Source organism: Pogona vitticeps, chromosome 2 (assembly GCF_051106095.1).
Source record: "Pogona vitticeps strain Pit_001003342236 chromosome 2, PviZW2.1, whole genome shotgun sequence".
Lineage (NCBI taxonomy): Eukaryota > Metazoa > Chordata > Lepidosauria > Squamata > Agamidae > Pogona > Pogona vitticeps.
The window spans coordinates 97,249,381-97,310,328 of record NC_135784.1 but is presented as its reverse complement, the minus strand read 5'-3'; the positions used below and the strand labels follow the sequence as shown (position 1 = coordinate 97,310,328).

At 42.0% G+C, this 60,948-nt stretch overlaps 1 long non-coding RNA gene across 1 annotated transcript; it reads left to right on the top strand.

Annotated features, from left to right (window-relative positions):
• The first annotated feature begins 2,417 nt into the window (after positions 1 to 2,417).
• On the top strand, positions 2,418 to 27,873 carry LOC140704133 (uncharacterized). The gene is made up of 3 exons (XR_012083256.2): positions 2,418 to 2,595; positions 25,945 to 26,095; positions 27,762 to 27,873. It is a non-coding gene; the product is annotated as an uncharacterized LOC140704133 (long non-coding RNA).
• The last annotated feature ends 33,075 nt before the right edge of the window (positions 27,874 to 60,948 follow it).

The window sequence follows — 60,948 nt, the reverse complement described above, 5'->3', positions numbered from 1 at the left end:
TGACCGCCGTATTTCAAAAGTCATGAAAAGTGCTGACCTTAAATCCAGGAAAGCACCCACAGAATTCAAGCTGAAATTGCACGATTTACAGAATGAAAGTAGAGAATTTGGAATATAAGTAGAATCGCATAGAAGAGGTCAGATTATAATAAATAGTCTACTTCTTTTTCATATGTAGTGAGTTTTCAGAGGAACATGTTAGAATAAGTGCTTCGTGTGCTCAGGAAGTAAGCAGCGTGAAGGTAGTTTAGCAATCTGTTTATTTCAGACACTTGAACTTTCGGGGGGGGGAGAGGAACCCAATATTTATAAATCTCTTAGCAACACACCACAAAATACCCCCAGACAACCAAATCCTGGAGTCTTAACTGTTATTTTATGAAAGCCTAAATATATAGGAATAAATAAATTGCTTGAGGACCATGTTAGAAGACCATAGGTGATTCTCTGGTGGGGGGCCATTATGCAACACATTTCTGTGTAGAATTAACATGTAGAATTAACATGGGCCACTGCAATAATAAATGGTTCTTTCCTTGAGGGCAGGTTTCCCTCTGCCCTCAAGGTGACACTCATTAGGCCCATAAGAAAGAAACCTAATTTGGCGGCGGACGAAATTGGCAATTATAGGCCCATCGCCAATGTTTCTTTCATGAGCAAAGTGGTCGAGAGGGTGGTGGCTGACCAACTTCGGGCCCACTTGGATGAAACAGATGCCCTGGATCCATTTCAGTCGGGCTTCAGGCTGTGCCACCGTACAGAGACGGCATTGGTCGCCCTGTATGATGACTTGTTGAGGGAGGCTGACAGGGGTAAAATATCTTTGTTGGTCCTCCTCGACATCTTGGCGGCCTTTGATACTGTCGACCACAGTATCCTCCTGGGGAGGCTGTCTGAGTTGGGAATTGGTGGCCTGGTGTTTGCCTGGCTACGTTCCTTCTTGGGGGACCGACCCCAGAGAGTACAACTTGGGGAGAGTGTCTCGGCCCCATGGTGCCTCACTTGTGGGGTTCCACAGGGGTCGATTATCTCCCCAATGCTGTTTAACATCTATATGAGGCCGCTGGGAGGGGTCATCAGGGGATGTGGGGCATCGTGTCATCAATATGCGGATGACACCCAGCTCTACATCTCCTTTTCACCAACTGCAGGTGATGCCATCCTGTCCCTCCAGCGCTGCCTGGGGGCCGTACAACAATGGATGCAGGAGAACGGCCTAAGGCTGAACCCAGACAAGACGGAAGTTCTGAGGGTGGGTGGCCCTGTGGATGGTGGCTTGGGAAATTCCCTCATGTTTGGGGGGGGGGTGGCCCTGGCTGTGAAGAGTGGGGTCCGCAGCCTGGGGGTACACCTGGACCTGACGCTCACCATGGAAACGCAGGTAGCATTGCTAGTCTGCACCGCCTTTTTCCACCTTTGGCGGATTGCCTGGCTGCGACCTTACCTAGACACGGGGGCGCTCACTACCTTAGTACATGCGCTCGTAATCTCTAGATTAGACTACTGTAACGTGCTCTACGTGGGGCTGCCTTTGAGGCTGATGCAGAAACTTCAGGTGGTGCAGAATGTGGCGGCCAGACTCCTTACTGGAGTGAGAAAATACCAAAATATCTCTCCTACTCTGGCCATGCTGCACTGGCTGCCCATCCGTTTCCGCATTGACTTCAAAGTGTTAATGCTTACTTATAAGGCCCTAAACAGTTTAGGACCTCGATACTTGGCGGAATGCCTGCTTCCACCTAGATCTACTCGGATCACCCGCACAAGCCAGGAGAAGCCTAATGCCGAGGGAGGCCCGGAAGGAAAGGACACGAAACCAGGCCTTCTCGGCGGTGGCTCCTCGCCTCTGGAATAATCATCATCCGGTGATTCGTGCGGCCCCTATGCTGGGTACGTTTAAGAGTCAACTAAAAACATGGTTGTATGTTCAGGCCTCCCCTCCTGTCAATATTTAATTATTTCTTTATTTTTTCTTTCATTTATTATTTGTTTTATTATTGTATGTATTATGGACTGTTTGTAAAATCCTTATGTTTTATCGTATACACCTTATTGGAAGCCGCCCAGAGTGGTCGACCAGACCAGACGGGCTGGATATAAATAAATAAATAAATAAATAAATAAATAAATAAATAAATAAATAAATAAATAAATAAATAAATAAATAAATAAATGTGCTAATTTGTAGGTAAAGCAGTTGTCCTTAGTAGTTCCCACTGTAGGTTGATGCAGATTTAGAAATATCTACTATGGTTCAAATAGAATTAGCAATGAGAAATTTCAAAGCCCCTTGGTTTCCTCCTTATGATTCTTTAGCTTTAAATGTGACATGGACTGAACATCTCTTCAAATAAGTGACACCTTGAAGCAGAGGCAGGGCTGAGAAATCCATGGTCCTTCAGAGGTAGAGTAATTATTGCATCTGTGATTGATCATCATCATTTATCAAGTCAGGTGGGGCTGACAAGGATTGGAATTCAGCAATACTTGGAGGGACTGCAGGTCCCCAGGTCCCCAAATGCAGCATGGTTATTGTGTAAATTTATATGTAGTACCTCTTGACAGAAAAACCCGGTCACTGTCTTCTGCACTTTGGTAAGATGCATTGTATTTATTTATTTTTGATTGTGTAGCTAGACCTAGAAATTATGTGAAATGTGTAACTAGACTGAGAAATTGCAAATCTGTATTGCCATCATCATATGGATGGTACTTTTGTATTTTTTTGGGATTGAGTCTGCTCAGCCAGAATTCTGGGGGGTTTAGCACAAAAAAGAGGTTTTTGTAAGTGTTTGGTATAACTTACAGCTGCTGCATAAATTATCAAAGATCTGTCCATTTCTCAGTTCTGAGGTTGGCTGATATAGGAGTAACAGGCTCTGCAGGACACGACAAAGCATTAGGGGAATTGTAGTTTCCTGAGAGATACCCTTTATAGAGCATAATGCACTAGGCCCTTCCTTCTCTGGCTTATGGACAAATCCTACACTAAAGTAACTAAAGTGTGTGCTAGTGATGGGGATAGTAAGTTGCACTAGAGTAGACCTATTGACTCAGTGGGGGTTTGGGGAATCAACTCCTCTGTCAGTTCCATTAATGTAAATGTGCACACTAGAGACGGGGATACACATGTTCGTATATGAATATCCCCATCCCAGCTGGCCCTAATGAGGGTCTGGCCCTGGGACTGTACTGTCCACTCAGGTGTCCTGGTGCAGCCAATGGTCCCACTCATCCTTCCAATGATGCCCAAAGCTGCCCTGTCTTCCTGCTCAGCTGGCTACTCAGCAGCTGTGCGGGGAGACTCTTCCTCCTGCCCCCTGCCTAGAGTGGCTAGCTGAGCAGGAACACAGCGGAGCTCTCGGTGCCATTGGTAGGATGAGCTGGACCATCACTACGCCAGGATGTATGAATGGATAGTCCAGTCCTGGGAGTCGGCCCTTCATTGGGGCCAGCTGGGATTTGGAATATCTGTATTCCTATACAAATATAAATATCCCCATCTCTAGTGTACACATTTGCATAAATGGAACTGACAGAGGAGTTGATTCACCAAACCTCCACGGATTCAATGGGTCTACTCTAGTACAACTTACTATACCATTGTCTACAGTCTTAAGACGGCTTTCAGCTGGAACTATTGGTTTCAACATGTGCACAAGCTCATGCTTTCTTATACACAAAACACCCCCGCCCCCCAAAAAGTAATAAACAGATAACTTTGCATCTTGTTCTCTATGCCATCTCCAAAATGTGTTTTTGTTCGATATTTAGTATGTTGCAGTGTGAAGAGGCAAAGCCAATTTTGTGACAATTTCCTGGCCCAGTTTGATATAACGCTTGAGACCTGCTTGTGAAAATAAGGAAAATAAATTCTCTCACACCCTGAGTATCCCAATTTTATTCACAAAATGACTGTTAAAAGGTTTAAAGGTGATAAAATTAATTACTCCTCCAGTTCATCATGAGGCTGCAACCCAATTAGTATGTGGCTAAACTTAAGAGACCAAAGGGAATTGGATTAGAACTGAGCAAGACAGAGAGGCAATTAAAGTACTGCTATTATGAGATTAATTAACATGCTCTGTTTTTATTTATTTTCGTGTTTGGGAAGTGGGAGAACTGAGCTCCATTTTATGTTTCAAAATGGCATCAATTCATTTGGGCATAGGACTGTTGGTGTTTCAGGAAACTGTTGTGCTTCTCTGAGTCTCTTCCATATAAGTCAGGATGAGTGGCACTGGAGGAAGAGAACATGTGATTTTATTGTGTAGAGTGCCTCTAAAGCTTCTCCACTCGATCCTTAGCTGGCACTCAGAATCACTGGTTCATTTTGAATCTGTGTGTGCATGTGTTGTACCTGCACAATCAGGAACAAGAATAAGTAACAAGGGAGAGAGGCAGTGTAGATATGAACTTAACTAGCTCAAAGCACTGATAAAACAACGTATAATTTTTTGAGGGGGGGTGTCACGTATTTTATTTTATTTATTTATTTCATTTATACCCCGCCTATCTAGTCAATTGTGACCACTCTAGGTGGCTTACAACATACACTTAAAAATAAACATATAACATACCACATCAAAAAAAAATAATTTACATAAATTAAAAGATAGAGTAAAATTTTTTCCCAAAGATGGCGAGAAACAGGATATATTATAACAGAAAAAAGAATAATTAGGTATTAGGTGGAAAGGGGGAAGGCCTGCCTGAACATCCATGTTTTCAGTTGTTTCTTAAAAATACCCAGCGAGGGAGCTGCGCGAATGTCAGGAGGTAAGTTGTTCCAGAGGCGAGGAGCCACTGCAGAGAAGGCCCGGTTTCTTGTTTTTTCCTTCCGGGCCTCCCTCGGCGTCAGGCTCCTCAGCCTCACCTCCTGACTCGCACGGGTGACACGGGTAGAACTGGGTGGGAGTAAGTGTTCCGCCAAGTATTGAGGCCCTAAACCGTTTAGGGCTTTAAACGTAAGCGTCAGAACTTTGAAGTCAACGCGGAACCGAATGGGCAGCCAATGCAGCGCGGCCAGAATAGGAGAAATGTGATGGTATCTTCGAGCTCCACTTAGGAGTCTGGCCGCCGCATTCTGCACCACTTGGAGTTTCCGTGTCAGCCTCAAGGGTAGCCCCACGTAGCGTGCGTTACAGTGGTCTAATCTTGAGATTACGAGCGCATGGACCAGGGTGGTGAGTGCCCCCACATCAAGATAAGGTCACAGCCGGGCTATCTGCCAGAGATGAAAAAAGGCGGTGCGGACCATGGACGCCACCTGAGTCTCCATGGAGAGCACCGGGTTCAGATGGATCCCCAGACTGCGAACCCCACTCTTTGCGGCGAGAGTCACCCCCCCAAACGAGAGGGAGTTGCCCAAGCCGCCAGCAGTGGGGGCACCCACCCTCAAGACCTCCGTCTTGTCCAGGTTCAGCCTCAGAGTACATTTGTGCATAAATGTACTCTTTTGGGAAGATGTTGCCCTGGGGAGCCTATTTTGATGTATGGTAGACAATGTGGTCCCACTGCCTACAAGGTCAGGATGACTTTAGCCCTAATTTGAATTCATAATCAATGCTGAAAAACTAAAAGACAGAGTGTTCCAACTGGATTTTTAAAACATTTACAGCCAATCAGGAAAAAAAATTTTGGGGGGGTCTTTCTGTATTTTGAAGCCAGGAAAATATACCTGATTACACAGCCTTCCTTTTCTAAAAGGAAGGGAGAAAATGTTGTGAGGAAAGGAAAGAAAAAAGCTCAGATCAGGAAAAGTGGGAACTGGCTGACCTTTGAACTGGCACTTTCAGTTCATTCTCAAATTATTCATTAATATATTTCAATAAACAAACTTGAACCCTCTGCTCCACTATCCACTTTGGGTTGTAAACATTGCTAGTTATGGGGACAAATCGCCATTTTGGCGATTCATCCTGCTTCATGATCTGTCAAAGTTGACGAACCAACAAACAACCCATGAACCAACAAAGCACAAATTTATTTGTTGATTCGTGGTGGGGTTAGACAGCCAGAGGCTGTTTAATAAAAAAACCTGGCTGCCCCTGCCCCCATCACCCCTGCTCCGCACACTGCCATGTCCCCACCGCTGTCGCTGCCGTTGCTGCCCACCACCACCACCATGACCCCCACCACTGTCGCTGCCACTGCAGCAGCGGCCTCTGCCGCTGTGCCTGGAGTAAGTGACACTGGCTGCCTTTGCAAAGATAGTGGCTGCAGCTTCATTTAAGGTAGGGAAGCTGCAGCCTCCGTCTTTGTAAAGGGCAGCCTGGATTCCCTTAAGGCAGGCTAAGAGAATCAAGGCTGCCCTTTGCTGCAGCCACCATCTTTGCAAAGGTCAGCCAGTGTCCCTTACCATAGGCCGTGGCTGCAGAGGCCACCGCAGCAGGCAGTGATGGATGATGGTGGTGCCAGATGGTGGCAGCAGCTAAGGTAGGGAGAGGAAGGGGTGGGGGATAGGCTGTGGTGATGGGTGACTGTAGGGCTGGCTGGCTGGCAGAATGGGAAGGCCATAGGAAGAGATCCTATGGGGATCCATAGGAAGAGTTCCTATGGGGGACAAATAAAAGTGGGGCAGTATTCATCCCTTCATATTTGTCGGGGGCTCTGGAACTGACATATGAAGGGACAAATATTTAATAAATTAGTGATTTTTTTACAAATATCACGATCCATTTTTTAATTCATCCCCATGTGTAATTGACACATGTCTCCTTTCCAGAAAGACCCATGTCTTTTCTCACCCTGATACAAATTATAGAAAACAGTGTGTTTTGTCCACTCTTACTGGTGGTGATTCTCTGGAATTTTAGGCCCAGATAAGGCCATTTCACATTGCTCATTTTATTGCCCTAAATTGGAGATGCGCTCTGAAGTGTAACTGTATTGTATATTTCAGAATGCCATGCATTGTAGTTTTTGCAGGTAGGATATAGATGAGTGCTAAAATTACAAACCTATGAAGGGATTCAGCATGTCAAAGATATTCCCTTTCATGAAAGGGCTGTGCATAACACATTGTTTATTATTTTATCAATACTTTTTTTTTTTTTTTTTTTTTGCTATCCCACATCATCCACATCCTCTGGGCATCTTGACATAAATATGTATAGAAATAATGTCAACCCATAAAGCCACAAACAATGCAAATATAAGAAGAGAAAACAGAACTGATACTGGTCTCAGAGTTTTACAGATGTGAGGCCTGGACTGCAAACAAATGTCTGTTTCACAAAGTTTGCCAGTATCAAAAAATGTCCTTCCCATGGCCCTGGTGGGTACCTGATTTACTTAATTTAAGAGGGCATTTGGAGCAGGGCTTCTAAAAATTGTGAGGTATATTTGGTAAAAGGGGCTTTCAAGGTAAAATCAGTCATTTAAATTGGGCCTGAAAATGGACTGGAGTCAATGCAGGTGATAAGGAGGGGCGCAATATGAGCAAATGACCCATTCTGGTTAACAATTTTGAACCTCTGCTTGGTCTTATGGTGGTTCCCGAACAAGTTTTAAAGGTAGCCCTATGTAAAATACAGTAGCCCTATTGCATGGTTTTGCCAAGGTGCCCAAGAAGTATTGACATTTGGGGGAGTTATTGGTAAAGAACATTGTCAACCAATTTTTCAAAAGGTTCGGCGTGCTCTTCCAATTCTTTTTTACTTTTCTAAATTAGAACAATTTCGGGCGGTCTTTTGAAACTGAGCTTAAATGACTCCTTTCTGTTATTACTGATAAAGTGCAAGTTTCACCTTCACAAAGGACCGCTGGAATCACAACTGATCTAAATTATTTTATCTGGGTTTCAGGTGAGATGTTCTCATTACACATTTCCACCTTCTGTCAAGTGTGGTGAGGTATGCTATTGCTGGCTCCTTACATGTCTGCATCAGCTTTCCCATCTTTCTGTCACGATGGCTTCAAGATAAATGCATGACTAGACTTGTTTGGGCTCCACCCTGAATACTTGTTTCTCTTTGAACACAAGACAGCTATTACTTTCCTTCTTTTCTCCCACTGATTTCCAATCTGAATACCTTTGTGAATTAAATGCCAATAAAATAGAAGAAAACATCCCACAGCCTGAATAAAAGTAATTATTCATAATGATTATTAAATTAGCCTCTAGATTTTTTTTCAGGAAATTTTTGCTACTCCCTTCCTCAAAGTGATGTTGGAGCTTATAAGAGCCCTGATGCCTTGGATTTTAGTTTCATAAGGCACAGCTTATTTTAAAAGTTTAATCTCTCTGTTATCAAACGCTTTTTAAAAGCCTTGCATCTTACAGACAAGAATTACTGTGTCTGTACTGGGAGCAAGAAAGAGGAAGAAAGATCAGACGTCAAGAAGAGGGATAACATCAACCTCCAGGTTTTATTGTAAATAAATGTCATTTATGAGCAAACAGGGTAGAGCCGTCAAAACGGATAGATTTTTGTCTCTGGTGGTGGGGAAGCATGACAGAAAGATAACCCGTGCTGTGTGGAGCTCAGCTGAGCTTTGCAGGCTCTTGCATTGAAGTTTACTCTTGAGTAGACATGCTAGACTGCAGCTGCGCTTTGCATGCTTATGGAATTTTTCAGTTGCTAAGATAAGTCAGTGAATTAGGCATCTGGCTATGGAGCCAGAGTCTCAGACTTTGACTCCTGACTGGATCTCCCGGGAAAAGATGCAGCCTGTGTAGCCTCGGGCAAGCTGCCCAGTCATGCAGCCTGTGTAGCCTCGGGCAAGCTGCCCAGTCCTAGGGCATCCCCAGAAGAAGTGAATAGTAAACCACTTCCAAGTATTCTGTACAGTACTTAGAAAACTCTGGAAAGGGTCACCAGAAGTCAAAACCAATTTGACCACAGGCTAATATTATTTTTATTCCTTCTGACCTCTGCTGTGGCCCTACTCACTTTGCCCTTGGCCCTGGCATGTGCCCTCTTTAAGAGATGTCCCAAATCTGGCTTTCAGTACAGGGGCTGCATCATGCGTAGAGGTTAAGAGACTCACCATAGGATGTTGCTAATGTATTGATTGAGCACTTGTAAACCTTGCAGCCAGGATGAAATTATTCCTCAGTCGGGGGTGCTTTGGGCTGCGTCTTGAGTTACCATAATGTGTTTAGTCACTTACATCCATGATAGAGATTTGAAGAAAAGAGAAAACGGCTTGAATCTCTTTTTCTTAGCTATAGAATACTATTGTTACATTGTCAGCTTGATTCCTTGTCATTACTCAGCTGTGGGGCTTCTCTCTCCAAGAACAAACTACCCTTCTGACTGATTTTACACCAAGGGTTTTTTTGGGGTTTGGTTTTTTAATGTAGTGAGATACTGGGGTTGGTTCTAGTTTCTGAGGAAACAAAAAGAAAAAAATACAAGGACAATTAGATTAAGTTTAGTACTAATTATAGCAGGTAGACGGACCAGAGGTAAGGTATTTAGCAAAGATATTCCCATAGAAGTGGAAGCTCATGTCAACTTTATGGTGATATTAACATCCTTCCGGTATTTGAAACCTGGCTGGATAGCTCAATGTGTTGGGTACCAGAAGCTAGTCAATTCTCCATTGTATATTCTGGGAGAAACAGCCAGACGACACAGTCTTGAGCAAGCTGCATACTCCCAGGGCACTCTCAGAAGAAGGGAATCATATACCTTCTCTATACCTAGAAAATCCCGGATAGGATATACATACATTGGAATTGACTTAATAGCACACCACTACTATTATTAAGGTATATGAGAGGAGTGTTTTCAATGGCTGATAAATTGAAAATATGAAGATGAGTGAGAGGAATATGTTTAATAATTATGGGTGCTGAAAATATTAAAATCCTACACACATTTGTTGGTTTAGCGCTCTTGCTCTCGCTCTCTCTCCTTCCCCAGATACAGATACAAGTATTTAATGTGTGTTAGGTGGTAAAAAGAGGGTGGGAGAGAAGAGTTTCCTGAGCAGCATACAGAGATCAAAATAAGAAAGATTAAAATAAACATCTCTGTATATGTGCAAGATATCATGAGTTATTCAACTGAATGGAAGCAGTTGTACCCCACAAAATAATCAGCATGTAGAATTCAAAATCATAATTGTTTGGTAAAGTAAGGTGAGATTTTGATTAGCAAATGGTCCCTACTAATAGCAGTGCTTTTTATACAAGGAAAGTAGTTACACAGTTAAGCAGTATTTGTTTTAATAGCTTACTGCAGGGGAAATTCTTTATCATGCAGGCAATCACACACAGTTCCTGTTTGAACGAATAGGAAGGGTGCTTATGCTGTACATGTTGAAAAACTTGCCCTTGACGTGTGTGATGGAAATTTGCCAAAACGTACCTGAATTTCCTCTGTATTTACTTTTGATGTGTATAGTAACAAAATGGAGCATGCAAAAAGCAGAGAGACATGCCTTATGCGAGGCAGCACCCTTTTGAAAATGCCATTATAGATTTCCTGAATGAAGTTACACCTGTAGTTTCATGATAAACTTAAGACACACATCTTAATAACAAAGAAACAAATGGTGTGAAGTACGTACAAGATCTGCTGAACTCCATGTGATTTGGAACCATAGAGGGATCTTACACAAATGGCTAGGAGGTGGCAACTGATTTTAATGCGCTGCCTAAGACTTTGAATGACAAAAAGAGAGAAAAAGATCAATGTCTGATAGTACTACCAGTCCAAAGGCATTGTGCAGCTCTTTTATCTTTCCCTCCTTAATAGACTTTTTTGTGTTAAGAAGAAAATACAGGTGAAGCAGTAGGAAGAGACAAGAGGGTTACACATGGAAAACTGCAATATCTGGACTGTTCATCTATTTCTACAGAGGAGACAGAATGATCCCACCATTCTTCTTCTTGTTGTTTCTTTCCCCCTAGAAACTGAATGTCTTCATGGCTCCTTTGACTTTGGATGTGGCTGTCTAAACAATAACCTTGAGGTTGCCTCAAATCTAGTCTGTCATGTTTTTCAGCCAGTACACTGTACTCCTTCCTGCACTTGTTTTTTCATTTATTTTATCTTGAACAATCAGCTGTAACAATCCATCCTTTCTTTTGAATGTTCAATCTGATTGCATAACTGCTTGAATGATCAGTTGTAACAATCCATCCTTCTTCTTGAATGTAACAATCTGATTGCATAACAAAAGCCTCATTTGAGACCATCCCCACATTCAGGCAGTTGGCCAGGACAGAAGTTGCCAGCTAGATCTGCAAGCACATCATACTGAAATTATTTTCACGATATGTCTCTCCAGGTACCAATCATGGTAGCCTGACTTTGTGGGGAAAAGTGGTTTCAACTAAAATTCTATTGGCTTGACATGCTAAATTGTAGCTAACAAACACATACTCAGGCAGTGAAGAATTTGTATTTACCTTTCAATCCCCTTGAGATTCTTAGAGCAGAGACTGTAGAGAAGGCCTAGAAAAGCAACCGAGCTGCCAAGGGATCCTACACACAAGTCTGTCCTCCAACTGTGAGAAATGATCCTTGGGACTTAGGAGAAACAGCTTAGCCAGCTGCTACTCATGTCCCCTAGCATCTGCCACCTGAAATGAAATCACAGCTATAGATTCATTTAATAGACTTGTCTTTCTGTTTTAGACAGAGTGCTGCCTTCCACTGGATATGTCTCTGTGCAATTACTCTGAGACCTAAGTAGGTCTTCCTTGTCTCAGAGACAGCCTTCCTTGGTACAAGAGGCAAACACATTTCTCAGGAGTGGATTTTTTTTGGGGGGGGGGAGACCAACAGGGTGCTGCAGCCAGGGTCAGAGCCCCAGGACTAGAGATGGCAATATTTGTATTTGTATATCCTTGGCACAGCTGGCCCTAATGAGGATCCAGCTCCTGAGACCAGATCATCTACTCATGCATCCTGCTGTGCCACCAGCCCTGCTCATCCTGGCAATGGTGCCTGGAGCTTCACTGTCTTCCTGCTTGGCTGGCCACTCCAAATAGGTTGTGGGAGGACAAGTGTCCCTGCATGGCTGCTGAATGGCCAGTTGAGTAGGAAGAGAGCGGAGTTCTGGGCACCACTGGCAGGACAAGCAGGACTGTCTCTACAGTGGGATGTGTGAGTGGACAGTCTGGTCCTGGGGGCCCTCATTAGGTCCAGCTGTGTGGAGGTATTTGTATTCATATACAAATATATCCCTATCTCTACCCAGGACTTCCTCAGTAGCATGGACTATGACATAATTCCCCCCTCTCCTCCAGTGGTAGCTGGGATCTTGATTGGGGAATTAACAGCTGTTGGCTTTCTAGGGGGAAAGAACCTGCTTCAGGTTGAAGCAAAATCTGCTAGAACTCTTTTCTGGATATGGATTACTCTAGAAATGCAGTGCCTCTCTCTTCCACTCAGTGAGGCCTGACCATTGCAGGGAAGCCAGCGACCAAGCCTCCCTTACTCCCCACCAATTGCCTCATCCATCAGTGTGGATTTCAGAACTTTCCTCATGGACTGGAGTTGATAGGATTTCATGATGGGCACTTCCAGATTTCTTGCTATCTAGATTATTTACTCAAAATGCAAGTCATCAGCAGGTGCTAATGCAGGGATTATTTCATCATTTTCAATAAATTTCATGTTCATTTCAATAAACATAAGAGCAATGACTTCAAAATATGTTCTATCCTTTTGTTTGCTTACGGTCCCAAAAGGTTACATTGCCTGCTATTGACTTGAAGACAGTCTTGGGTGCCTAATGCATATGTGGCAAATCTAATATGGCTATTATGACTTATTAGATCACTAAACCTGATCCCTCTTCTATCTACAGATCAGTCTTTTCCTCCAGGCCCATGTGTGCACCTAGTCCATAAGGGAAAGACAGGGTGGTTCACATGACCTCTGCTTAAAGACCTGCAGAGGTTATGTCTCTGTTTGAAGGCATCCCCAGTTTGAAAGGCTGCTTAGTCCAAGTCTGATTTTAAAATCAAGAACCATAAGGAAATACATCTGGCAGACATGAACTTGTCCATTCATAGTTAGCAGAACCTGGACTGCAGGCTTAACCAGGCATACAGGTCACTTGGTCACTCCACTGAGATATATGAGGAGATATTGGCTTAAATTGTAGCTTGGCCATGGAAACTCACTGAGTTTTGTGTGACAACGGCAATCTGAACCCTGTATGTTTCACATGCCTTGAAAAGTCTATTAGAATTACCATAAATTAGAAAAATTAAAGAGGAAAAAGAAAACGGCAAAATATTGTAGCACTTCAATATAGTGCAACACAGCTACTAATAGAAACTTACTACACATAAGGAGCCTTGTGGTGCAGTGGTTAAACTGCTGTACTGCAGCCAAAACTGTACTCACGACCCAAGGTTCAATCCCAGGAGCCAGCCCAAGGTTGACTCAGCCTTCCATCCTTCCAAGGTCAGTAAAATGAGTATCCAGCTTGTTGGGGTTGTGTGTCAATGTGTACCCTGCATAATTAACTTGTAAACCGCTCAGAGAATGCTTTGAGCACTATGCGGCAGTATATAAGCAGCACACTTTGCTTTGCTTTTATGCATGATGGATGTGAGTTAATGGCATATAACAAATAAATTGCACATGCAATTGTTTGATGCAATTAACTACTCTTTTTTTGATGATGCATGCCCTCATTTTTGCTGTTGTCTGTATATATTCTGTGGGGAATCAAAAACTCAGTGGCTAAAATATGTACAGTGGGGTCTCTACTTAAGAACTTAATCCGTATTGGAAGGTGGTTCTCAAGTTGAAAAGTTCTTATGTTGAATCTGCATTTCCCATAGGAATGCATTGAAAACCATTTAATCCGTATCTGCTCTTTTCCGTCCATAGAAACTACAGTGGAACCTCTACTTAAGAACTTAATCCGTTTTGGAATGGTGTTCTTAAGTTGAAACGTTCTTAAGTTGAAGCAAAATTTCCCATAGGAATGGACTGAAAACCAATTAATCCGTTCTGGCTGTTTTTTTGTTATGTAGAGGTGCGTTCATACATTGAAGCATTAGTTCCCATAGGAACTAATGCAAAGCTGGTTAATACGTACTCTACCACTAGGGGGAGAATTTTTTTTAACCTAAGATGACCTAAGGTTAAAAAAAAAAGAGTAGGAAAGGTTTTTCCTGTTCTTATCTTGGATTTCTGTTCTCAAGTAGAAGCAAAATTTAGCAAATGGAGCTGTTCTTAAGTTGCATTGTTCTTAAGTAGGGACGTTCTTAAGTAGAGACCCCACTGTACCTTGCGTTCAGAAGGTCCCAGGTTGAATCTGTAACATCTTCAGTTAGAAACGCTTAGGTAGAAAAAAGTGGGAAACACTGGCTGAAATCCTGTTGCTTAGCATATTAAGTTGCACTAGAGAGCGGGGCTGTTTGAATCAATGGAGCTTACAGAGCAGTTGACTCACAAATCAATGTAGATTCAATGGGCCCATTCTAGTGCAACTTACTACACTAAGTAGCAGGATTCCACCTATTGTGTCTAGTTCTGGTACCTGAAAAATACCTGTAATGTAAAGGCAAAAAAGGGCCCTGAAGGTGGCCACGAAAAGGATCAAAGTGCTGGAGCAACTCATAAATGAGAAATGTTGAAAAAAAAAGTAGCTGTATTACTCTGTTTAAGCAGTGAAGTATGAGAAAGCTGCAATGTTTAGGGCTGTTTAGGTTAGAAACAGGGTTGATAAAGTGGGTTGTGATGCATATATGTAAAATCATGTATGATTGTAGAGACAGTGACAAAATTATGGAGGATGAGGATTATGGTGGTGCTCATCAAACCTAAGGAACGTGAAAAAGGGGTGATATTGTTTCTTCTGCTGCAGGTTCTACTGGGGTTTTTGCAGGTGCATGCGTCTAAACAGAACACTTAGATAGATAGACCTTTGATCTGATCTGTCATGGCTATTGGGTATTTAGGATCAGAGCTGACAGCATAAACCATCTGGCTAGCGGAAGAGTTCTTTAGATGCAGACATGGTGTTTCTGTGCATGAAGATCTCTGGATTTAATTGCTTAGCTCCATGTACTGATATATTCTCAAATGAATGTTTGGCCTCGTGACACATGCCACGTTTTGATCCATATACTCTTTAGAGGTTATTGAGCAGAACTGTAAATCTCATCAAATTTCTGGAGTTCCATTAACCTCAATTTCCAAGTAATATTGCTGCCTGTTGTGGTGGACATAATGAATGAAAATGAGGCTGCTAGTAGAGATGGAGGTGATGTTGTACTGTAACCCTGAAAGAGCCAACACACAAATCTGTGGTGAAATGAATAAAATGAAGGCTGCTTCCAAGGCATGCCTAAAATACATGTCAGAGTCTGAAAGCTTGCATAATTCAAACAAGAATTCTTGAATGAAATTATATAGTTATGTTTGAAACCTGACCAGGCAAATACGGAGTGATTCATTTCCTTTCACTAAGCAGAAGGTGCTTGAAGAGTATCAGGAAGTATGTAAATTGTAGAAACAGCATCAAGTTTTCATAATAAAAATGAACTAGCTCTATTGAATTATTTTCCCTGTGCAATTATCTGAGGCCAGGACATCCAAAGAGCAGCTTCTTCAATACTGGGGACTGCCCTGAAGCCCACTTTAACTACTATGAGCTTTTTCTTGTGTGACTTCTTGTTATTGTATCATGGAGGCAGGATGAAGATCTCTCCATCATTCAACATGTATGAGGAAATGGTGGGCATTTTTGTCTGTTTTGTAGGAGTTCACCATACTGGGCAGCTGCCACACACATAAGAACTGCAGATAATTCATTGTAAAAAGCAGCAATTTCCTATGAGCTAAAAATCAGATTATAAACTCACAACTTTTTTTCTAACCTCCTTTGCAGTTTGCAAATTAGCCTACTTTGTTTTGTGCATTGTCCTTGGGAGTCAAACACAGTCTTTTTCCATTCTGGATCTTCAAGCACAACTCGGAGAGAGCGCTACATGGTTGAAATGCTAGTATAGCCCCCCCCCAACAGCATTCATTCATTCATTTAAAATATTTTTACCTTGCCTTTCTTCATTACCTATGGAGGCCTTGTCTTGCTCAGTGGCTCTCAAACTGGGGTCCCCTTATGTTCCCGGACTGCAACTCCCAGAAATCCTGGCCAGCAGAGCAAGTGATGAAGGCTTCTGGGAACTTCAGTCCAAGAACATCTGGAGACCCCAGTTTGAGAGCCACTGAGCAAGACGAGGCCTAACCAGCGCTGAATAGAGGTGGACTTAGCACCTCATCAAATTTGGAGACTATACTTTTACTGATGCATCCTAAAATTTAATTTGACTTTTTGGCAGCCACATCACACTGTTGGCTCATATCCAGCTTTTCCCTGTGTGCGTCCCAGATTACCATGGCAAAAATTATTGAGTCACCAAGAACCCTGTGCAGAAATATTTTTCCACATGTAGGGAAGCGTTGGCAGTGGGAGATTGGGATGTGGCTTACAAATTTCCCTGGAAGTTTCCTCTGTTTTCCTCAGCCTGCATTTCCCCTCAGAAGGTTCTTCAACTTTTTATGCAGCTCTTCATAGAGTGAGAAGGGTGTATTATGATATCCCCTCGCCCCCTAAAACTCCACACAGAAGTAACTAAAAAAGGAAAGGCTGGCATTCCCCTACAATGTCATAAAATGAAAATGTTTGTGCTCTATGCCTCTCTTTAAAAAAAAGAGAGAGAGAGATGTCTCCTGGTGGCAAAAGGGGTTTGATAAAATATTGTTCAGGATTTTGAGGAAAGTTGTCACACTGCACCTGATCACATAAATACTGTGTGTAAAAGGCCACTGGATAGATTTTCTTTTCCCTTCCTAAAACCCATGGAGAATTAGTTCTGTCGCTGCCACAGCCCTTGTGATGTATTGCTGCTCAATCATGCATGCACCTTTGAAACAGCATTGCAAGGTCCCCCCCCCCCTCCTGACAGGAAGAAATGTGTTCCTTCTTCCAAGGTTACCTTTGCTGGAAACATACAATGGAAAATAGATGCTAATGAGAAAATAAATGCATGATACAATCTTTAGAAATGGGATTGGCAAAGCCATCATGTGGTCTTGGTCAATGAATTCCAAGTAAAAACTCATCTTAGCTTCAAAATATATGGCCTTCAGTAAATGAGCAAGCATTGATTGTGTGTTTAGTTATGAGTAGTGCTCAGTGCAAAGCTCTGGGAGAAGGAAGAATGCTACTATTTTAAAATGAGGATATTTATTTATTTAGTGTATTGCACTAATGGGGTGGTATATAAATCAGAGAAATAAATAAATAAATAGATTTATAAGCTATGAAAACAGCAATAGAAAAAAAAGTACTGTAGTTTAGGTATTATCCTAGCCAATATTCCTTATTATCTTAATAGTAATTCTTCTAAAGATTGACGCTAAACTAGAAAAAATAGTTAGCATGCCATTAAGAGCAGAACTTTCTTGAATGGAAAATACCTTCCTGTTTATTCTAACAAGAGCTTGCTCAGTCAATACTTGACAAATATGCTTTTGTTTTGTAATTGGTCACTTGAGAAATAACATGATTTTATTTGCATGTCTGATGTCTCAAAAAGAGACACATAGCACTGGAAGGTTGGTGTGCCTGGACAGATAACATTCTAAAAGGAGACAATATGTTAATTGCCTTAACCTGTGATTTGACCCTGAGTAAAGTGAACAAAAGAGGTACATTCTTCAGCAGTTCCCCCAACAATGCTTTACCTTGTCTGTGGACTCTATTTTGCTATTCACTTTATAGGAGGACCACAGTTGACACGTTACGAGTATTATACTTCTAACGTGTATTTCTTACTGGAGGCCAATAAGGTATGGGCTCACATAGAAGGACCCAGTGTTTTAAATCCTGTTTGTTTAATATGGGTGATAGCAGCAGCAAATCACCACTCATCAAAAGAAAATTGCCAGTGATTAAAGGCAATTTCAGGGTGCATATGTCTCATGGAAGATCAAATGCAAATACACAGCAGTTGTTCACATGTTCACAAGAGTATTTCCTACTACTTGGGTCCCTAAACATGTTAGACCAATTCTTTCTTAGTGGATCACATTGTTGTTCTTGTTTAGTCATTAAGTCATGTCCGACTCTTCATGACCCCATGGACCAGAGCACCCCAGGCCCTCCTGTCTTCCACTGCCTCCCAGAGTTTGGTCAAATTCATGTTGGTCGCTTCGATGACACTGTCCAACCATCTCGTCCTCTGTCGTCCCCTTCTCCTCTTGCCTTCACATTTTCCCAACATCAGGGTCTTTACCAGAGAGTCTTCTCTTCTCATGAGATGGCCAGAATATTAGAGCCTCAGCTTCAGGATCTGTCCTTCCAGTGAGCACTCAGGGTTGATTTCCTTCAGAACGGATAGGGTTGTTCTCTTTGCAGTCCAGGGGACTCTCAAGAGTCTCCTCCAGCACCACAATTCAAAGGCATCAATTCTTTGGCGGTCCGCCTTCTTTATGGTCCAGCTCTCACTTCCATACCTCACAGCTGGAAAAACTATAGCTTTGACTAGGCAGACCTTTACCGGCAAGGTGATGTCTCTGCTTTTTAAGATGCAGTCTAGGTTTGTCATCACTTTCCTCCCAAGAAGCGGGTGTCTTTTAATTTTGTGGCTTCTTTCACCATCTGCAGTGATCATGGAGCCCAAAAAGGTAAAATCTGTCACTGCCTCCATATCTTCCCCTTCTGCCAGGATGTGATGGGGCCAGTGGCCATGATCTTGCTGTTGTTTTTTTTCATGTTGAGCTTCAGACCATTTTTGTGCTCTCCTCTTTCAACCTCATTAAGAGATTCCTTAGGTCCTCCTGACTTTCTGACATCAGAGTGGCATCATCTGCATATCGGAGGTTGTTGATATTTCTTCCAGCAGTCTTAATTTCAGTTTGGGATTTGTCTAGTCCAGCCTTTCTAATGATGCATTCTGCATATAAGTTAAATAAGCAGGAAAACAATATGCAGCCTTGTCATACTCCTTTCCCAATTTTGAGCCAATCAGTGTTTCCATATCCAATTCTAACTGTTGCTTCCTGTCCCACATATAAGTTTCTCAGGAGATAGACAAGGTGGTCAGGCACTCCCATTTCTTTAAGGAATTGCCATAGTTTGCTGTGGTCCACACAGTCAAAGGCTTTTGCATAGTCAATGAAGCAGAAGTAGATGTTTTTCTGGAACTCTTTGGCTTTCTCCATAATCCAGCGCATGTTAGCAACTTGGTCTCTAGTTCCTCTGCCCCTTCAAAATTCAGCTTGTACTTCTGGGAGTTCTCAGTCCACATACTGCTGAAGCCTACCTTGTAGGATTTTGAGAATAACCTTCCTGGTGTGTGAAATGAGTGCAATTGTGCGGTAGTTGGAGCTTTCTTTGTCACTGCCCTTCTTTGGGATTGGGATGTAGACTGATCTTTTCCAGTCCTCTGGCCACTGAACCCCTTTTAAGAAGCAGTTCTTGGAAAACTAGTTTTGGAAGATTTCTGAAAATAGTTAAGACAAGGCCATTTTAAAGAAATGTACAAAACTTGAGATATATAAACAGCCCATTTTGTACTTCTGCCGCTGCTGCTGCCACTGATGATGATGATGATGATGATGATGATGACGATGACGATGACGATGACGATGACGATGATGATGATGATGATGATGATGATAATAATAATAATAATAATAATAATAATAATAATAATAATAATAATAATAATAATAATAATAATAATAATAATAATAATAATAATAATAATAATAATAATAATAATAATAATAATAATAATAATTCTTAGAACTGCAAAGTTGTAAGGGACCATGTGGATCATCAAGTCCAGCCCTTGTTAAGGCAGTACAGTGGGGAATCAAACTCACAACCTCTGGTTCCACAGACAGATGTCTAAACTACTGAGCTATTCAGCAGTTCTTTTGAGAGATTGGAGGTAATTTGCTTTAATGTGGAACTTTTTATTGCATCTTCCCTACCAAGTCTCCCACCCACCAAGGAATTATATCTGAGTAATGGTAGCATTACAATCTATAAGAGGCAATTTCATTACAGCATCATTAGCAAGAAATTGTAGTTGCAGTTAGTAATAATTCCCAGATTCACTGTCAAGTATTAACGTTCTCTTCATTAAACCTATCGGTTTCTGTCAATGAACATCAAGGAGGAAGAGGTTAGTTCTGCACTTGTGTAAACCTCTCTGCCTCTTCCAGCATACACACTTCCTAACACTTTGGTCTGGAAAAGCAAATTGCCTGCTTGGATAATTCACTGAGATTGAGCTATATGATCTGTCAGATTAGCCAGTTAGGTAAAAAACTGATTTGCTCATGTTTGACCTGGTTCTGCATGTAGTCTAAATGGAAATCATGCCCTTCAAAAAACATTACAGGAAGAGAAAAATGATCACAAAAGACGGGCTAGAAATTAGTCTGTCTAATCTGAAAACCCTAGTATGGCATGTGCTCCGAATGCACAATAATGTACATCAGGAGTCTTTGGAAAGGCAGAATGCATTCCCAGTGTGTAGAATGGTACCTTGAGCTGGGCACAATTTTTGTGTGTTCATACTTCCCAAATGCATTTTTATTCATTCTATTCCAATGACTGAAAGTGTGTTTCCGTGCATTTCTAAATAGTCATACACATTTCTAAACCTGCACTGGGATCTTTTCCACCTTGATTGGCACATATTTTATCAGAACCCAACAAATTTCTTCTCCCTCACTATTTACAGAAACAAGGATTTCCACATTTCTATTTTCGATTGCTCATCTCTTTCCTGACATTTGAACGACATCCATAACTCTATTTTGGATTTTTAAAAGTATACAGAATATTCACATGTCAAGAGAAGCATTTTAGTCCCACCCCTTTCCATCTCCCTTCTGCACACAGAGGGTGATGACTCTGAAGAAGGAAAACCTTTACTATCCATGGGTCTCTATGTGAACGGCCAAGATCCCAACTCAAGTGGAAAACTCTTCTCCTCTACAGTACTTGTAGGAGGAGGAGAAAAGTGGGGCTAGAGGGAGCAGGACTAGAATGCAGCTCTCTAGCATCTATATTCTCCACATGTTCTAAGGCCTAAAGAGGGGTCATATGTTTTCCGTCCCATGACATAAACTGCCTGGGTGCCATGACTGACTGGAGTTCCAGGCACCTGTTTTTGTCCCTGTGTTCTCACAAATGGTGACACGCGTCACATTTACAGAATGGATGTAGTCAACCCACACTGCTAGGGCTAGTCTTGGCTTAAAACATTTTCAGATGTTCTTTCTAAAAGGGTGAAATTATTTTGTCTATTGTATCCTGTGAAAGGTTTCCATTATTTATTATATTTCACTGAGGGTTTAAGTAGATGTGATATTTAACCCCTGTACGAAATTAAAGATTCTGTGTGGACCATGGCACCTTGGGAGAGTGATTTAACCCTTTCAGCCTTCTAGTATTTTACCAAAATATAGAAAAAAATTATTGCAGTTATGTGCCATTGGGTCATTTCTGACCTATTGAGAACCTAGTAGGGTTTCTAAGGAGTTTGTAATGTTCAAGAAGCAGTTTGTCATTGTCATTCTGCCCAGTGAGTTTCGATGGCAAAGTAGGGATTAGAACTCAAGTCTCCTGGGTCCTAGCCTGACAATCTATCCATTACTCCACGCTGGCTCCCAAGTGTAAAATATGTTCTATGAATTCATATTCCAAGCATTGCTCTGGAATGAATCTAACTACATTCTGTTTGGCCTACTCTGCATTCAGATCCCTTTCAATGAATGATAATCCTGGAATTCTGAAATATGATTCCCATTCGTGGCAGAAGAGTAAGATATAAACAACAGAAGACAAAACAATGCAAAACACATATATTTTATTTAGTACAGTAAAATGAAAAGCAGATGCTTTCTTTCTTTCTTTCTTTCTTTCTTTCTTTCTTTCTTTCTTTCTTTCTTTCTTTCTTTCTTTCTTTCTTTCTTTCTTTCTTTCTTTCTTTCTTTCTTTCTTTCTTTCTTTCTTTCTTTCTTTCTTTCTTTCTTTCTTTCTTTCTTTCTTTCTTTCTTTCTTTGAGAGGGTAACTATCACTCACAGCATACTAAACCCTGATCAGCTCTTGCAGACAGATTGCTGTTTATGCTTGAAAAAACATTATGGTTGGAGTGATAATGCCTGCTAAACAATTTACGGCTTACATGAACAAAATATAGATGTGATATGTCATTGTTAGCACCAAGACTACAATTGTTTCACTGCCACAAACTCAGACTAAGGGGCTCATACTATTGTCTCCTACAGAGATTATCAATGCCTGGTATGAGAGGATTCTGCTGTTTCGTTGATTTGTCTTTTATAACTGTATTTATTTCAGAGTTTTAGACTGCCTTAAATGTCCCCTTCTGCCTATAAATGCAGTAATTAAATTCATGATTTTGCAGTATTTTGGGGAATTTGCACGTTTTACATTGCATTCCAAAATACTGGGGGTTGGTAAGGAAACACACTGCTACTACATTAACATTATGCCTACCGTATTATGTGTACAGTATAGGTATGGGGATCACTCCTAGAGGCTCTCCCTTTGATCCCTTGAAGCCTCTCCTTCCTATTTTAGGTTTTAAACAATTGCCTATTCCTGCTCTTGGAAATTTCCAGGAATGACAATGCTAGCTTAGAACAAGGCTCAACCCTTCCCTGTACCTTTTTCATGTCCCTGAAAACAGACAGACAGACAAAAAAAACCTGGATGTACCTTTCTATCTATTTCCAGTTTTGTTTTCTGAGGTTGCCAAGGCCCCCAATTGGGCTTAGTGAGTAATTAAAACTGGCCCCTAGACTTCCAAGGCCTGCCCATCTTTCCTCTACGTGCTCCCCCTGTTTGTTTGTTTGTTTGTTTGTTTGTTTGTTTGTTTATTCATCTGACTGACTTCTGAGATACCCTGACTGGTATAATTAGGAATGTATAACTTGGAGATCTAGCACTTGGAAACTTGGAATATTTACCTGAAGCCATTTCCTCTTTTGTCAAGGAACCACACTCACACTTCTTTCTAAGAAAATAAGAAAGCTTGTGTTCATTAGTAAAATACACCTGGGATAGAAAAGGTGATGGAACTCCAAGTTCTGACTTACTAAGCCAAAGATGTCAGGAGCCTCAAAGGAAAGATGTTCTTCTTTCATCAACCACAGTGACAGATAATCTCTCCTCCTTACCACAACAATACACCCACAACAAGACACACTAATCACCCATCTACAGAAAAAGACAAAAGCCTATCTCACAGCCATAAATACTCCACTCCCAAGCCAACTACACCAGAGCACAGAGTGCTGTCCTCTGAAGATGCCGGCCACAGAGACTGGCGAAACATTAGGAAGAACAAACTTCAGAATATGGCCAAAGAGCTCGAAAAACTCACAACAGCCGAAAGATATTCTTCTCAATGGAGAGAAGAGAAAGGGATGGGGGGGGGGGGAAGTGACACAAGCAAACCAAAGAACAGCATTTCATGTTGAAGAAAAGTCAGCTCAGGTTGGAGTAGAGAAAGGACTGTCTAGGAAACTTCCCTGCTCTTTCCCATGATCAGACATCTGTCTTCCTGAGTGTAAGCTGAGTTGTAACCAGTCACGTCAGACCTCAACTTACAAATGCAGAACACCGGCTTGGACCAGTTTGGAGCTTGGCCAGTGTGACTCGAGTCTGAACCTGAAATTCAGTTTAGAAATCTAAATCTTTTTGCTTCCCATTGACTGTCAAGAAATAGCCATACTTTTTTTGTGTTTGTCAGAATCGGGTGAAATGTTCTTACTTTGCTCACTAAGAAGATTAGGCCCATTTATCAAACTGTGTAAAATAATAGAAACAGATAAATAAGAGAGCTTTATTTGGGATATGCCAATTTATAAAAAGAAGAACAAATAGCATTCATATTGAAAGTACAATTCCAGAACAATTGCTAGATTCTGCCTTAAATGAAGACTATAAAATAACTCCATATAATCTTTTATTCCATATCTTGGCAAGAAAAGGAGATCTTATTCAAACAAGGTATTCATGAGCACAAACGCTTCCTGGCACTTCACTTCTCTACGTGCGGGCCTCGTGTCCCGATGCATGCCCAGAGCAGTTCCAGCCTATAAATATAATTGGTATGGATTGATGTGCGCACAAGAGTTCTATTTTAAGTGTTACAGTTTCAAATGCCTCTCTTTGGGCAGGAAGCCAGACTTCAAGACATAAGCACAGGAACGTCTTGTGTCAAACCTGGAAGAAAGAGGCAGCTGCATCACATAAATTGTGATGGGACCTTGGAAAAAGTTGACACTTTATGAAACATTGCCAAAGAGATGGGAGATGGAATGGGGGATTCTAGCATTCAAAATGTGTGCTCCATGCTACTGGGTATAGAAAATGGGCCTGTTCAGTGGTGTTTGTACCACAGATCATATGTAAAAGGCAGAATTAATTCACAAGAGCACACACCTAACAGCCACCTATCAAGAATTAAGCCAGTTTGAGGTTCAGATTTTCAGAATTTTAAACTGCCTGCCAGTAAATGTAACTGGAAGTAAAGGAGAAACACGAACAACTATTTTGAAAAATGATCCTCTGAAACAGAAACTGCCGTGGAAAATAGAATGCCATGTTCTACACCTCATCCGCTCAACAACCTGTTGTGATGGTTTTGCATGGCATGTTGCAAACACAGCCAGCCAGACCTGTTCTAACTTAAAGTTCGTAATTAATGCAGATTCTGTGGGTGTAACTTTGCCCCTTCTTTGTCCTGTGAGAATTGATATGTTTCCATTATTGCAGCTTGAGAATATGGACCGGACCTTTGGAAAGATGAGAGTCACCAAATGCGTATTGGACTTTGCCCGTGTGGCTTATAACAGCTGCTAGAGGGGAGCTGGCCAATTAGGTCAAAGGGGTGGTAAATGCCTCCCCCCCAGTAGGGCCAGGTCCCAGCATATTTAAAGGAGGCAATAGTGAGAACGTTGGTGAAAAAGCCTTCTTTGAATCCCATGGTATGATTGGCCAGTCTCCCAATGTTTTATTTTCGGGGAAGGTATTGGCGCATGAGGTGGCTTCTGAGCCTTAGAGGTTCCTGGATGAAGCAGATTATCTAGATCTGTTTCAATCTGGCTTCAGGCTTGGTGGTGTGTGGGTGGTTAGCTTTTTCTTAGTTAATATTTTATAGTTACTTTTAAAAAAACAAGTTATAAAGGGTGTTTTAATTGAGAAGTTCCCAAGCTAACATCATCCACTAAATGTTGCATTATGAACAAAGAACTGCTCTAGTTGAATATCTCACGTACCTTTACAGTGATTTCTCTTAGGTTATATTATCTGCCTTTAAGTTTCTTTCCGCTCACATTCCTCCCATCTATAGAATACACATAGAATTTATAATTCTAATTTAAACACAACAATTGCAACATTCATTTAGGACATTTCAAGTTCTGACTAACTACAGATTTGACTCACAAAAATGCTGAGCATAGGAGATACCATGTAACTTTAATATGAATCCTGAAATTTTCTTGACTACTTTGGAAGGGATCTACATGAACAACATGTTTGGCAGTATCCAAAGATGAAAAGGGCCAGTTCCCCATTGCTATTTCCAGCTAGAGTAGACCCATTGACTCAATCAGAATTTAATAAAGGTTAACTTTCCATCCAGCAATTAATTTCATTGGTCTGCTCTCTAGTTGAGAATAGCAACAGGATTCTGACCATTTTTATCTCTATTTATAGCACAGTCATATAGTGTTTCTTTGTTTAAAATTATTGACTGACATAGTCCTTCCTTAATCCCAGTGCAGCTGGACATTGTTGTGATTTTCCCTGAAACCAGTGGAAAAGGTTGACCTAAGTCCTACTACTTTTAAATGGATTGACCCTTGTACAGATGTGTCCCTTTGACTATTTGTTTTTTTCTTGATATTTTTGACTTCACAGTTTTTACCTTAGGTCTTTTTTATTATTATTAGGAAGCCAAGGGCTTCACTGCTGGCTCTGAAGTTGAAAGATTGACATTTTGCTGGCACAGATGATACAGTGACATTTCATCTATAGAAGGCTTTACACTGAACATCATTATAAAGAGATAAAATTGTGTAGAAGTCTACCTCAGCCTTGCAGGTCAGTTCATTTTTGTGCCCTTTACATATACCTGTGCCAAAATATATTCTTAATTGGGGAACCTGTTGCTCACATTGCCTCTTGGGTGAAGAATGAATCTGAGGTAAATGTTCCCCATTTCATAGATGTTTCAGCTGTCTTTGCATCCAAGGCAACTCAGGACTCAAGTGATCTGGGGCAAAATGGGTTTCACTAGCACAGGTATGAGAGGGAAGATGGAATATGTATTCCTCTCTTATCACTATGTATGGCTTAATAAGAAGCTGATGGCATATACCAGGATCCAATTCTACAGAACCTGGGTCCTGAGCATATTCCTGTACTGCAGTGAGTCCTGGACCCTTTGTGCACAGCAGGAGAGGAAGCTGAAGATCTTCCATATGCGTTGTCTGTGACGCATTTTGGGGGATGTGTGTTGGGGGATGTGTGTTGCAGTGATGGACCAACATGGATTGACTGACAGAGAATGGGCATTTGCATTTGGAGGGGGTTGACTGAGAGAATCAGAAAGGGAAGTGTGGCTTGGAATAGTGTAATGTGGATAAAAAAGGAAGATGGCACATAGGCAAAATGGGAGTTGGACAGGATAGCCAGGAAAAGACAGTTGAGACTTATTGCACTATAAATTAAAGGAAAGGCACAGCTACAGTAAGTGTGGTAAGAGTGAGTGCGAGGCAGAAGATCTAGTTACTTGGTATATAGAATTGTAGTAGGCTATTGTTTACCTAGCATATGTAAGTGGAAAATGATGAATAGGCAGAGGTAAGTATATAACGCTCGGTTAATAATAAAATATACTTTCTTTCCTTGGCAAACCTCACCCAGTGTTTGGTCCTTGCCATAGGGAGCATATGAGTTGTAACTAGTTGTCAGTGGTATCTCAGTATTGCTTTATACACCTTGATGCTGAGAGCTGTATAAAGATCCTGGTGGCAAGACAAATCTGAATAAGAGACTGTGATGGACATGGGCTCAGGATAAATTATGACGTCCAGTCACCAATTGTGAAAGGAAAGGGACTACTGCAGCCAAAACTGTGCTCACGACCTGGGGTTCAATCCCAGGTAGCCGGCTCAAGGTTGACTCAGCCTTTTATCCTTCCAAGGTTGGTAAAATGAGTACCCAGCTCGCTGGGGGGGGGGGCAATGTGTAGCCTGCATAATTAACTTGTAAACTGCCCGGAGAGTGCTTGAAGTGCTATGGGGCAGTATATAAGCAGCACACTTTGCTTTTTGCTTTAGGAGAAGGGTAGATGTTGCTTTAGAAGGGTGAAGAATCTTCCTCTGAGCCAATGTTTAGATTGCCAGCTGGTGCTAGGAGAGTGACTCAATTGCTGAGTGTGTTTTGCTTTGTTCCCCCCCCCCCCCCCGAATCCTGGATCATTCATTGACTCTTGATCCATATTACCTCTTAGGCTATGGCTGAATGGGCCAGAATATTGACTTCTTTTCTTGCTGTACAGATTATTCTTTATTTTATTTAGTCAGGATGTCCAGCTCATGGACTTAAATGGTGAGAAGGCAGAGCTTTCAAGTGGCAGTAGTAAATAAATCTAAACCCAATTTATGAATAAGACAGCATTGGGACTGACTTTAACGGATTGAGCCACATGCGTGAAGGTTTTATTCGTTTGTTTCAGCAAATTAATTTCCATTACATTTTGCAGGTTTTTCTTCTTCTGCTCTCTGGGCTCCATGATCATCCATCAGAGTTGCAGCACCAACATCTTCAGGAAAAATGTTGTTTTAAGGAGCCTAATGAAGCATTTGACAAGCTTTCCTGTTAAGCGTGAAGCCTCATATTATCATGTTGCTAACAACCATAAGTGTTTCTAGCTGTGTATTGCAGCAGGTAGTTGCAGAGACACATATGTGTGAGTTACTGAAGCTGTAACAGGCTATCTGTATTGAGTTAGTTAAAATTAGGGTGCAGCCCAGGTCTCCTAAAAGTGATGGCAATTTGTACATGAATGTTTATGTGAGTTGTTGTTTCGGGTCACAGTCCAGCACTGAATTAGCCATAGTTAAATCTATTGATTTCCAGGGCTAGTATTGACTGACAATTAAACCAAACCATTTTTGAGCAAACAACGCTGGGTATAATCCAGCCAAACCTAAGCAGCCTCATTTCAATGAGAAAGATTAGGCATGTGAGTAACCCCCCAAAGGAATTTCTGGGCCCTTGATGTTTGGACTTGGTACACACACAAAACCCGATCAAGTCATCCCATGATGACTGATCACACATTAAATGGTTATTGTCATCTGTGGATTCCAATAAATATAAAATATGAGGAAATACATGAACACACAAAGCATAACATACCCATAATCTAGAATATGGTTCATATCAGATGGGTTTTGTCCAATAATGGACAATGGCAATAGTAGTTGGGACAGTTAACATCAAGTTTTCCATAATGCATGTTGTAGGGCATACAGTACACTGACATAAGTGTGTCAGTTGCTTCTTATTCTCTGCACTTACAAAGGACTGCGGCAGTGTAAAAAAACCCATTTTCTTAGGCTTGCATAATGCACATAATAGAGAATGCCTGCTTTCCCTCAATAGACAAGACTGGGAAAAACCCGATTCAAGGAGATCATGACCAGTGGCTAGGCTACAAATAGCGGGCATTGCTTTGTCAGGAACCAGTTCTTGAGCTTTCATAATATTTGAAACCATTTAAGAATTTAAGAACACCCCATCTGGTTTCAGAGGTGTTCTTTCATCCCTTCTTTCTGTCTCCTGCACTTCTTCCACAGTCACTGATGCTAGAAATGTCAGAAGGGTTGACCTGTCCTGTTCAAAGGGCAGCTTTGAGTCTGCGTAGAGCATGTTCATTTATTATTTGTCTTTGCAGGCAAGATGTATCAAATTGTAGAAAGTTTGCATCTCATGCTGATGTTGTTCGAAAATGAGAAAGCAGCCTTTTTTAATATCACACACACACACACACACACACACACAGACACACAAAAGCAGTCACTTATTTCCTGGAAGTAATTTATTTTGAAGTAAAATGGCAGAGTGATAACTCGGATTGAAGATGCAGCAGTTGAGACAGAATAAAAGTAAATCAATCATTGGATTAGAATATTTGAAAAATCATTTGCACACACTTAAAACAGCTGTAGTTCCTGTTGAACCTGATTTCTGACACAAATCTCCGAAATAATGCATATTCATTGTCTAACCTTTAGCAGAATTCAGGAGAGCTGGCTCCTGAATCCAATCTAACAGAAGACTTGTGAAATAATGAAACCATTGCATGTCCATGTCTTGAGCCAATCAATATTCACATTTGCATAGTTTAATTTGAAGCCAAAGAATACTTTAGGTCTTGCCTTATAAGCCATAGAACAAGGGATCAATATTTAGCTTTGATTCTAGCCTGGAGTTCATATTTTCTGAACTTCACGCCGAAGTTTTGGCATAGAAATATACAACTAATTAGAAGGCAGAAAACATCAAGCTCTGCTAATTAGAGTGCAGAGCTAATCGAAGGTGTGAGTGCTTCAAAAAGCAAGCTGATAAAATATGACTTTAAAGGAGTTCTACACCACTTGGGATCTGCCAAGACGAACTCAGCTTGTCTGTATTAGGTCTTTGATAAAACTCCTGATTTGCTACCTTCCTGATCTAGCAAATTACAATATAAAGCAAGCAGGCTGGCTTGGCTTGGTGCATCCAGACTTATACTGACTTACTCTGGCATGAATATATGTTGTTGTTGTTTAGTTGTTAAGCCATATCCGGCTCTTTGTGACCCCATGGACCAGAGCACGACAGGCCCTGCTGTCTTCCACTGCCTCCCGGAGTTTGAACAAATTCATATTGGTAGCTTCAGCGACACTGTCCAACCATCTCATCCTCTGTCGTCCCCTTCTCCTATTGCCCTCATACGTTCCCAACATAAGGATCTTTTCCTGGGAGTCTTCTCTTCTCATGAGATGGCCAAAATATTGGAGCCTCAGCTTCAGGATCTGTCCTTCCAGTGAGCACTCAGGGTTGATGGATATGTTTGTTCTCCTTGCAGTCCAGGGGACTCTCAAGAGTCTCCTCCAGCACCACAATTCAAAAGCATCACTTCTTCAGCAGTCAGCCTTCTTTATGGTCCAGCTCTCACTTCTATACATCATGACTGGAAAAAACATAGATTTGACTAGGCAGACTTTTGCTGTCTAGGTTTGTCATTGCTTTCCTCCCAAGAAGCAGTCGCCTTTTAATTTCATGGCTGCTGTCACCATCTGCAGAGATCATGGAGCCCAAGAAAGTAAAATCTGTCACTACCTCCATATCATCCCCTTCTCTTTGCCAGGAGGTGATGGGACCAGTGGCCATGATCTTAGTTTTTTTTATGTTGAGCTTCAGGCCATTTTTGTGCTCTCCTCTTTCACCCTCATTAAGAGGTTCTTTTATTCCTCCTCAATTTCTGCTATCAGATTGATCTTTTCCAATCCTCTGGCCACTGCTGAGTTTTCCAAACTTGCTGCCATATTGAGTGTAGCACCTTAACAGCATCATCTTTTAAGATTTTAAATAGTTTGACTGGAATGCCATCACCTCCACTGGCCTTGTTTTTAGCCATGCTTTCTAAGGCCCACTTGACTTCACTCTCCAGGATGTCTGGCTTAAGGTCAGCAACCACACTATCTGGATTGTCTAGGACATTCTAATGTTTTTGAGATTGTATCCCGTACAGCTTTTCTCACTCTTTTGTTGACTATGAGGGCTACTCCACTAAATCTATGGGATTCTTGCGCCACAGCAGGAGATATGAGAATCATCTGAATTGAATTCGCTCATTCTCGTCCATTTTAGTTCACTGATGCCCGGGATGTCAATGTTTATTCTTGCCATTTCCTGTTTGACCACATCCAGATTACCAAGGTTCATAGATCTTACATTCCAGGTTCCTATGCAGTATTTTTCTTTGCTGCATCGGACTTTCCTTTCACTTCTGGGCGCATCTGTAGCTGAGCGTCCTTTCGGCTTTGGCCCAACCACTTCATTAGCTCTGGAGCTACTTGTACTTGTCCTCCACTATTCCTCAGTAGCATGTTGGATGCCTTCCAACCTGAGGGGCTCATCTTCTAGTGTTATATCATTTAGCCTTTTGTTTCTATTCATGGAATTTTCTTGGCAAAGATACTGGAGTGGCTTGCCAGTTCCTGCTCCAGGTGGATCACATTTAGTCAGAACTCTCCACTATGACCTGTCTGTCTTGGGTGTCCCTGCATGGCATAGCCCTTAGCTTCTCCGAATTACTCAATCCCCTTCGCCATGACAAGGCAGCCATCCATGAAGGGGTGAATATATGTACCAGGGGCAAAGTCCACCAGGATATTATCTAACTTATGAGGGCTGGCTGCACAATCAATGGTCAGGCATACATTTGTATGCACAGGTGCTCATCATCATAGTCTCCAAAGCTGCCATCTCCACTCAATAAAGATAGTCCAAAAATGCAATCTGATATGGATTGGTTGATTGAACAGCAGGCCTTTTATAAAATTAATAGCTCTTAGTTACTTATTTCAGAGTAAATCACTATCAAATACTGCCCATTCTGAATCATGCCTTAGTTACATCCCAGCTGGATTACTGTGAGACACTCTGTGTTGGGCTGCCTCTGGATAGTGTCCAGAAACTTCAGTGGGTCCAAAACATGGTAGCCAGATTGCTAACAGGAGCTGGTTGCAGGAATCACTTAAATCCCACCTGCCCCCCGTTATAATTTGCAGTGCTGTTTCAATTATAAAAATATAATTTTGCATATGTAGATATAAACTAGCAGGTGCAGTTTTGTATGAATTGGTACCCTCCTTTGTCCTTTTTAAGGTGAAGGAGGTGGTCCTTGATGGTCAGGCATCAGTGGTCAAGCTATGCCCCACAGGGCAAACCTAGGCACAGGGCAACATTCCCTGCCAGTTTTCAGTAATACGGTATATCTGTGCCTAAACAACCTTTCAAAATATTCTATTGTATTTCGGGGGGGGGGGGAGTGTTCCTGTAGGACAATGCTTGAGCAACCTCTCAGAGGCCAGGTATCCTCACACATAGTGATTTTAACATATCTTTGTTCTCTTTTCTCCAACAAATAATTAATTTTTGTGCACAGGAAGTATGCTGGCAGGCTGGCCAGCATTTTGCTTTTTCCACAATTTTCTCCATCTTGTGTTCTAGGTTAAGTATGACTGAATAGTTGCTGTAGGTTTTTCGGGTTGTTTGGCCGTGTTCTGAACCATCAGATCCCGACTGTGAAAGCCTTCGAGAATACATTATGACTCGCCCAGTGATTTGGGTATCTGACTACAGAGCCAGAGCTTGAGAGTTCAATCCCCCATTCTGCTTCCCAGGAGAAAAGCCAGCCTGTGTAGCCTTGGGCAAGCTGCGCAAGCCCAATGTATCGCCAACTGAAGGGACTAGTAGAGTACTTGGAAGCAAACTGTTCCCGAGGAAAGCCCTGAGAAGGATCCTCTAAGTTGGAATTGACTAGATGGCATGAAATTATTTATCAATGCACTGGTGCATTGTAGTGGGGATGCAGGAGGCAACCACTGAGGAGAAAATGTGGCGAAATGCTTGAAAAAATTCTGCAAAGCAAGAGGTCTTATGATAAATATTGGTCTAGCATTTGTCATTCTTCAAAGTTGAGCATCTTTCTTGGTCCTTCCAAATGCTACATTTTGGAGGTTTTGTTGCAGATAATATTTTGACTTTTTCACATTTGCTTATACATAAATACACCTCCTTCCTTATCAGCCCTGTTAGATGGTATGAGGGAGAGTTCTGTTGTGCCCAGCCCTAGAAAAAGGAGTGCAGTGAGTGCCACAGTTTGTACTCCAGTACCCCAGTTGTTTTTTCTTCTCTCTTGATGACAGTGACTACAAAATTTCTGCCTTATTCTTAGGGCCCTTTCAAATTTATTTGGTTATATTTTTTATCTCACTGTCAATGGCCATGTGCGCTGCCCACATTTTCTGATCTGAAAAGGTTGGTTGCTAGCTGCCACAGATGTGACTAAACAGTAAAAGACAGGGCACACCACCTCATATATAAGGTAAGCAGAAAAATCCCAAAACTCTTTAATAAGTATGTCTCTGAACAGATTCCTTTTTCCTCAGTTTTTCTGAGAATGGTCAAAATTCTCAGAGGAGATTTTTTTGGCACAGCACTGATATGTGGATGTAGCATCCTTCATGGATCCGCTTCAGCCTGGCTTCTGGCCTTGTCATGACATTCAGGCAGCTTTAATACCCCTGATGAAACTGCCAAGAGTCTTATCTTCCTGTTAATCTTCCTGGGATTTTCAGGAGCTCTTGACACAGTGGGCAAACCGGTTGTTCGAATTACCTTAGCCACTGGCCAGAGTATTATTGCAAAAATACAATTTTGCATGCTTCTTCTTTAACAAAGGGTGTCTGTGGAGTGCATGCTCTGCATCTGCTACTCAACTTAAGGGTTTTTTCCCATGCTTCAGATTCTTTGAGATGACCCATTTTTTGTGCTGCTTCCATTGTTAGTCACCTGTCCTCTCCCTTTCCATCTTCTGCTCTTCGAGGACAGACACATGGGGAATTAGCTTCACACACTACATATATAAAAGAAGAAAGTCATGAACTGCATGTAGAAGGTTATTGTTTCCTTTAACCAAGAAGCATCCAGACTGATAATGATTTTCATTTTTTAAGGGAAGGGGTGAAATAGAACAGATCCCTCCATGCCTTTCTCTGCATGGAAAAAGGGCATAACCAAATTTCAAGGTCCACTAACAAGTATCTGGGCTAATATGTTAGGATTCTACTCAGTCAAGTCATTAGTGGTGTTGGCTTAGTCTCTTGGGAGCTACTATGCAATGAATTACTGGGTTGGGTCTATCTCCACTACTACTCCACATCTTTATGAAAACCTGGAAGAGTTGCCTCATGGTAGGTGGTTTGATAGTCATCCATATGCTGGTGATGTCCACAAATATATTTTCTTGACCAAGTATCTAAGAGCCCTGTTCTCAATAGTAGACCAACCACTGAAAGTTATGATCAAGTATGTAAAATTTCAGGTTGAATCCAAACTTAGAGACATCTAGAGAGGATCTACTGAAATAAGTGGAATGAATTAGCCAGGACTAACTTTAGCTTTATTGATGTCAGTGGGGCTGCTGTAAGCATAACTAGCTCTGGATCCAACCTGGGAAGTAGAGAAGATGTGGCTGCTGCTGTTGTGCGAACCTAGTATTCTGGGGGCATTCTAACATGGAGTGGAAGTCTCCTTGAACCTAGGAGTTGTTGTGGCCGCTGTTCTGTTTCTGTACAAGCAACAAATGGTAGAAGAAGCAGACCTTGGAAGGAACAAATAGTAATTAACTGCAGGTAGTTATGTATGAGGGTAACAAAGGTGCAAAAAATTACTGTTCAATAGTAAGATAGCAAATATGATCAAAGATACTATATTTTTGTAATATGTAAGGTTTTGTAATATGTAAGGATGTGGTGGCGCTGTGGGCTAAACCACAGAAGCCTGTGCTGCAGGGTCAGAAGACCAAGCAGTTGCAAAATCGAATCCACGTGACGGAGTGAGCGCCCGTCACTTGTCCCAGCTCCCGCCAACCTAGCGGTTCGAAAGCATGCAAATGCGAGTGGATTAATAGGGACCACCTCGGTGGGAAGGTAACAGCGTTCTGTGTCTAAGTCACACTGGCCATGTGACCATGGAAGATTGTCTTTGGACAAAACGCTGGCTGTATGGCTTGGAAACGGGGATGAGCACCGCCCCCTAGAGTCGAACACGACTGGATAAAAACTGTCAAGGGGAACCTTTACCGTTACCTAAGGTTTTTTAAAAGTACTTTCAAACTTTACTTTTAAAGGGCATTTTGGAGGCATTTTGGCAGGAATCTTTCAACTTGTATGCCTTTCTCCTATCAAATCCAAATAGTGCCACCCTCTGAGAAACAGAGTGACAAAAAAGTAAACAGCAGCATAAGTTGTTGTTGTTGTTTAGTCCTTAAGTCGTGTCCAACTCTTTGTGACCGCATGGACCTCCTGTCTTCAACTGCCTCCCGGAGTTTGGTCAAATTCACGTTGGTCGCTTCGATGACACTGTCCAATAATCTCATCGGAACAAAAACAAAAGGCAGCATAAGTACAGTAATGTAAAATGTTTCTTTTTTGACATGTCAATACATAATGATATATGGTCAATTTTCAAACATTGTAATGCGTAACAGAAACACATTATCTTTTAAAAATAACTTTCAGAGCTCTAACTGGAAACCATGTTTCAGAAATTTCACCAAAATTCTGCCCCCTTTCTGATCTTGCTGTGATTTCATCCATGCTCTAGCAACATAGTGTACTACACTACGTGTTATTTAATGAAAAAAGCAAAGACAGCCATGTGGTTATTAACACAATACAAATGCAGGAGAGGTGATCCCTTTATTAGCCTAGGTTTTTTTTAGTCTGCAAGCTTTCATTAACTGCTGGATAGCTCAGTGGCTTCGGTCTTGACACGAGCTGGACTTGATGATCCACAGCGTCCCTTCCAGCTCTACAGTTGTAAGATGATGATGACGGTTAAAAATCCACTTTTTAAGGCAATGGGCCGATATTATAGAAATCCAACCACACAACCATAGTTTGCAGCTGAAGTTTGAACTCATCTTAATAAGTATACCCAGCAGACTTCTGCCATGAAATTTTGGGGCTCTATCATAATTTTTCTCCAGTATCAGTGCATGGCCTAAAGAAATAGATTTTTTAACCACAATAGTTTGCAAATTATTTGATTTTTTTTAGTGGTCTTATAAAGGGATCACCTCTCCTGCATCTGCATTAATGTAGTGCTGTCCTTGAAGGTGAGTCAGAGGCTGCAGCTAATGAAGAATAAAACTGCTCACTTCCTAAGGGATATTAATAGGCAGGAACACCTTTAGCTGGATTTGCAACAGTTGCACTTGTTGTCAATTAGGAAACCCAGTGCTTTGCCGTTAGCCTCCTCAATAGCGTGGCACGTTCATACCTTTGAGACCAAGTGTCCCTAGATAAGCCTTCATACTGCCTGCATTCTGAAGGTCTTGTTTTATAAAATTACAAGTAAGTACATGATAAAAATATAAATTGAGCTATGTATCTTCTGAATAAAACAGTTGTGAATAAGCTGAACTAATCCAACAACTCAATAGCAAAGCAGAGGTAAGAATAATGCTTAGGCTAGAAATAAAAATGCACACTGTATACACGGTGCAAAATAAAAACACATTCCAAGAAGGTAGCATGTTAACTTAGAAACATGGGAAGCAGCCAGAACCTTTACTATGCCAACCGTCTTCTTCTTCCACCTTCTCCTTCCTCATCTGTATTTAAGAGGCTTTGTTTGGTGGTTGATGAAAGAACATGAAAACAAAACAATGTGGCTAATACAGCACGTTCCCATAGATTTGGGAACAAGGTGTTTTAATTTGATCAATAGCTGGGTATCCAACTATATATCAAAAGCAGATTTTCTCCACTGCAAATGGAGTAATTTTCAAGCTTTTTGTAAACTACCTTGTTTTCACATGTTTTCACATTAATTCAGGATATTTGACTCATCTGACAAAGACCATCTGTTCCAGTTGTGCCTCCTGCCGATCTGACCCCCCCCCCCCGAGTCAATAACATGCTATTGAGCTGTTGATCTGTATGGACTGTCTCTCTGTTAGTTGGTTTATTTAACATCTGTTCTTTCTACTTAAATGTGCATGATTTCCCCATATCCCTTTGAAAGTGCATGACAAATAAAGCAAAAGAAAGTTCATATTCAAGTAAAAATGCAGTGATAATAATACATAAAAGAAAATATTATATACCTCAGAACTGTTCTTTATTAAAGAGTACTAAAATATATACACTTCTAGGAAAACATTTCAAATTTCCAGTTCAGAATTCAATATTTACCTTCTCAAATCCAAATGTCCTATATTTAGCAATGTGCATTTTTTATTCCCCCATAATCCCAGATAGAGCACAACAGTCTCAATAAAGTCACATACTGTGGTTGTTGTAGGTTTTTCAGGCTGTTTGGCTGTGTTCTGGAGGTTTTTCTTCCTAATGTTTCACCAGTCTCTGTGGCTGGCATGTTCAGAGGACAGGAGTTAGAACTCTGTCTGTGTTCTGTTGTAGTGTGTGGGATAGTTGAGTATTTGTAGCTGTGGGACCATCTTTTTGTCCTTTTCAGGCGATTGGGTGACTATGGTGATCAGGGTGTTTTTTGTTATGGGTGTATTGTGATAAGGGGGGGGAAGATGATTTGTCACTGTGATTGATGGGTGTTGTTAACTAGTCATTTGTGTGCAGTGATCACCACTCCTTGTGGCTGGGTAGAGTTCGATGACCTTTTTGCAGGCTGTACTTTTCAGTGCTGGGAGCCAGGCTTTGTTGAGTTTCAGACTTCCTTCTTTTTTGTTGAATCTTTGCTGATGTTTGTGGATTTCAATGGCTTCCCTGTGTAGTCTAACATAATGATTGCTGGTGTTGTCCAGTACTTATGTGTTTTGAACTAGAATTTCATGTCCAGCTTGTTTCAGGGCATGTTCAGCTACTGCTGATTTTTCCGGTTATTTTAATCTGCAGTGTTTTTCATGTTCTTTGATTCTGGTGTGGATACTGCATTTTGTGGTCCCAATATATACCTGTCCACAACTGCAAGGTATCATATATACTCCTGCAGTGGTAAGGAGGTCCCTTTTGTCCTTTGCTTACTGTAACATTGTTGTATTTTTGTGGTGCGCCTGAATACTGTTTGAGGTTGTGTGTTTTTTAAAGTTTCCCCATAGGGTCCGTGACCCCTTTGATGTATGGCAGAAATAATTTATTTGTGGGTGGCTGTTTTTCTTCTTCAGTTCGGTGTTGTTTTCTTGGTTTGATGGCTCTTGTGATTTCATTCTTGCAATAACCATTCGCCTGTAGGACCCAATTCAGATGGTTGAGTTCGGTGCTGAGAAATTGAGCTTCACAGTTCTGATTTGCATGGTCTACCAGTGTTTTGACTATGCCTCTTTTTTGTTGTGGGCGGTGGTTGGAGTTTTTGTGTAGGTATCAATCTGTGTGGGTGGGTTTTCTGTAGACCTTGTGTCCCAACAGGAGATCAGGTTTGCGTATGACCATGACATCTAAGAAAGAGAGTTGGCCCTTGTAGTGGACTGCAAAAAGGTGACATCATTCCTGCCTGTCAATCAGAGGATAGGGCAGGAGGGGCGGAGCAAAAAGGACAGTTAGACAGTTGGAAGAGACAGTTAAGGACAGTTGGAATGAGATAGGGACAGAGAGAATTAGGCACAAGAAGATGTGGAGACAGCTAGGGTTTAGGAATAGATAAAAAGGAGTTAAGAAAGGAATATTGAAAGAGTGAAACATATTGAACAAGCAGGAATGAACACATAAGCATAACATGAGAAATACCAGTGATTGAATTCATGATCTGGGGTGGCGCGCCAGAGACCCCTTCCTAGCCCTGTCTGCACCCCAGGAGAATCCCGTCAAGGAGACCAGGCGTCCGGGGTTGGCTGGCTGGCGGTGGGTGGCGCGCCCCTTCCCGCCCCGGGCGGCTGCCTGCCCCTGGGGCCCTCCTCCCGCCGCTCTCCGTCCAAGGCGGACACACCCCAGAGGCTTTCCTTGCGGCACCCGGGGAGCGCAGCCACGTCCATGTCGACCTGCCGGGCGCCACGGGCAGAAGGGGGGGCGGAGGCAGAGGCTGGAGCCGAGCGCCTTGGGCAGCCAATGCCCTGTCTGTGGGGCCGGCCCTGGAAAGGCTCACTGGGTTTGGGAGCACCGAGGACCAAGGAGAGCCAGAGGAGCCCAGCCCCCGGAGGGAGAGGCCCCGCACCCCGAGCAGTGTGTGTTTGCCCGGCGGCTGCCCAGGCGGTGGCCTGGACACATCACGCCCCTCCGGCCCACCCGTCTATGCCCCGGGACAGCCCCGCCATGGAGACCAGGCATCCGGGGTTGGCTGGCTGGCAGTGGGTGGTGCGCCCCTTCCCGCCCCGGGCAACTGCCTGCCTCTGGGGCCCTCCTCCCGCTGCTCACCGTCCAAAGCGGACAAACCCTGGAGGCCTTCCTTGCGGCACCTGGGGAGCGCGTCCGCGTCCACGTCGACCTGCCGGGCACCGCGGGCAGGAGGGGGCGGAGGCAGAGGCCTGAGCTGAGCGCCTTGGGCAGCTGATGACCTGTATGTGGGGCCGGCCCTGGAAAGGCTCGCTCTCTTTTGGAAGCGGTGGGGACCGAGGAGAGCTGGAAGAGCCTGGCCCCCGGAGGGAGAGGCCCCACACCCCGAGCAGTGTATGTTTGCCCGGCAGTGGCCCGGACGCATCCTGCCCCTCTGGCCCACCCGTCTGCGCCCCAAGGAGGCCAGGTGTTGTCCAGGGCTGGCTGGCTGGCTGGCTGGCTGGCGGTGGAATTTCGCTTTCTCATGATCGGTTCCCTGCTTGGGGAACCGATCATCACAAAGCAATGCTTTTTTAACAGCTGATCGGTGGTTTCAAAATGGCCACCCGTTGTTTTCTGGGACGGATTCCTCACTTAACAGGCAGCGAAAATGGCCACGCTATGGAGGATCTTCGCTGAACGATGAGTTTGGAGCCCCTAGGAACGCATTAATCGCGTTTTAATGCATTTCTATGGGCTTTTTATTTTCGCATTGCGACGTTTTCATTTACCAGCGGTTTCGCTGGAACAAATTAACGTTGCAATGGGAGGCACCACTGTATATGCACACCTGAAATAGTTATATATTTGATTCTCCTTATAATTTTGTTCATTAATAAAAGAATATTTGATCAAACCCCTGATTCCTAAGTTATATGAGCAGCTCCTGTGTGGGGGAATTGTAGTGGTATTAGGAGAAATACCTGGTGGCAGCGAAAAGAAGGGAAAAAAGGTGTGTTTACCTTTGTGGATCCCAAAGAAATAAAGGGGCAACCAGGGGGATCGCCACAGCCCTCTATTTCTTTTTCCATGGTGAATTGTATATTTGGGTGAATGCTATTGAGAATGCAGCCTGCAAAAACATCTCCTGAATCCTAGCCCATCCTTCTATCACACCAATGTTAGAAAAGAAAAAGAAAAAACACAATATTCCTTGCATGATGCTTTTCGCCCCTGCATGAAAAATCTGTCAAGAGCATTTTTGGTCACCCAATAGGAAGACACAGAGAAGCAAAGACACTGAATGGATGTTTACATGAATTGGACGCTAATAAAAACTACTTTGTTCATTAAATGGCATGTAGTGTCAACCAGTGGTGAAGTAAGCTCCATATCTGACATAAGCAGTTTTAGCGGCTAATCACAAATTTACCTTGAAGACTAGTCTTGCTTTCATAAATGGTTCTGAATTTTAATGATGCACATACGTACAAGCAACATGAGCTTTTGTTTTAAAAACACACACAGACCAAACTTTGCAAGACACAGGATATTCGTCTGTCCAGAGGCTCTCTACAAAGTTTCGGAATCCCTCATGTCTTGGCTGGTGCTGTTGATTGGTACTGGCATAGTGTGGCTCACCAAGGAAGCATTGTGAATTCTAAGGATGAGTTCTGAGAAATTACAAAAGAGTAATTGCGCACATGCTCTGTGTCTGTTAATTGCATCACAAATTATTCACCCCTTTGTGGGAGCCATCGTCAGTGACCAACTACAGACAAAAAGAGAACTGGCTGTGTTTATGAACTATAAAGAGGAGCAGGCAGCAGCTTTGATTTAGCCTCAGGAGTCTGTTGCAGGAGTCTGCAGCACTCTGAACAACAAATCTTTTGGCAATGAGAAGAGCTGAGATGTGAAAAATGATTCCTGATTCCTGATGACATATATTCTGCAACTCCAGTGAGGAGTTCAGTTCTTAAAACTGCAGGATGCTATATGAGTGAGCAAGCATAAAGTACACTATGAAAAAAACTAGATATTTCTCTTGAAGGATATTAATTTGTTGCAGCAAAATCAACAAAGAATTGTGGTTGCTTTAAAACTAACATTTTAATTTGCCATGAGGCTTCCTGGGCATAGCCCAGATCTTCATGCACATGGACTGCTGTATTGCGCATGGACTGTATTCCATAAATTCAAAGCAAGAGACCTGTGATGACAAAAGCTTATGGCCTCTTCCCAAAGTGTATTATGCTCTAAAGATGCCACAAGACTCTTTGCTGTATTTAGGAAGATTTCTTTTCCAACAATTGAACCAGATTTTACAGCACTTTAGCCTTTAGACACCAGAAAAATCGATTTCAGGGCATCAAAATAAAAATGACTTACTCCTCAATAGCTCTGCCAAACTAAAATTTGTTGGAGTTTTAATTGCAACTTTGCATACTGGCTGTAATTTGAGTGACTGGGAGGGACTTTTCTGAGCAGGGATGCTTGTCTATCTATCCAGCACTAATCAATCATTCCTCTCAGCTTTTGAAATTCAAAGAGAGCCTTGCGCCTTTGCTGAGTGTTCTCTGTCTTTTGTCAGTTGGGAGAATTGTTTGTTGCTGTTGATCTGTTTGGTTGGTTGCTAGTATGCTTGCAGTATAGAGAGCAGTATACACACAGCTGTAATTTAAAGCAACGTTTTTATTATTATTATTATTTTACAAAACAAATACATTGATACAAAACAATACAAAATACTGACTAACAATCTAAAATCCAGTGCAGCCCTATATCCACGGGACCTTTGGGAGTAATTCTTTTATTACGAACCTCTTTTCCCAAATTGTATTGATTGTTGCTTAGAGGCTTTCCCCTTTCCTTTCACTAACACAAATTCAATAAATCTACCCCAACCAGCATAAAAAATATTCAGACTTATTTTTTATTCTTTCTCCTACAAATGTGTCAGAGTGAGTTATTGAAACTTTAAATGCCCGGTAATGAGAAAGGAGCAAACTCCAGGGAACTTGTAGCTGTTCTCGATGAGTCCGTATAGAATAGAATTATACCATAATAATAGAATTATACCAGAAATAGAATTATACCAGAAATACAAAACTCTGCAACAAAAGTATCTAAAACGTTCTTTGGAGTTAATGCTATTTGCATGTAAAAGAGCAGGAGAAGACACATGGTTGCTAAATGTTCTGGAAGAGAAACCGTAGAAGCCAAATTTCTTCTGTTATTGAACAATAACCCCAGCATTATTGGTATTCAGATTTGTTGACAGTGGACTGTCATCTTAAAAAGTGTATTTTCAAGCTCTGCATACAGTGATACCTCGACTTATGAACGTCTCCACTTTGAACATTTCAAGTTACGAACAGCTCTGTTCGCAAAATGTTGCTTCGACTTGCTCAAAGAATACGAAAAACAATCTTGACCTCTACCTAACCCCATCATAAAAACAAAAACAGAAACAAAAATAAAAAACCAATAATCAAAAATCAACTAAATACATGGATGTTTCGGTAGGCCTTCCCTCCAGTTAATTCCTGAAGTTTTCTTTCCCTCTCCTTTTCTACTGTTTGTTTTCCGTTCTGTTGGATTTTGTTTATTGTTCACTATGTAATAATTTTATATTTATCTGTGTAGTTTATGTGTATTTTATTCATGTTGTAAGCCGCCTAGAGTGGTCATGACTGACCAGATAGGCGGGATATAAAATGAATGAATAAATAAAATAAATATATGGGTAATCTATTTTATCAATTTTATTGTTTTAGCTGTTTTGAAATGTTTTAATTGTTTCCATCTATTTTAAATATTACATGTATGTATTTTAATGGGTCAGAGACTGCAGAATTGATTGACTGATTGATTGTATATAATATTAATACAAAAGCAATGTATGAGTAATCTATCTTATTACTTTATACTGTTTTAACTGTCTTGAAATGTTTTAATTGCTTCCTCTTATTTTAAATATTATATATATATGTATTTTATTGGGTCGGAGACTGCAAATAAAGATTGGTTGATTAGATTAACTGGCTTTGCATTGATTAGTTCCTATGGGAACTAATGCTTCGATTTAAGAACAGCACCTTGACATAAGAATGAAAAAAACAGCAGGTAAGGATTAAATGATTTTCAGTGCATTCCTATGGAAAAGTTTGCCTCGACTTATGAACTTTTCGACATACAAACGCTGTTCCAATATGGATTAAGTTCGTAAGTCGAGGTACCACTGTATGCTCTCTCTTCCCACTACTGCAGGCAAAGATCACAACAGTGATGGTGGTGATGATGATTAAAAAACACCAGCACAGTCAATCAAAACATTGACTGGCATTATATAACAGATGCACGTTTTAACCAAAAACCTAAGTATCTGTTAAATATTGGCGCAGTATGTATGTTGTTCCTAATATTGCCCTGATGGTGCTATTTCTGAGATCTGCAGCTGCTTATAGTACTGTGTGAAATTTCTTGATACTATTCCCAATGACTGCGGTGACCACTGAAGTGTGTTTCTTCCAGAGGAAAGATGTTGCGATTGTCAGGCCTTTGTATTTTGTTACTTGTTCCAATTCTTAATTTTCAATTCTGCCATTCCCTGGAATTGCAATGTCAATGATCCAGACATTTCTTTGTTCTGTTACTACTATGTTCTGTGTGTTATGTTCAAGATGTCTATCAATTTGGATCCATCCGAAAGTCTGACAAGATCTTGACTGTGTCATTTTCTGACACCTTCTCTACCAGATGTTCCCATGGGATTTTGGAGTGAGCGCCCGTCGCTTGTCCCAGCTCCCGCCAACCTAGCGGTTCGAAAGCATGTAAATGCGAGTAGATTAAGAGGGACCACCTCGGTGGGAAGGTAACAGCGTTCCGTGTCTAAGTCGCACTGGCTATGTGACCACAGAAGATTCTCTTCGGACAAACGCTGGCTTTATGGCTTGGAAACGGGGATGAGCACCGCCCCCTAGAGTCGAACACGACTGGACAAAAATTGTCAAGGGGAACCTTTACCTAAATTATTTTTTTACATAATTTTGCACACTAATTTTGCCACTCTGTTGTGTCTAATTTTGTAATATGTTTGTGCAGCAAAATTAGATGTGATAGAGTGGCAAAATTTTCCAAGCTCTGCAGATGCGTTCTCTTCGTACTGCCGAAGGCTTAAGGACAACACTGATGATAATGATGATGATGATGATGGTGGTGATTTTTTTAGTTAATATCCTGTAATGGCCTGTATAAGAATGTCCAATGATACTGTATAATAAACCTCCAGATTCCTTAAAAATGTATCACACCAAAATGCATTACAATACTTTCAGACAATGTCTGACACATGCTAAAGAGTGCTGCCGGCAGGTTAGATTTCCTCAGCCAGATGAGACTGCAGTGTTTCTATTTGTCTCTAGCATGACTGATCTATAGATTTTGTCAGCAGGGAAGAAAACACCTCTCTCGGCTACAAACATTTTATTCTGCCCTTTGCGGTGAAATGCCACAAACGTTCTATCATTTCATCCAGGTTCAAATCTCAAAAAGAAAACCAAGGAGGTGAAATAAGAAAAGAGAAAAATGGAAGTCCCTTGGAGTTTTTAAAGTCTGCGGTGCCTTCAGGCTAGTCTGGCCTGCTTGTTTCACTGACATAAATAAGTGGGAATGGAATTAATACTCATTCCTCTTAATTAGTGCAAGTTTATTGCTATTTTCCATCAATCAACAGGTTGCAATTAATATGTGCCCATCAATCCCTTAGCAATCTTGGACTCCGATTAGTCCACAGATAAGGATTTTATCCTGAACCCGAGAGACTCAGAGTAACATTGTTCTATTTTGGTTTCATTGCTGGTTTGAAATGCTTGTGTAGGGCTCTCTGCTCCGAGCCTCAGGAGCAATAATCAGGATCACCTTGGGAGGATTTTGGGTTAGGTACATAAACATGGGTTCCAATTGCTAAACAGGAAGACAACCCTCACCACAAGGGTGCAGAGGGTAACATGGAGCCATGGATAACCAAGCCATTTTTGCTTTAAAACTGTGTATGCTAATTTATATCCTATAATGAGATATAGTTGTAGATGGACAGACCTGCTCTAATTTAGGTACAATTGTGGTATGTAACTCATCAGCCAGAATTGGGGATGGGAACTCAAGTTGAACCCTAACCCATCCCTCCCTTTTTTTCTGGGGAAAAAGCTTGCTTTTAATAGGAATTTGGACTTGAGGCTTGAGACTCGGGACTTGGGGACCCAAAGACTTGACAACATCCTTGGCCAAAATCTCTTGCTGATTTATGCTTGTGTAAGGGAAATTGTAGAAGTCATCTGTTTGGTGCCAAATTTCAAATCCCGAAGCCTCTGGACCAACAGGAGGACAGCATTTAAAGGGGAGAGTAGTCTGTGCAAAATACAAACCAATGACTACATCAGCATAAATGGTTTCTAATATTAATGTAAAAACCAGAATGGTACTGATGCACAACTGTGCTCACGACCTGGGGTTCAAATCCCAGGTAGCCGGCTCAAGGTTGACTCAGCCTTCCATCCTTCCGAGGTCGGTAAAATGAGTACCCAGCTTGCTGAGGGGGGGCAATGTGTAGCCTGTATAATTAAAAATTGTAAACCGCCCGGAGAGTGCTTGTAGCGCTATGGGGCAGTATACAAGTCCAATAAATAAATAAATAAATAAATAAATAAATAAATAAATAAATAAATAAATAAATAAATAAATAAATAAATAAATAAATAAATAAATAAATAAATAAATAAATAAATAAATGTCTGTGTGGGTATAGAGTATATAGGCAGGGAGAAAAAAAGTGGGTTATACGACTCTCAACTATTATCTATTTATGTGAAGGTCTGGATGGAGACGTACCTCATAGCATGCTAGCTGAGGACCCTGAAGAGTGAGACAAATACAAATACAATTAAAAGACAGAAGAGAAGTGTCATGGGTGACTGAAGGAAGCACTAAATCAGGTGCCTATCCTTCATGTTTTGTGCCACTGTAATGGTTTGTTTTTGTTTAGTTGGCTTCTGGCTATACTTTCTGCTTGCTGAACCTCCTGGGTGAGTAAAAGCAACAACAGTTTAATGATGACATTTACCGCAGTTATACAAATATTGAGCTTCCAGTTACCCTTCGTACTGCAAAGTCTGTAATGAAGATATCGATCTGTATTAGGGCAAGCAGGTCGTTCAGCCAGGTGTAATTGCTGACCAGCGAGGCATGCGTTCTGCCTTTCCTTTTGGAGTTTGTCAGAAATAAAATGCACAGTGTGTGAGTGAGAGGCTTCTTCCTCCAGATATAGTGACTGAAAGGATAATGGATGTGAGAAGAAGATAATAGTCTAGTGAAAAATGGGAGACAACACACTTGTGAAGACCACTGCAGCCCATCTAAAGCTGCAACTACACTGGCAAGCTGAATCACTCAAATTTGGTTTTGCTGCAATTTTATTTGCAGCATGTATTACACCTAAACTAGCAGTCAGTGGTCACATGGGGGCTGTGAATTGATTCAGGAATTCTGTGTTCACACTCAATGTGATGTGATTCACATTTCAGCCAGCTTCTTTCCTTCCTTCCTTCCTTCCTCTAGTCCCGCCTCTGCTGATCCTTTTACGTTTTGCTGACAAGCCACTTGGTATTGAAAGAGTTGTACAGGGTTCTGGAAGAGGTGGCAGAATTCCAATGTCTACAGAAACACTGCATACCACAGCATCATCTTTTATTTCATCTGGGCTGCATCTGTTTTGCTTGCAATTTAATTTTTTCCCCCACTAGAGATGATCTACTGCTAAAGTAGTACATCAGTTCTAGTGATAAGGAGATCTAGTGTTAATATCACATGTATAATCTTTTAAAAAATCGGAGGACAACTGGGGAAAAGAGTGCAGGGGTAGGTGTTCCCCCAGTCCTGAACATTGCACCTCAACTGCTTATGTCAGCAAAATACCACCCACAGATACGCGCTCCTGCCTTTACAAAAACTCACAGGAAAAAGTCTGTTCAAATTGTTGCAGCTTGAAAAAAGGAGAAAACCCCAGTGGAAGAGAAAAAACAACTGTGTTGGGAGCAAAAAAGGCTGGACCGATGGGCATTGTGTCATTAAAACTGCAGTAAACCCCACAGGATTTGATTGCATAGTCAAAACCCAAGAAAAGAAACAGATTATAAAGCATTTTGCTGTTAAGAAAGAGCTGTACGTGCACTGCAAAAGTCCATGGGGAGAGCATCCAAGCAAAACTCTGAGAAAAGACTGCCCTTTATCAAGACCCAAAGACCCAAAGCAGTCTGGCTCAGGCCGCAGAAGCAGTGCCCTAAGAGAAAAAAAGGAGAAGATAATAGAAAAATGTGCTTGATTTAGGGAAATGTATTTCCCTGTGTGAGAGCTGCTGGAGCTGATGGAAAGTGCTGTTATGTTTTTCCCCCAGTGAAAATGCAAAAAGAATACACTGCACAGCATGCAATTTGCATCCCTTTCGTGAGAGCCAAGAGCAACAGCCCAAAGGTATGAGCCTCCTGACACATCCACCCCCCACCCCTCAGTGCTGTGCCAGCCCCTGCACTGAGCCACTTCCAGGGCCCAGCAAAACAACATGCTAGAAAAGTACATTCTTCTAAGAATGCTCAATGAAGTATTCCTCTGCTGAAACAAAGAATTTTTTTTTTTAAAAAAAAAATACAAACATGTAGACCTTTGTGGGTATTCCTAATGAGCAAGCCCGCTCTCCAGTGCCCCTGCTGGTGCTTCCCGCTCCCTTTTTGCCTCTCCTTTGAATATGTTGAGTAACAAGGACTGAAGGAAAGCTCTGTTGCTTTTTAGTGGGTTGTGCATTGGATTCCCCGAGCACTGAAGCAAACATAAGGAGAAGCCCTCTTCAGAATTTGCTTATCAGTGTGGTAAGGTTAGGAACAGGGATGGTGTGTAGGCACACCCTTGATCCTGCCTCACTATTAGTCTTCATTAGAGATGGGGTATTCGTATACGAATATCCTCTTGCAGCTGGAGTTAATGAGGGTCTGCCCCCTGGGTCCAGGCCGTCCACTCACGCATCCGCTGCCGCTGGTGGACTCACTCATCCTTCCAATCATTCCCGGAGCCTGGCTAGAGACTTGTTCTCCCTCCCCTTGCCTGGAGTGGCCAGCTGAGCAAGAAGAGAGCGGAGCACCGGGAGTGATGGGAAGGGTGAGCGAGGCTGCCGCCAGACACATAAGTAGATGGTCCAGCCTCAGGGGGTGGACCCTCATTAACTCCCGCTTCACAGGAATATTTGTATTCATATACGAATACCCCCATCTCTGGTCTTCATACATACAGGTTGAATGGTGGGAGTTTCCTTTCCTCCTAGGAACAGAATCGTAGCCACTTTGCCTCTTTGGAGTCCAACCCCTGGAATTCCTCAGCCAGTGTGGCTACCGGTGGTGTTTCCAAGAAACGCGGTGACAGCTGGTGCTTTACATAGCTCCAGGTTAGGGACCCAAAGAAGCAGCTGGAACACTCTAGAAGCATAGCTTTGTGTCGAGTCAAGTCATGTAGTGCAGAACTGTCAGTTCTGAGTGGCAGCCTCTCCCTAGGCTTTCAGAGATGATTTTTTTCCCCAGGGTTGAGCACTGACTCTTCGGACAAATGTATAACAATGAACCAAATCAAGGACATTTGTGTGTTTCCTGGGTGGAGCAAAGAGCCCAGTGGCATTAACAGGGTGAAGTATTATCTCCACGGATCCCCTGTGTTAAATCCAACATTCGTGCATCAAGGACTGAAGTGGGGAAAGAGAAAGAAATGCTAGGGTAGGCAACAGAGAGTTGGCTGTTTGACTTAAAATGAACCTCCTTTGTGTTTTCGGTTGCAAGGCCACTTATTTAGTCATCAGAGTCTTGTGGAAGTAGCACCACTAATTTCAGACGGAGAGAACTGGAAGTGGGAGAAGGGAGAGGAAGGGTAGAACGCAGTCTTTCCTGCATTGCCCATCTAAGAAGAAGCCAGTTGCAACCTTGCCCACTGCCCTTTTAAAGTTCCTCACTCACACCACTCACTGGTGGCCAAAAGTGGGGGGGGGAGGCAGGAGGAATAAAATAAAACAAAACAGAGCGGTCAGCTCTGCAGACTGTCACAGATGCCCTCTTCTCCTCCCTGCATTTACTCTTCGACTTGGCGTCATTTGCACTTTGCAAGGATGGGTTCTTCACAGGGAACTGAAAACACACAAATATCATTGCTGATTTGGGCCCAGATTTGGTCAGAGTGTATCCAAAAGAGCACAGGGTGGGTGTGCCTGTTAGTCGGGCAGGTGGGGGGAGTGGGGACAGTGCACACCCCTAAACTTATTCTAGCCTTGCCTGGCAATCCTTGGCATTCTTCATTGGTCTCCTATGCATGAAACTGACCAGGTCTGACCTTCCTTAGTTTCCTAAAGTCATAGAAGATTAGGTGCGTCCAGGGTAGTGTTGAGGTACGCATGGAAAATGTGCAGCCTTGCTCCTTGTTCCAGCTCTGGAGGAAGCAAAAATCTATTTTTAAAAGTTCCTCTAAAGCAGCAATTATTGTTTGATGCCTCTGAAAGCAATGCTAGACTTTTCAATAACAGCTTATGAAAACTAATGGGCACTAAGTGCATCAGCTAATCCACTACAGTACCTTGTGCTGTTTTGAGTTTTATATATTGGCACAATAAATAATAATGTGGAATGAATTAGATCCAATAAAGCATTTCCTGAATACATTTCGGTAACCGTTTGTGATGATTTATTCACTGATGGGTTCAGTGTATAAAGAGCCTGCCAGTGCCATGGTGGCAGGGTGTGACTTGAATATGAGAAATAGGGGAAATATAAAAAAAAAGATCCATGAAGGAGCTGAAAGAGCAATCGCTGCAAAACATTAATTAAGTGGTCTGTATTTGGAAACACACCAATCTTTATAGCAAAACAGTTCAGAGGAGAGAAAACTTCGTTTACACTTCATTAATGCTCCTTAACAGAGTTTGTGCTGCAGTCCTATTTTCAGCCAAATTTATGGTGTACCTTACTAGAGATTCTGAAGTGGCCGGATGGCTCTCTGTGAGTGTCCCTTTTGCAGTGGCACTAGGTGTACAGGCTGATTTGTGGTTAGACAATGCACTCTCCTACACTAGGAACTCTTTAGCGGGCTTCATACTTGGATATGCCTGCTACATGAACGGTTTGCCTAGGGGTACAACAGTCTTAGGGGGCACAGCCTTTCACACCCCCTGCACTCTGTCTTGCTGTTGAGCTGGCCCGGGTGACCTTGTCCATCCACCCTCTCACCCTCCCTGTCACCATTGCCCCTCCCCCATCTCCCAGCCTGTTGAGGCTGTCCGGTGGGCAGGGTGAGCCAGCCACCCCTGGCCCACCACAAGCAAGGTGCCAGGTGACGAAAGGGAGTAGACCACCCTGTTGAGTGAGTGAGTCATAGGCTCCATCTGGTGGCCCTTTCTGGGGTGGACGGAAGGGGTGCGGGGATGCCAGGTGCCCCTGTGCCTCTTCCTGGCTGCTGGTGGCACTGAGCCTGGCCGACAGCATCTTCCTGCTGGGCTGGTGGTGGGAGCTGAGCACGGTCACGCGAGCGCTGCACAAGGTGGCAGTGGCAGTGGCAGTGCAGCGGCAGGAGCTGAAAGCACAGCAGGGACTCCTCTGCATCCTGGCTGAGCTCAGTGTGAGGCACAGTAGAGGAGGAGGAGCCAGTGAAAGATGGGGGAAGGAGGAATGATGATGGAGGAGGAAGAAGAGGTTGCCTCATGGGCACTCCTGTCGGGAGTGCCCACGAGGGAGGAGGAGGGAGTGTTGTGGAAAGTGGCAGCAGCAGGTCCACAGGTTGCCGAATGCAGTGGCAACCCACACTATGCCTCTGTACATGACCAAGGGGGAAAGGTTTCAGAGGTTAAAATTGAGCTGAAAAAATCTTCCATTTCAGACCTGTATTAATTCTCATCTCTGCCTGCCTGCCTGCCTTCCTTATACTTGCATACTTGCATGCTAGGCTCTACTCTGGGTGGTTTACAAGCAGAGTGAATACAAAAAATATAATTTAACAGAACAAAAGCAAAACAAATCATTAAAATAAAATAACAAATAATCGAATTGATCAAATCTATTCAATCTATCTCAGATACAAGCAAACTAACTGAACAATAGATAGCAGGACGGGCAGCGTAAATATTACAGAACCTGAAAAGAAAACAGAAGACCATTTCACCTGTCCTTTATCTGTTGCAATAGACAGCACAATCTCTTATCTAAGTCAATGCAGGAATATCATAGTGAAGGGTCATGCTTATATTTTGGTAACTGATCAGTGCTTCATGGAGCATTTTGGCGCTCCATTGGTGTTTCACTCTTTCCAAATAGCCCTGGTGCTCGACTCTCTGCCATTCATCCACTGGCTGCCTCTCTAATCTATTCCTATCACTCCTGGGTGGGTTTTTTTTTGGGGGGGGGGGTTGCTGCACCACAATTGCAAAAGCAAGTCACACATATAGCACAATGCATTTTGCCCTGAGCTCACGAGTCTTAGTGCTGGCCTGGGAATGAGTGCCTGTGTCTTAAAGGTACCACAAACACAAACATCCTCCTCCAGCACAACTCACCCTGAGCGCTGCCTCCAGACTGAGACCCAGCAATTCCCTGGGAGACTGGCTGGCGCCCCGAGACCTTTCATCATTGCATAATTACTTTAACGAGATGAAATACATGTCTTAATCATGAGGACACCTGCTCCTATTCTGCACTAATTTGTCACTTGGGTGATTTATTGTTTTGTGTTTATGTAAATATATTAAGACATGCTTTTAGACTACCTTGTGTGGTTAAAAAAAAACAAGATAAAGATTAAAGTTTTTTTTAAAAGTATGGTAGCCCAGATTCACAGACTAGGAGGGAAATGTAACAACCAACAGGAAAGACAATGTATTTTTAAAAATAATTTGTTGAAGTTCTTCGCTTAGTACTTCTTGTAGCTTCGGTATTTTTCTCTGGTACCTCCCAGTCAGAAGGAATCCCAACATGTCTCCAGATGGCTAAAATGTCTACAAGTGCTTCTCATGGCTCCAGATTTCTGATATGATGGCACAGGGATACAACAGGTGTGGCCCTGCTTTCTTCAGAGCATGAGGACCATCCTGTGGGGTAGCTGTTTATTTATTTAAAATATTTTTCTCCTGCCTTTTTCCTTAAGAAGAATCCAAGGTGGCGGTCTACACTGGATGCTAAAATGGTATTGTTTATGCTAAAGCGGCCTTTGGTTTGTATTTTGCACTGACCACTCTCCCCGTTAAATCTTGTCCTCACATTGGTCCTGAGGCTTTTGGTTTTGAAATTTGGCTGCGAACGGAAAAATCAGAGGCTCTGAAAAATCAGAGGCACCTGCCCAGAAACAAAAACAGAAACTTGTTAATTAGTGCCAGCTTTGCCATTGGGTCTAATGTAATTTCCCTTACACAAGCATAAATCAGCAAGAGGATTCTGGCCCAAGAGTTACATATTGTAATTCTACCTAAATTACAGCAGGGTTGTTACTCCTGGATCTGAGTGCACAGAGCACCACATAGACATTTCAAAACAGCAATGAAACCAAGATTGAAGAACAGTGTTACTCTGAGTCTCCTGGGTTCAGGACAAAACCATTATCTGAGGATTAATCAGAGTCCAAGACTTCTAAGGGATTGATGAACACATATTAATTGCAACCTGATGATTGATTGAAAATAGCAATAAACGTGCAGGCCACTAATTAAAAGGAGTGAACATTAATTCCATTCCCACTTATTTATGTCAGTGAAACAAGTAGGCCAGACTAGCTTGGAGGCACCACGGGTTTTACAAACTCCAAGGGACTTCCATTTTTCTCTTTTCTTATTTCACCTCCTTGGTTTTCTTTTTGAGATTTGAACCTGGATGGAATTATAGAACATTTGTAGCATTTCACCGCAAAGGGCAGAATAAAATGTGTGTAGGTGAGAGAGGCTGCCCTTCCTCCACTGACAAAACCCATCTTTTGTGTGGAGCATGAACCTCTTCCCTTATAGGAGATTATCAGTTATGTGACGCTGCATAGTGCAGTGTTATCGTGACATGCATATATCGGGGCTGGAGGCCCTCAGTTAATTGGCTCCTCTGTGCTGTGTGAAGTCAACAGTCTAAACCAGTGGTGGATACCACCATCACTGGACTGTCCATCATAACTTTCAAAAATTCAGCAACCACAAGAGATGTGCAACATTTGTGCTCCTATTTAATCTTAAAAACCTATGGATTCAGCTGAGCGTGTTCTAGATGGGTCCACAGTCCCCCTTTTGCAGGATTGTGTAGCCCAGTGGTTCTTAACCTTGGATTACTCAGGTGTTTTTGGACTGCAACTCCCAGAAGCCTTCACCACCAGCTGTGCTGACTGGGGTCTCTGGGAGTTGCAGTTCAAAAACATCTGAGTAAGCCAAGGTTAAGAACCACTGGTGTAGCCTTCTCTCTTTTCTCTCTTTCCCAGATTTGTATTTCTGCCTTTGGGACTGTGCTTGCCCTCTGTGCTGCTCACTCTTCTTCAGCAGCCAACAGCGTTCTTCTCCTTCTCATGCTTTGGCAGCTGCTTTTCTCTCTCTTGTGTCCTGTTCTTTGACCCTGTACTTGTCCCTGCAGGTAACCCATGCCTATTCAGGTATGTACCATTCTTGCATGCCAACTGCATCTTCCTTATCTATAGCAGTGGCTGTAGAGGGCAGGGGTTGCCATTCCAAGGCGCAAGAGTTACCCAAAGCATAGATAATTTTGTTGAGTCAAGAGTCACAAGTACAGGTCTGCCACCATAATCTGAACAGAATATTTCAGCCTCAGAATCAAAATACAAACTTGCCTGGCTTCTTTTATATTTAAGTTTGCAAGGGTTAAGCTGGATTGTAGTGCATCTGTTGAGGGCAGCCCGATCACCTTCCTGACAAGAGATGACCAGTGCTGTGTGGGAGTACCAGGAATCGAGTTAGTGGCCATTTCCTTTTACTCTTTGAGTTATCAGCATTGTAACAGCACAGCTCCGAGTTGCTAAAAGATGGCAAACATGATAATACCATTTTATATTTATTATAATTACGTATTGATTCATTTTTCTGCTGACCTGGGAGCTCCAATCAATGCACAATAAAATACTTTAAAACATTCTTTGAAAATAAATTAAAAATAGTTTTGAAAGCAAGTTTTTATTGCCACCTTCCATAGACTTCTACTGGTCAATATGCTGAATCTCTGCTAGTCAATGTTCACATTGTTGCTGTTTAGTCATTAAGTGGTGTCCGACTCTTCATGACACAATGGACCAGAGCACGCCAGGCCTTCCTGTCTTCTACTGCCTCCCGGAGTTTGAACAAATTCATGTTGGTAGCTTTGATGACACTGTCCATCCATCTTGTCCTCTGTCGTCCCCTTTTCCTATTGCCCTCACCCATTCCCAACATCAGGATCTTTTCCTGGGAGTCTTCTCTTCTCATGAGATAGCCAAAGTATTGGAGCCTCAGCTTCAGGATCTGTCCTTGCAGTGAGCACTCAGGGTTGATTTCCTTCAGAATGGATAGGTTTGTTCTCTTCGCAATCCAGGGGAGTCACAATTCAAAAACATCAGTTCTTTGGTGGTCAGCATTCTTTATGGTCCAGCTCTCACTTCCATACATAATGACTGGAAAAACCATAGATATGACTAAGCAGACCTTTGCTGTCTAGGTTTGTCATCACTTTCCTCCCAAGAAGCAGTCAGCTTTTAATTTCGTGACTGCTGTCACCATCTGTAGAGATCATGGAGCCCAAGAAAGTAAAATCTGTCACTGCCTCCATATCTTCCCCTTCTATTTGCCAGGAGGTGATGGGACCAGTGGCCATGATCTTAGTTTTTTTATGTTGAGCTTTAGCCCATTTTTGTGCTCTCCTCTTTCACCCTCATTAAGAGTTTCTTTAATTCCTCTTCAATTTCTGCCATCAGACTGATCTTTTCCAATCCTCTGGCCACGGCTGAGTTTTCGAAACTTGCTGGCATATTGAGTGTAGCACCTTAACAGTGTCATCTTTTAAGATTTTAAATTGTTTAACTGAAATGTCATCACCTCCACTGGCCTTGTTGTTAGCCATGCTTTCTAAGGCCCACTTGACTTCACTCCCCAGGATATCTGGCTCAAGGTCAGCAACCACACTATCTGGATTGTCTGGGACATCGCAATCTTTCTGTTATAATTCCTCTGTGTATTCTTGCCACCTCTTCTTGATGTCTTCTGCTTCTATGAGGTCCCTATCATTTTTGTCCTCTATCATGTCTATCTTTGCATAAAATGTTCCTTTAATGTCTCCCATTTTCTTGAACAGATCTCTGGTTTTTCCCTTTTTATTCTTTTCCTCTATTTCTTTGAACTGTTCATTTAAGAAGGCCCTCTTTTCTCTCCTAGCTATTCTTTGGAAGTCAGCATTCAATTTTCTGTAACTTTCTCTATCTCCCTTACATTTTGTTTCCCTTCTCTTCTCTGCTATTTGTAAGGCCTTGTTGGACAGCCACTTTGCTTTCTTGCATTTCCTTTTCTTTGGGATGGTTTTTGTTGCTGCCTCCTGTACAATGTTATGAGACTCCATCCACAGTTCTTCAGGCACTCTGTCCACCAAATCTAGTTCCTTAAATCTGTTCTTCACTTCCACTGTGTATTCATAAGGGATTTGGTTTAGATTATGCCTGGCTAGCTCAGTGGTTTTTTCTACTTTCTTCAGTTGAAGCTTGAATTTTGCTATGAGAAGCTGATGATCAGAGCCACAATGAGCTCCAGGTCTTTGCTGACTGTATAGAGCTTCTCCATCTTTGGCTGTAGAGAACATAATCAATCTGATTTTCGTATTGCCCATCTGGTGATGTCCATGTGTAGAGTCGCCTCTTGTGTTGTTGGAAAAAAAACATTTGTGATGACTACCTTGTTCTCTTGACAAAACTCTATTAGCCTTTGCCCTGCTTTGCTTTGAACTCCAAGGCCAAACTTATCTGTTTTTCCTTTTATCTCTTGACCCCCTACTTTAGCATTCCAATATCCTATAATGAGAAGCACATCTTTCTTTGGTGTCAATTCTAGTCTTAATAGAATTTGCCAATTTCAGCCTCTTCAGCATTGGTGGTTGGTGCATAAACTTGGATTACTGTGATGTTGAAAGGACTACCTTTAATTTGTATTGAAATCATTCTATCATTTTATTTATTTATTTATTTGATTTATACCCCGCCTATCTGGCCCACTGGACCACTCTAGGCGGCTTTTTTTGAGATTGTATCCCAGTACAGCTTTTCCCACTCTTTTGTTGACTATGAGGGCTGCTCCGATTCTTCTACAGGATTCTTGCCCACAATAGTAGATATGGTAATATGGTAATATGAATTGAATTTGCATATCCCATCCATTTTAGTTCACTGATGCCCAGGATGTCAATGTTTATTCTTGCCATCTCCTGTTTGACCACATCTAGCTTGGCAAAGATACTAGAGTGGCTTGCCAGTTCCTGCTCCATGTGGATCACGTTTAGTCAGATCCCTCCACTATGACTTATGCATCTTGGGTGTCCCTGTATGGCATAGCCCATAGCTTCTCTGAATTACTCAGTCCCCTTCACCATGACAAGGCAGCAATCCATAAATATTCACATTTAGCAGATGTTAAAATCAATGAGAAGGTTTACCATTGGTTTTAGCAGGCAGTATAGCACACCATGGGGGTAATTAATTCTTAGTGTGGCTATAAATTGGAAGCAATGATAGCACACAGGAAAAACATATCACACCATTAAGCATGTTTAAATGTTACCTAATCAGCAATTTCTGCACTCTATGACCTCAATCTAGGAGAAGTTAGCACACTGTCACAGATGAGGTCTGCATCTTAGCTTAAATGGAGATCTCAAAGGCAGATTAAAGTATACAGCCTTGCAATGATGGATCAACAAGGTTTTATCTGTCTGAAATCCAGTAGCAATTTCCTTTCCCCCCTCCCTTTAATGATTGCACCAGCACTTTGTCCCTTCTTGTTGGTCCTTCAGTTCAGCTTCTGTACACGCACATGGTGTTTTTAGAAAGGGAAAAAAGCAGGAATCTTGCAGCACCTTAGAGACTAAAACATTTTATCTGGCAAAGCCTTTCGTGAACTGAAAGCCACATCATCTGACCACGTGGACTGCAAATCACTGAAAGCTTGTGCCTGAATAAGGCAGGTCAATCTCTAAGGTGCTTTGACAGCAACAGACAAATGTGGCTCCCCCCCCACACACACACACACCTGCCTTGGATATTCATAAGACACCCAAAGGCATGTTTCCTCCTCTCCCATCTTCTGTGATCATTCCTAAAGAGGCCATCTGAGGGGCTCCACATAAGACCGTGATTCTCTTGGAGAGCCCATGAAGAGTGAGGTGACTGTTTACCGCCTCCCATCCTACAATTTCTGACCGAGCTTAGCCATATGCCCACAGTCCATCATTTTCACTCTTTGCCAAATCGTTTTCTCTTTAGATAAACATTTGTTTCTTGATCACTAACTTTCTGCCATTATTTTGCCAATGTGTTGGCTTTTATTGATTAATCTCCTGCACACTGTGCTGAAATCTATGATGCAGAGCAGTTCGACTAGCCAGCCAGCCAGCTAACCAACCAACAAATGACAATATATTGGAACTGCTTGCTTGCTTGCCTGCATGCTTGCCTGCTTGCTTGCTTGCCTGCTTGCTTCTCTAATGGCTACCCCATTGTCTGGAGGCCCTCAATGATCGGGCAGATTCCGCATGTTGTGACAACGGCTGAACTCCCACTTCTTAGGAAACCTCTTCATTCATTCATCCTCCTTTTTCTTTTCTTGATTCATTTCTCCTCCTTCCTTCAACCATGCTGTTAAGTCAGCCTCCCTTTCAACTTCTTTCCCACTTAGCAGCTTTTGCAGTGACTTTCCCTCTATGCAACATGCCACTTTTCTGGTCACTGTTTACTGAATACCAATGACCTTTATTTATTCACCTTCACTGACTAGGGCTTAGTACACTTAGACACACGTAGCTGGGGATAACTCCTACTGAATTCCACAAAGCTTCAGAGTAAACATATATAAAATTGTACTTAAATTCAGCTGAAAACAGATCTAACTTACTCATAACCAACATGTCTCATGGCTTTCAACAGAAATGTCTGAGCTTGGGCTTTTGCATCACAGGCTATGTAACACAAATCTTGCGTACTTGGAAAAGCAAATGAGAGTATCCGTTGGCACGTTATCTGACATATTGGGAATTGAGATGGGATGGGACAAAGAACACAGTAGCAACCGCCGATATACAATTAATCTTACAATGTCATACCCAGTAAAATATGTATTGACATATATAAAATCTGTATAACCTGCAAAAAAAATTTTTTTTAAGGAGCACAGTAAAGACGGTATATAAATAAGAAATTATACTCATTTTAAAGATGGTATTTGATTCCCAAATATTTACTGGGGGCAATAAATATGGTTTTCCAGTGAACAGCAAAATATTAGGCCAGAAATGAAAAGTAAAAACAAACACACACCTCTTGGAATCCATTGAGAATCCTTGAGGTGTGTTTACTCTCCTATTTCTATTTAACCTGCATTTTTGCAGACAGAGGGACTGTGTTGTATAATAATCCTTTCTGTATGGACAGACTCGACACAAGATTATTTGTGATTCATTTAAAATATGGATTTTAGAATCAGCAATAAATCCCCTTTCGGCTGAGACAAATGAAAGGCAAAGAAATAACATGGCATTTAATCTTTCAGCTCCTCGTATTCTGTGTGATTATTTTGACAGTTAATTCAATGTATTTAATGTAAGCTTCCAAGTTGTGTCATTCAAAGGAAATCTTGCTTTGAGGCCATGCCACGAAAGAAACGGCCTGGCTGAGCTCTGCTGTCTTTGGAAGAATTATCCATGTGAGGGGAGAAGAACATGAGCCTTACAAGCATTCCAAATGCATTGACATTTAAGTGCAAATAGCTTAGACACTATCAGCCTTCCTACTTCGAGGCTACTATAGGCAGTTTCTTTCTTTGGAAGGAAAGTGCTTGATTAGGTATTGGTATGGGAAAGCATGATAAATCTAGCTGGGCTACAAAGTACGTTCGAAACCTGATTCTTAACCTTTGGCAGGCTCTTGTGAAAGCGACTAACACAAAAGATGTTGTGTCCCTTTTTTACTGAGACCAGTCAGCCCTACATGTGGGAAAGGACCGCAGAATCCACTCCATCCTCTAGTGTGGGGCAGCGATGAGAGTGCTGGACTTCAGCTCAGGAGATCTGGATTGAAAATCCATCAAAGCCCATGAAACTCGCAGGGTGACCTTGAGCTAACCACACTCTCTGCTCTGATTCACCTCATAGGGATGTTGGGAGGAGCCAAGTGGGGAGGAAGAGAGACATACGGTCATTGGCGGAGTAAAATTCAGGCTATCAATCAATCAATCCCAATGAGCAGACATAGTCCCAAGAGACCAATAGAATGCTACCTGCTAATGTCACAAAGGGGAGCTGTAGCGTTCTCCGTTTATTAGATCTATGGTTCGTGTTATATTATGTAATGGTTTATGAATATTCATGTTGTTGAGAGGTGGAGTCAAGAGAGATGCTATAAGTCAGAGAGTTAGTTTAAGTTAGTTAGAGAAGTGTAAGAGTCAGGCAGGAGAGAAAAGCCAGACAGAGTAATAGAGTGTGTAGTTTGGGAAATTTAGGTGTGATTAGTTACTGAAGATATTTATGAATCTCTGTAATCAATAAACCAAAGTCTTATTTAAAAGGACTTGAAGTGTGGACCTGAATCTTTTTGAAGTAATGGTGATTTAGAGATCACCTGGCGGCAGCAAGTGTAAAAGAAGAGAGTGTTTGCCTTCGTGTGCTCTGGGGCTTGAAGGTCAAGCAAAGGGACACGAGGGTGGACGTCAGAGGAGCCTTCTTCAGTGCTCTTTCCCACCCTTTGGAATACTCTCTCTTGGGTGATTTAAGATGCAGAAACCATGTTGAAGTTTCAACATGATTTGAAAATGCATTCATTCAAGCAGACCTTTGCTGATGAATAAATATTATTTTCCCTCAATCTGTTGGAGTATTTTCCACTAATCATGATTATAAAAAATTGCTTTCATCTTGTTTTGTATTAGAGTCCACAGTGTATTATATATGCACTTTATGCTGCACAGCCCCAGGGCGGCCCCAAAGAAAAGGAAGGGTAAAGCCCATATCTGGGAACTCTCTACCTGGTACACCTTGAAAAGGGGTTGCCTTAAGTCAGAGTTGACTTGATGCCACATGATGATGATGATGATGGTGAGGATGATGTAAACACTTGAAGATGTTTATGTTCATATATCAAACTGTACATAAGTACAAGAAATGAAAGTTTAGGAGTAATGTTGCTGAGTAAGTGTACCAAATACGCAACATATTGTCCAAAGAGTAAATTCAAGGGTCCTTACCTATTTCAAAGAATGAAAGCTGGATAATTCAGTCATAAAATGCTCTACATGTATCTGTAAATTTCAGACTCTGTCCTTGGGTTACTTTTTAAGTAGGCCAATTACCACAAGAATTTTGTTTGTTTGTTAATGGGATATTCTTACTGAATGCGATATTTCCAGGTGCCATCCTGCCTAAATAATAAAAATAGGTAGTCTTTTGCTCAATAAAGAGACAGCTCAGCTTTTATTTATTTAAAACATGCCGTTGCCTTCACTGTTATATGCAATGATTTAGCCTGGCACTTCTTTTGTAAATACATATAGCACTGCAAAAATAAGGGGAATTGGGAGTCATCTCGCCCTGGACGTGCATAAGCATGGCTGACACCATGAGTTTCATTGAAACTGCATGCTGATGATTTGATTAAAGCTTAGTCTTATTTTCCGCTGTC